Genomic DNA, 71,311 nt, shown 5'->3' on the forward strand with positions numbered 1-71,311 from the left:
CAAGGTCAGGCAACATTAAGTGAATTTAAATGTCACCTGTCTGACCTTTAGCCTGAGCTCTTAAAAACTTCTCCACTGTCTCCAATACAAAGCAAATCATCCAAAAGCCAGCAGGAAAGGTTTTACCAGCTACAGTCTACGGGGCACTTGCTATGTAAGCCAGGGGCCCATTATCACACGGAATTCTCACAACCACCCAGTTCTATGGCCAGTTTAAAGAAGAGGGAACCGAGGCCCACACACAGGTGAAATGATGCTCAAGGTCACATATCTAGAAAAAAGCAGAGCCAGTATTAGAGCCCGGTCATCTCACTCAAAGCCCTGGGCTCTTATCAACTCCTGTCAGTAGGTCATCTGCAGCCCTAGCCCTGCTCGCCTCCCCACCCAGTTCCACCCTGGCTTCACACTGAAAAAGCAGGCAGTGGGTACTGGCCACGGGCCGTGCTCCGTGTCCGCCTGCAGATGGCGCCAGAGCTTTAAGAGAACCTGCGGGCCTCGGGCGGAGTTGGGGGCATGTTCCTGCCCTGGGCTGTTCTCCCAGCAGCATCCCTGGCTCTTGAAGCCCCGCTGTGTGCAGCACTCTGTGCACACAGGGGACCTTTGGTTCCTGGCCCTGCAGCCTCAGGGGACCTGACAGAGCTGGGATCCTGGGTTCCGCCATCCATTTCCCTGGGAGGCCCTGGCTAAACCTCTGCTGCTATCTGGGCCTCCCCCGCCGGGCTGAACACTCGATGGCATTCCCATCGCGTGCACTTATTCTCCCGCCTTGTTGAGTAATTGCTCTAAGGGGGACCTGACTGCATACCTGCTTGGAACAGACTGAAAGATTCTGGAGAGAAGCCAGGGAAGGGAGCGTCCAGGCCTGAGGACCTTCAGCTCATAGGCCGCCTGCAGACCCGGCTGAAGGAGAGAGAGGACATCATCAGGCAGCTCACGGTGAGGCAATCAGGGGGCGCCTTGCCCACGTGCCTGGCCGGGCACTGCGGGTTCCCCAAGGGAGGGGTGTTCACTTGCATTCAGCATTTCTCTAGGTGCCCTAACATCTTCCTTTATAAAGAATGCTTTCGGGCTGGGTGCGGTGGCTCACACCTGTAATCCCAGCACTTTGGGAGGCTGAGAAAGGTGGATCACTTGAGGTCAGGAGTTCGAGACCAGCCTGGTCAACATGGTGAACCCTCGTCTCTACTAAAAATACAAAAATTAGCTGGGTGTGGTGGTGGGCGCCTGTAATCCCAGCTACTAGGGAGGCTGAGGCAGGAAAATCACTTGAACCCAGGAGCCAGAGGTTGCAGTGAGCCGAGATCACTCCACTGCACTGGCCTGGGTGATAGTGCAAGATTCTGTCTCAAAGAAAAAAAAAAAAGAATCCTTTCTTTTCTATTATTAAAGAAGACATACTCACTAAAAAATTAATACAGGAAAACAGACAGAAAAAAGATCATTTGTCCGATGATAATAATTTTTTTTTTTAACTTACAGAATTTGAAAAAATGTAGAATGGCTTATGTTTGAATTTTAGTAGAATCAATAGATGTTTTTATTGTCGTTCTTTTTGGTAAAAATGACCACCTGTTTTCTACTTAGCAAAGCCACTCCCTAGACCCCTTGAAAAGAACCCAACTCCCTCTGATTCAGTATCCACCCAAGGCCTGCTGGTCATTTCTTGGGAATGTCTCCCCCTCCACCTGCTCCTGCCCACCCACCTACCTTCTGTATCTCCAGGTGCTTTGAAAATTAGGTGACACTGATAAGGAATTATTGCTCATTTGCTAAGTGTGAACAGGTATTGTGAGTTTTTAAAGTAATCCTTATTTCTTAGAAATATTGTTTTTATAGAGAAATTTATGTAATAACTGGAATTTAATACTAATACAGCAGGAGAGAAAAAAAGTGGAAAATGACACATACAGACAAGATTGGCCATACAGTTATAATAGGTAAAGTGGGGGATGGATTTCATTACCCTCTCTACGTTTGTATGTGTTAGAAAACACAAATGTAAACAAAAGACAGAGGAAGAAAGAAGGTGAAATCCTTTGCATACCTGGAGGTTTTCTTTCTTTGCCTTACTTTCTGCAGTAGGTTACCTTCACATGCCAAGAACAATTGGATTTCCAGTATCCTAAAGCATAACCTGCCCTTTTCTTTACAAGAGGGGCTGGGGACATAAAAGATCAAGAGGAAAGGTGCTTCCTCAAAGCTTCAGGGGCTGGCAGTTTGATTCTCACTGCCTTCCCCTTCCTCCCCTGGACTTTCCTTCTCTCTGTATTCTGTCCTCACAGTCATCTTCCTTCAGGTTAAACCCAGTGCTGTGTGGTTAGGTTCACTTAGACTCAGTTGTATTGCTTTTTCAGGAAGAGAGAAGATTTCACTACACAGCATTCCCCAGTGCAATGTCCCACCGGAATCGATCTTTTTCTTTCAATCCTCACCCGGGATATTTGACTCCTTCCATGAAGGTAAATTGGTTCTACTGGTTTTAATGCATTATACAATTCTGTTCGTTTCATTTTTCTTAAAGGTAACCACAGGTTATTGATGGGCTGGTGTACGCTCAGAGAAATATTCATTGGAATAAAAGCACCCATAAGAAACAGTCCAAAGTACTAATAGTGTAATCTGGCTGGGCAGATTATGAGTGATTTTTATTTTTTATGGGTTTTTGTATTTTCCAAACTTTTTAGAGTAAATATGTGTCAGTATTAAGAACAGCTCTATCTAGGTAATGGGAGGAAGAAGAAGAGTAAGAATCTTCCACTTCTTATTTCTGTATGTATTTTTGGAATTTTTCACATCCGATTCTCTTATCTGCTATCACAAAATCCTAAAGGCTATCACAAAATCCTAAAGGATCTTTGAAAATAGTATTTTTGGCCAGGTGTGATGGCTCACATCTGTAATCCCAGCACTCTGGGAGGCCGAGGTGGGTGGATTTCTAGAGGTCAGGATTTCAAGACCAGCCTTGTCAATATGGTGAAACTCCATCTCTATTAAAAAATAGAAAAATTAGCTGGGTGTGGTGGTGGACGCCTGTAATCCCAGCTTCTCGGAAGGCTAAGGCAGGAGAATTGATTGAACCCAGGAGACGGAGGGTGCAGTGAGCCGAGATCACACCACTGAACTCTAGCCTGGGCAACAGAGCAAGACTCCATCTCAAAAAAATTTTAAAAATAATTCACAGGACAATACACTTGTGACCTAACTAATGTGATCTCATTTGTAGTTTTTATGTATCCCTCAGTGTGACGAAATGTAAATTTCACTCCAGAAATGTGAATGCATTTGAGGCTATGGTGGGCCCAGCTCCTGCTGAGGGTGTTATATGACCTTCTAAAATCTTAAACAAAATTTAGTTGCAAAACACATCCATCTCCAAAAGTTCTGGCTAAGAGATTGTGAACATACATATATCTTTATAATACAAAATGAAGATTAGAAGGAAAAGTGCTTTAAAAAATAGCATGTAAGTATATAAATAAAATTGTTGCTTCTTCTCCTGTGCAATTTTGATTGGGTGAGCATTATTTGCTTTTACAACAATGCTTTTTTTTTTTTTTTTTGCATTGCATTGCAATAACCTTTCCATTAACACAAACAGAAGAAGAAGATGGAGGACGTGCCCAGCCGCGTGGTCAGCGTGCCAAACCTTGCCTCCTACGCAAAGAACTTCCTGAGTGGCGATCTGAGCTCCAGGATTAATGCCCCTCCAATAACTAAATCACCCAGCTTGGACCCAAGCCCCAGCTGTGGCCGGCCCTACAAACCCAACCAGTCTCTGGATGCAAAAACTGCCACAAGGTTCCGGGGGTTGTTGGGGACAGAGGCCCTGATTCTGTTTCCCCATAGATAAAAGGGAAATTAGGATTCTTTCTGGCACCTGCTAAGTACTTGGCATTTGGGTGATATAAAGAGTAGCAAAACAAGCCTTGCCTGAAAAAATGATAATTCGGCCAAAAGGAAAGACTGTGTAAGAGAAGAGAATTATGTCATTTGGAAGGAGTACTATTCCCGGTACCGAATTCCAGAAGGCCCTTTTTCATGCATGATTAGATAAGGGACACTGAATCACTTAGCTGAAAACTTCAGAATGGGTTACACAAAAGGTAGACCCCATCTGGCCTGGAGGTCTGAATTCAAATCACACTCCTCCTCATTCTTAGCTGTGTGGTCTTGGACAGGTCACTTGACCTCTCCAGGTTACCATATCCTTGCCTCTAAAATGAAGACAATATAGCATCTATCTCATCAGACTAATGTGAGACTAAAGGCATTAATCCATAGGACATACTTAGCACAGGACTTAGCACAGAAATCTTTAATATAGTTTCAGTATTATTACTAATATTATTCCTCAAGATTTACTGTATCCCCTTGGAATTCTAAACTCTCTTAATCAGGCCAGGCACGGTGGCTGACACCTGTAATCCCAGCACTCCGGGAGGCCGAGGTGGGTAGATCACCTAAGGTCAGATTTTTGAGACCAGCCTGGCCAACATGGCAAACTCATCTCTACAAAAACTACAAAAATTAGCTGGGTGTGGTGGTCTGCGCCTGTAATTCCAGCTAATTGGGAGGCTGAGGAACATTGATCACTTGAACCCAGGAGCCTGGAGGTTGCAGTGAGCCAAGACCATGCCAGTGCACTCTAGCCTGGGCAACAGAGGGAGACTCTGTCTCAAAAAAAAATAAAAATAAAGTCCCTTAATCTTTAAGTTTGGTTAATCCTGCATAATTATCAGAGCTATAATCACTAAGTCTCAAAGGAACAACAGAGAAATAAACAATGGTGAATCTTCTGTTTTCAAAATGGGAATTAGACACTCCCTCCCCAGCCCCATCCTTTTCAACTTGCTTCTCATTACTAATTATTGGCTGGTCCCATTCGTGTATTTCTGAAGAGTAAATAAGCAGTTATCTTTCTCTGAAACTATGGTGGGTATTAAGTTGTTTACTGCATATTTAAACCATATAAAAAACATTTTCTTGTTTTTAGGACACCAGACGGTGAAACGGATCAACCCAAAGAAGCCCAGCAGAAACAGGGCTCTCCGCACCAGGAATGGTTTACCAAGTACTTTTCTTTCTAAGCTAATCTTTCAGATACATCACAAAGAGGATACCTGAAAAACATTTCTTTTAAATCATCTGATTGAAGGAATGAACTAAAACCAACCAACCAAATAATATGCTTGTAATATGATTTATATATGATAGCTAAAACAAATTTTTGCATTAACATTTCATACTGTTCTGCCAGGCACCGTGGCTCATGCCTGTAATCCCAGCACTTTGGGAGGCTGAGGCAGAGAGATCGCTTGAGTCCAGGAATTTGAGACCAGCCTGGGTAATATGGTGAAACCCAGTCTGTATAAAATATACAAAAATTAGCCAGGCATGGCGGCATGTGCTTGTGGTCCCAGGTAGTTGGGGGGCTGAGGTGGGAGGATTACTTGAACCTGGGAAGAAGAGGTTGCAGTGAGCCAAGATGGAACTCCTGCACTCCAACCAACCTGGGTGACAGAGGGAGACCCTGTCTCAAAAAAAAGAAAAAAAAATCATATTTTTCCATGGTGACAGTTCATGACAAATATCTTGACATTGAACAAACCAGTGTTATTAAAAAGCATCTACAGGGAAATGTTATTTGCATTACTAATGACCTATATTGTATTTCTAGTGTCTAAAACATCATACTCCATTTTGTGGAATATCAGACTTTGTGACTTCCATGATCTACTTTAAAAGTGGTTTAACTGTCCTTAGGATGCTAGTCAACTCACAGATGAGTTTTTTCTATGTAAAATGATACAATTCCAAAATGCACATCTAACCTCAAGAGGAAGACGAATAAAAGTTCAAAATAAACAGGAAAGCCAACTAAAAAGAAAACAAACCAAACCTACCAGAAATGGATGGTAGCATGCTTGGATTGAATTTTTCACTTGCTTGGTCTAAGACAAGCAGCAGATTATATATAGATGGGATAACACCTACCTCTAAAAGGGCTTTGAAAGGATTATGCAAGATAATGTAAGTTAACATGAATTGGAATTAAGCACCACAGGTTTTTCTGTAAATAACCAAGCCCAGCCGTTATAGGTCTCAATTTAATGACTGCAGTGTCAACCTGATCATTTGTGAAGGCCTCTAGACGATCTGGTATTTGAAGTCAAAGATCTTCTAGACTGGGCACCTGGCTCATGCTTGTAATCCCAACACCTTGGGAGGCCGAGATGGGAGGAGAACTTGAGGCCAGGAATTTGAGACCAGCCTGGGCAACACAGTAAGACCCTCCATCTCTACAAAAAGAATTAGCCAGGCACAGTGATGGGCACCTGTCGTCCCAGCTACTTAGGAGGCTGAAGCAGGAGAATAGTATGAGCCCAAGAGTTCGAGATCAGCCTGGGCAACACAGTGAGACCCCATCTCTACAGATAAAAACAAACAACAACAAACTCCTGAACCTCTGGTCTTTGGGTTGGAGCCATTTGTCTCATGGTGCGTTGCTTCTTCACTGCATGGATTTCCAGTGGATTAAAGGAACTGGAATGGCTGTTCATGGTGCTTACACTGCTCTCAGTCCACACTGTCTTGTCTTACCTTCTGACGGAGCAATGTGATTTGACAAGACTCAATGCAACTTTCAGTGGGTTAAATACTTTTTCAGTCTTTGGTGCTGGCCCAGGAAGTGGCCCACAAACCAATGTTAATTCTATGCATTGTCAAACCTTTGCTCTTTGAATAAAACTTTGAACAGCTGGGCAATAAAAATGGTTGACTTGTACTGATTTTTTTAAAGAAAGGTAAAATGAGGACAGCTTGGAAACAGAAAGTTCAGTTCCCATTAACCTCAATCACATAATCTTCAAAAAAGCAAAGCTGATTACATATTATAACTGTCATGTTGACAGAAAACTAAACTTACGTATTAAAGGTGAATTTCCTGTCTAATCAAAACAAGGTCCCAATACATTTTTAAATGCAAATACTTGTCACTATACATGTAGCATGCCATATTGTTTTTCATTACCAAATATTTTTTCTTTTCTTAGGGTGTCTCAGCTGGTTTAGGCTGCTATAACAAAATATCTTACTTATACTAGATAATTTATAAATAATAGAAATGTATCGCTCACAGTCCTAGAGGCTAAATCCAAGATCAAGGCACCAGCAGGTTTGGAATCTGGTGAGGGCCCATTCCTTAGAGATGGGTGCCTGCTATGTATCCTTATAAGGTGGAAGAGGCAAGAGATCATCCCTAAGCTTCTTTTGTAAGAGTACTTATCCCATTCATGAGGGTGAAGCCCTCATGAATCCACTGCGTCCCAAAAGCCCCACCTCTTAATACTATTACATTGACATTAGGTTCCAACCTACGAATTCTGGGAGGGATACCAACATTCAGACCGCAGCAGTGAACGTTGTAGGACTGCTCTTTATTTTGTGCTTTCAAAAAGATTACATACAGGTGGTTCTATTTTTGTGTGTTGAAACATTTCCCCAACATAGTGTAATTCCTGGTAACTAGCAAAGCAGGCTACACTTTGCATTTCTGTCCCTTAACTCAGCATAATCTCTGGGCAGGGAGAGAATTTTACTAATTGAGACCCTACATCTGTTTTGACTCCTTTCTTGTTGCAGATGACTAAAAAATCTTAAATTTCTAAATTCTACCCTGCAGTGATTATATCTTTGTTAACAAAATCTTTGCATGCTTCTATAATTTTTTTCTTGAGGCCACGTGCCTTGAGTATTCAAGGAAGGCATTTAAGGACACAAACTTAAGCTCTTTGTTTGATTTAATCAGACTGCCATTCAAAAAGTTTCTAGTAATTTACACCCTCACCAGCAGTAAATGAAACTGTCTGTGCTCTAACACTATTGACAAAAAATACAATTTGATAGATAAAACATTCTTCCTATTTTAGTTTGAATAATGATTCCATCAGTCTCTCAAGAGCAGAGTGGTCTAGAGATGACAGTGAGGATGTGAAGGTTACAGTGGAGATGGAGATAAATTATCCAATATGGGTTTAAGTTGGGAGAGAGAAACAACGGGATTTGATGGTAAATCTCTTCAGGCTGCTTATTATGACAGCGGAGAAGTTAACATGTTCCTGCAGTAAAACTGAAAGGAATACTCTGTTCCACATGAATGCAAAGTGTTCCATAACTGGGATAGGTAAGAATGGATTCGCCCAGTCAATGGCTGCATACCACGTACCTGAGCCCTGAACTGCTCTAACACTGATGTAATTTCCAACCCAGCAATTGTTATTGAGGTTACTTGGTTGACAGTTTTTCTCCAGCATCCATCAGGATTCTGCAGATCAGGCTGACAAATTACATGGATGTATGATTGGGACCATCTTACTGGCATCTGTCAGATTTCCAAGGGTAGCACTGATCTTCACCATCACCTCCCCTCCACCCCCAGGATACAGTATTGTTTGTTTCTGAGACAGAGTCTTGCTCTGTCGCTCAAGCTGGGGTGTAGTGGCGCGATCTCAGCTCACTGGCAACCTCCACCTCCCGGTTTCAAGCAATTCTCCTGCCTCACCCTCCTATGTAGCTGGGATTACAGGCACCTGCCAGCATGCCCACCTAATTATATTTTTAGTAGAAACAGTGTCTCACCATGCTGGCCAGGCTGGTCCCGAACTCCTGACCTCAAAGTGATCCGCCCACTTTAGCCTCCCAAAGTGCTGGAATTAACAGGCATGAGCCACCGTGCCTGGCCTCAGTATTGTTTTTGATTGACTAATTTCTACCAGGTCCTCAAAGATAACCACAGAGGCCCTGGGTACTCAGTCATCTCATCAGTTTCTCACTATTCCCCTGCAGGAAACTGACACTCTACTGTCCTTTTGTGAAGTACTCCCCTTACCTCCCACAGGTTTCATTCCACACATTCCCCTCCCTGGGGATATTTTCCCAGGGCATCACTGGTAGAATCCTCAGCAACTGGGCCGCCCCCTTGTGCCAGCGACTGTCCATACCTCACACACTGTTCTGGATGTGTTTTGTTGCCAGTTGGATAGTGAATGAGTCAGTCCCCAAGCTTCGTCCTACTGTCTGCTCTCAGACCACATCCAGGCACAATTGTCTCAGTAGGGTCTTCCATGAGGCACACCCCAAGACACAATTAGAAGTGTAAGACATTCGTTGGGGGTGTGAATGCCTTCAGCGAAATGCTACTAGAAACAACTGTATTTGAACAAGTTGGGTCTATTACTTGTTGTGGTGAGGGAGAACATTCATCACAGAGAATAGTAGGGCTTCTCAGACAGAGGGTGTCAGAACCTCTTTTAGGATTTTGGCCTTGGTTGGGTGATTCCAAGAAGTGAGGATTCATTCAGATTGGACGCTGTCAGAGTGAGGGCAACTGTAGGATTGGGCATCTCAATACATCTTATCTATAGGAAGCTGGACTAGAGTAGGGATAAAGGCTGTAACTGCTCTTTTTTTTTTATTAGCAGACTCCGTCTCAAAAAAAAAGCCTGTCATGAAGATGTGGGTAGCTTTACCTGTGGAGAGTGACAGCCCACAGGCAATCTGCATCTGGGAGCCTGACAAGGAAACTAAGTAGTATTTGAGGAGAAAGGCCTTCTGGTGGAACTTTCTACTTTTCAAAGAGCTACCACACCCAAGACAACCTTGGTTTCTTAAGAACACCCTGGAACCCTAGGTAGGTAGGCTGTTATCAACACATTGACCAGAGAAGAGAGGTGTGAAAACCTACATCAAATCCTGTTTCTGCCAAGGATTAAAGACTAGTCTCTCGACTGTGGGCAAACCACTTAAACTTCCTAAATCCCATATACTTCGTCCATAATCCTTCTCTTTCTGGAACCACAGAAATCACTAACACCCGAAGAGCACTTGCTACACATTCTGGCACCCTTGCTACTGACTTCCCATTCAACATGTCCTTCAGTCTGCAAAAATAATCCTGGGGGATAGGTCTTAGTCTTATCTGTATTTTACAGATTTATTATCTATCTGTGAAAATGGGAACAACAATATTGATTCTGTTATAAGCCTTCTAGAAGATTCAGCGAGATCATTTACAGAATGTGTATGGCACAGATGTTTGTTTGGAAGTTGAAAGCCTGAAGACTATGGGCAGGCCTAAGGTCAAGCACCACACCAGACCAGAACCCAACCCTGGACAATGAGAGGAGTCTTTCTTCCATGACATAATACTCCACTCCCCGGTACCAGGGCAGTGACTTGGTCAAGGGCATTTACAGTAGTTGAGAGGGGAACTTCAGAGGACGGCTTGTGATTTTCTCCCTGAAAAAGTCAACAGCTCAGAGGGTTTCTTAGAGGGTTATTCCTCACTCAGCAAGATGTTTACAAACAGACAAGATTGGAAAATTTTTATTTATTTGGCAAAAAAGCTTCTGAATTTAATAAAGAAATGGCAATAACTGTTACATACAGTAATTCAAAATCTTTTCACTAAGCACCAAACAGGATAGTTCTCAATCTTTTAATCAAGAACCTCTTTGAAAGAATACCTAAAACCTAATCAGTTTATTTAGGTTTTTAATCAAGAAATATAAAGCTGCCAATCAGAGTTTCTAATTACCATGAGATGATCAGGTTAACAACCTTGAGGTCATAGCATATGAGCTTTTCGAGCTTTGTTTAATCTATGTATCCTAACTGAGGGGATTTGTTGGTGTCAGGCTGGTAATCACAGATCCATTTGCCAGATACCATATATACACACAACAAAAAGATAAAGACTATATGGTCCCTATATAAGGGGAATAATGTCTAATTCTCATTAGCATCATTGAATTAGAGTAGGTAAAAATCCACAATTATAATTGTGAGGGGCAGAGAGACTGATACAAAGCTCTAACCACCAGGGAGAACCTAGCAAGGGCAGCAGAAGAGATCAAAGTCCCATGCCTTGGGGATGTAACAGAACAGGTGCTGGGAGGCTTCAGGGACCAGGCACACGAGTGGATGTCAGTGCATGTGGGAAGGGGCCTTCATGGCTGAAGAAAATAAAATGACGCAAGGCACAGAGCCACAGGAGTACTGCCAGTCAGAAGATAGTGAAGCATTTGTTCTGGGTAAAGAGATGTGATCTAATACGATCTAATAAAAGACTATAAAACTCAGAAAACCTAACCAACGAGAGGCAGAAACAATGCTGGTCTCCATTTCATAACAGCAACTCAACAGCAAATCCAAGGTTGCCTGCAAAACTAACGAGAGCAAAATATCCTTCCAAAGGCAGAGGCGCCACATGCTCTTTGTGGAGGCTCAGTAGCCAATGATCACCCTGCATCCCCTCCACCCTCACCATGACACTCTACTCCCTCGGAGTCAAATCCACCGGCAACAACCTTCCTTAATGGAAAATGTTTCCCCTCCCAAAACAGAAAACAAAAATGATACATACAAAGAAAACTCAAAACAGAAATAGACAATCACAGCAAGCTTTAGCCCCTCATAGCTCACCTATACCCCCACTGTCAGACTAGTGAAAACAGTGTCTGCCCCATTAAATGGATTCATTACTGCAAAATGTAATAAATGTAAGCGTATCACTGTTCCCACTACATCCCTCCGTATCGAAGAAAAAGTAAACACCATATAAAATACAAACATACCCCAAACAGAGGTCAGCATCAACCTAAGGATCCTACTGTAAGATTACTACACTAACCCAAGACAGTTCAGTCTTCTTCTGACCTATTTACAAAAAAATCCTCGTTCTGAGAGCTCTGAAAACATTACAAATATTGTGTTAGATTCCTCTTCTTGAGGTAGTTCAAAGTCTTAAAACAGAGCAAATTTACATACTTTTCTACTCACCACTGAGGGGTAATTATCGTAAGGCCTACAGCTAAAATCCCCTTCTCCTAATTCTCAGGCTATTATGCTTTTTTCCTTTAGATCAAACTACAGGAAACACACATAAAAAGATGAAAAAAAAAATGAAAAGTCATACAAAAATTTAAAAACAAGCAAAACCACCATAAAAAAGAATCTGTATCGTCACACTCACAGTCAAAACTTTGCTAAAGACAAAAAAAAAATTTACTTGATTTATCCAAGCTACAGACCCTTAATGTACTCAAGAAAGTAACAGCTTATAAAAATAGTGGAAAATTTTTCAATGGGAGCATAAAACTAAAATGAACTCATTATCTGGCAAAGAATTCTTCCAAAATTTCAAGTCCACAGGAAAAAATTTGTGGCCAACCTCACGCACCAGCCCACTCACAGTCCGAGTGCCTTTGCCCTTTGCTCAGGTTGGCTTCAGAGGTGCAGGGATGTTGGCAGATGCCTGCTCCAGGTAGGCCAAGGAGCCCTGAGGGATGTCGGCTGGCTTTTTGTGCTGCACACTGATGTCCTCCAGCACCTGCTGCCAGTGCCTCAGCTTTGTCAAGTGCTTCTGGACTAGCGCGTCTTTCCGCTGTAATTCATTCCTTAGTTCTGAGACATCCTGCAGATAAAAGCGATAGAGTAAGTCAGAGCAAACTCAGGGAAAACATACATGGTTCTGGTTAGTTAAGAGGCTAAGAATTCAAAACAAAAATTATCCATTAAACCATATTAAGTCCATTATTCTGCTTGGCTGCACTGTTTGAATAACCCAAATGATAGATTCTAACCAAGTTTTTGTTTTGTTTTGGGTTTTTTTTTTGACGAAGTCTCACTCTGTCACCCAGGCTGAAGTGCAGTGGTGCCATCTGGGCTCACTGCAACATCCACCTCCAGGGTTCAAGTGATTCTCCTGCCTCAGCCTCCTGAGTAGCTGGGATCACAGGAACATGCCACCATGCCTGGCTAATTTTTGTATATTTAGTAGAGATGGGGTTTTGCCATGTTGGTCACGCTAATCTCAAACTCTTGACCTCAAGTCATCCACCCACCTTGGCCTCCTGAAATGCTGGGATTACAGATATGAGTCACCATGCCCCGCCTATGTTTATTTTTCTTATAGAAAGTAATATGCAAGTTACAAAATTCAAAACGTACCAAAGGGCAGCCAAAAAAAAATCAGACTGATATGGTTTGGCTGTGTCCCCACCCAATCTGATCCTAAATTGTAACTGCTACAATTCCCATGTGTCACGGGAGAAGTCTGGTAGGAGGCAACTAAATCATGTGGGCAGGTTGTTCTCACGCTGTTCTCCTGGTAGTAAGTATCAAAAGATCTGATGGTTTTAAAAATGGGCGTTTCCCTGCACAAGCCCTCTTCTTTTGTCTGCCGCCACATGAGATGAGTCTTTAACCTTCTGCCATGATTGTAAGGCCTTCCCAGCCACGTGGAACTGTTGAGTCCATTAAATCCTTTTTCTTTTGTGAACTGCCCAGTCTCGGGTATGTCTTTACCAGCAGTGTGAAAACGGACTAACACGCAGACTCTGCCCCATCCTAGTCTCCAGCCACCCAGTACCTCTCTCCAAAGGTTACTGCTGAGAACCTAAAACAGCTGTCAACAACTGTGTACAAAAAATCCACAGCACTCTATCACTTCAGATTATGAACTGTTAAAATTATATTTTTCAAGAGCTTTTTATGAACAACAGCATTAAATCGTTTACTAAAGACCCAGTCTTGGACATACCTGCAGTGTTATTCATGTATTCACATCAGGAAATGATCCGACATGATAAACTATGAGAATATCTATCTATCCCCAACACCTGGTATCATGAATGGAAAGTGACTTTGATTAATTGGGACTAGTTACTTCAAAAACTGCCCCCAATAATCTCAATTCAGTGTTTCTCACTGAGGGCATCACTGGCTTTTTTGGCAAGACGGTTCTTCACTCTTCCACACTGCATGGGGCAGGTCCTGGCCCAACCCATTCAATACCATTAAAGCTTCCCAAGTCATTGTGGCAACCCCAATACACTTCCAAATGCCCCAGCTTAGAGCAACTGAGATCAATGAAATCCTCAGTTTCAAGGACCCTGGGTCAGAACACTACTTTTTGATTCCTTGGATTCCTATGTGCAAGGCGATGGGTAAGGCATGGGGACAGAGATCTCAGTTTTTGTCCAAAATGATGGGTTTTCAACGTTTTTCACATGGCAGAATCTTTTAAGAAAAATCTTTCCTGATGGCCAATGTATGACACAAATCAGATCAGAGCTGTTCTACCTGACACTCTCTTTTTGAACCCCATTCATTGACTTCACTTCTTGTTCAGGTTGTCCCAAACACTGATGACTAGCCACATTTCACACTGACCTATAAAGCCTGACTGAGACTCGCGAGAAACAAGTACATCTCATCTAAAGCATAAAAGGAATCCTGGCACCACTTAGTTCCTCCTATAGAAGCTGAGATGAAAACTGAGTTCATACCTCTTTGATAACTTGCTCTGGTTTCTGGACAGATAACTGCAATCTTTTTTGTAAGAAAAAACACTCTGTCTGTCTCGCGATATCCAGAAACTTCTGGATACATTGATCAACACCTTTAAAAAAAAAAAGACCAAAAAGATTAATATAAGAAAAACACTATATACATTTATCTCCCTCATCAATGAATAATCAGAATGTAAAAACAGAGCCTTCTCATAGATGACTCATAGATTTTAATCTTAGCCACAGCGGTAATAATAACCCCCAACTTCTCATGTGTTAACCAACACTAAACGGCAAATAACTCATGCTTTTCTCAGGTTAAGAAAAAGAGAGAGACCTTAATATAGCATGAAAGCCATGAGATCTTCTTTAAAAAGACTATGCAAAGGCCGAGTGCAGTGGCTCACACCTGTAATCCCAGCACTTTGGGAGGCTGAGGCAGGCAGATTGCTTGAGCCTAGGAGTTCAAGACCAGCCTGGGCAATACAGCAAAATCTCCTCTCCACGAAAAATAAAAACGCAAAAATTAGCTACATGTGGTGGCTTACATTGTGGTCCCAGCTACTCAGGAGGCTGAGGTGGGAGGATTACCTGAGCCTAGGAGGCAGAGGCTGCAGTAAGCAGAGATCGTGCCACTGCACTTCTTTCTTAAAGGGTGAGAGCTGGGCGTGGTGGCTCAGGCCTGCAATCCCAGAATTTTGGGAGACTGAGACAGGTGGATCACCCAAGGTCCGGAGTTTCAGACCAGGCTGGGCAACATGGCGAAACCACGTCTCTACTAAAAATGCAAAAGTAGTTGAGCATTGTGATGCACGCCTGTAGTCCCAGCTACTTGGGGGGCTGAGACAGGAGAATCGCCTGAACCCGTTAGGCAGAGGCTGCAGTGAGCTGAGATCACACCATTGCACTCCGGCCTGGGCAACCAGAGTGAAAGTGTATCTTAAAAAAAGAAAGGGCACAGTGGCTCACACCTGTAATCCCAGCACTTTGGGAGGCCGAGGTGGGCGGATCATGAGGTCAGGAGATTTGAGAACATTCTGGCTAACACGGTGAAACCCCATCTCTATTAAATATGAAAAATTAGCGGGGCGTGGCTGCACACGTCTGTAGTCCCAGCTACCCAGGAGGCTGAGGCAAGAGAACAGCTTAAACCCAGGAGCTGGAGGTTGCAGTGAGCTGAGATTGCACCACTGCACTCCAGCTTGGGTGACAGAGTGCTACTCCGTCTCAAAAAAAAAACCAAAAAAAAAAAACAATATGTAAAATATGGTACAAAGAAATCAGAAGCTCTGGTTATCTCTAGAGACAGAACTTGGGGAATAAAAAAACGTACAAGAGACTTTTCTCTGTAAGGCCCATTCCAAAAATAATAAAATTTTTTTTAAAAAGCAGTACACACTATTACTCTTCTTTACCTAGCACCAATATGAAGAGCTCATTATAAATGGTTCGTTATCAGTGATATAAGATGTCAACTAAAAAGGTGAACCAAGAACCAGCAGCTAATAGAGATTATGTGCACACATTTTAGTCCCTGAACTGTTCTCTTAGGATAAAAGCAGGACTGAAACACATGAAGTATAAAATTAGCAACTAGGAAATCCTGCTGAGGCCAAGAACCTTGTGTACACAGAGGGAATGCTTACCAGTTCGAATTTCTTCCTGATCAGTGCCACTGACATAGTCCTGACTCACCAGAGACGCAAAGCAAGCCTGTGTAATCAAAACATAGGAAAGAAAAAAATGTTGTTCACGCATCAAAAATCTCATTCCAGAGGAAGAAATAACTTCTCCTGAAGTCATTTGATGAGGTGGCAGCATCTGTGTTTGCACATGAGACAGTAAGACATCATGCCAACCGAAACACCTGGTAAACTGAGTTTACCAATTAGGCCCACAAAGGAAGCACTAGGCAAATGAGCCGGCATTACATCTGGTCTCTGTGCTACCCCATGCCCCTTCCCTTTATCTTACTCCACACCAGGCCCAGACACCCTTCCAGCCCCACTGTGGCCTATTGCTGATGCTTATACAACTCATATGACCACCCATTCAGGACTCAGGTCAATCTTCTCCCCCTCAGAGAGACCAGCTGGTCTACCCTTTCTAAATGGTGACTCTCCTGCTCACGCTCCAACCCCAAGCACAGCTTTATTGTTTTTCACATAATTAACTGACATCATACCTGTTATTTTCATCCATTATTATCTGTCCCCTATTAGTAGGTGAAAATTTTGTCTCTTATTCACCACTGTCCTCCTAATGCCAAGAACACTGCCTTGGCACAAGGGAAGTGTTTAATAACACATATTAATGATTGACTGGATGGCGTAAGAGGACAAGGTTGGTGTCACATGGATATAATCAAAAGTCCCAGAGAGAGCTCTCTCTAAAGGGCACCTATACAGATGCAAATGCCAATCAACCAAGGAGTTCTGTCCATAAGCAACTCTAAGGAAATACCAGGCCCACTGCAGGAAGTGGGTAGGAAGATTGGGGAGGCACAGAAAGAGAGCAGGATGGCAGGTGGAGGAGCAGGGGTTGGAAAGGAGCCTCAAACGCAGGAAAGCAGAGCTCTGTCAGCAATTAGGAAACTACACTTGGTGTGAGGCAGGCAGATCTGAGCCCAAAGTTAGTGCATTAACTACCTGTGAGGGCCCTTCGAGAAACAAAAATTCTGCCTACCTGTAACTCCCACACTTGATTTACAGAAAAAGTAAATCAGAAAAACAGATTGCCCATTCTTGGGATTACTCTGAAAGCTGACTCCTCTTGGGTTTGGGATGTGGATAGGCTGTACGTCTTTTGTGAATCCTATGGCTACTGGAAAACATCCCATCAAGAGGCCAACCAGCCACAAACTGGCCAAAAAGGCCCACCAGTCAGGGTGGCAGGAAATCTGATCTCAAGAATTTTACTCCCCTCCATCCCCTTAAGAAAAAAATTAGGGGCCAGACATGGTGGATCACTTGAGTCCAGGAGTTCAAGACCAGCATGGGCAACATGGTGAAACCCTGTCTCTACTAAAACAAAAATTAGCCAGACATAGTGGTGCGCACCTGTAGTCCCAGCCACTTAGAAGGCTGAGGCAGGAGGACCACTCGAGCCCAGGAAGTGGAGGCTGCAGTGAGCCAAGATCATGCCACTACACTCTGGCCTGGGTGACTGTCTCAGGGAAAAAAAAAGATATACAGGCCTTTAGAGACAGTTGTACAGCTGTACTGAGAAGAAAATGTGTGGTAGTCTAGAAAAAAAATAACCGTTTCGATTTTTTGTTATTTTTTTTTAGACGGAGTCTTGTTCTGTTGCCCAGGCTAGAGTGCAGTGGCATGATCTTGGATCGCTGCAACCTCTGCCTCCCAGGTTTCAGCAATTCTCCTGCCTCAGCCTTAGGCGTGTGCCACCACAGCCCACTAATTTTTGTATTTTTAGTTAGAGATGGGGTTTCACCATGTTGGCCAGGCTAGTCTTGAACTGACCTCAAGGGATCCAGCCACCTTGGCCTCCCAAAGTGCTGGGATTACAGGTGTGAGCCACAGGATCTGCCTAGGAAGAGAACAGCTTTTTAAAAGCATGGCTACAACAGAGCCTTTGCCTGGAAAGTAAGTGCTAGTCCTCATTTCTACAAACCCAATGGCTCACTTTGAGCAAGTTAGTTCCCCTCATTGAGCCTCAGTTTCTCTATCCATTAAATGGAGGAAATGGGACTAAATGGTCTCCAACATTCCCTCCAAAATCAAGAGTGCATGAGCCCTATAAACTCCTTCCATCAAAGAGCATGTACTGAGCAGCTAGAATGAACAAGACAGAGACCTCAAGAGGTGGCATCTGAGCAGCTTGAATGAGCAAGAAAGACAGAGACCTCAAGAGGTGGCAACCCAACAGGAATGAGAAGCAGGTGAGCAGGTGCTGCCATGTGCCACTGGAGGCTGTGAAAATTGAGGTTCACACAGAACACAAGGAAGGAAACAGGAAAAATTCCAGTGAAAATGTGGCCTTTGAACTGAATCTTGAGATAAGACTAGACAGGTGATCACCCAGCAGCAGAGAATCCAGCTAGCACCTCTCCCTCTCCCCTTCACCTGGCTAAATCAAAATGCTGCTTTGGCTTTCATGCTCTCTAGCAAGCCTTCTTTGATGTACATGCCCATATGTGCTCCCACAGTACCCTAGGTTTCTTCTAACAGAGCACTGATCCTACAGCAAGGCAACTGCCTGCCGTTTATCACAAGCTTCCTGAAGGCAGAGACTGGTTTTCTCCGTATTCTCTGTACGGATAATCAAGTCCCAGAGGGAGTTCTCTCTAAAGGGCACCTACAGACGCATACGTGAATCAGCCAAGGAGTTCTGTGCACAGGCAATCACACTAAAGGCTCCTTCAATGTCTGACAAATATTCATCTAGCAGTTGCTATCTACTACCACTGTATTAGCACTACAGGATACAAAATGTGAAGAGTGTGGGTACAAAACAGGTAGTCTCTGACTTCATGGAGCCTGGTTTAATGGTAAGTATTAAAAAGAAGGCCAGGGAAGGGTCCACTGAGGAAGTGATGCGATGATCTGAGGAGGGGCCTGGAAGCCCAAAGAGAAAACAAATGGTACATGTGGGAAAGTCCTGTGTGGCTGGAGTAAGAGGAAATGAGTATGACGGAGAGAACTCAACATGCAAAGCCTGGGAGACCACACTAAACATCTTGCTCTTATCTCAAGAGCAACAAGCAGCCACTGTAAGTTTTTAAGCAGCAGGGTGCTGGGAGTCAACTTTGGCTAAGACTTGTACAGGGCCAGTCTTTCTGCAAGTGCCCATGACTGAGAGCCACCTCACCTCAAGAACAATGCTAGATTCTGCTCTAAAGCTCACCATCCTCTTCCTTTACCACTTAGCACGACCTCAAAGGTGTCTCCTTCTCCTCCTCTTCCCAAATAGGGCAGATTTCTCTGTCCTTTAAATCATTTATTTCTAAATCTTTGTACAGCCCGTGGCACATACAGCCTGATTAATATCGTTTATAAATTATATTCATGTACCACTGTGCTATTAGATACAGTATAAAAGTCACAAAACTGGGACTTAAAATGTGGAAAAGTTAGCTCCAATTTGAAGTTATATTACTTTATTACTACACACGAGTAGCTCATCTTCCACTTTAAAGACCACTGGAAATCACCAAACCATTTATTTTCACCTCTCCAACGTCCCTCAATACACAGTTCACCTTCCTTGCTGAAAGGTAAACTCCTTGGGCAGAACTCGGAGATTGGATCATCTTTGCCTCCCTCCCTCCCCAGCCACCAACATTCCTCTTTCCTCAGCCCCTAGTACCAAGCTATGCCTAGTAACTGAAGTCAATTTCCGCTCTAAGAGTCCCATTACTTCAGGATCGTTTAAGGGTGAAGTCCAGTGGAAAAGAGACAGGACACAGCAGTGAAACTTTAAGCTCCGAAAAGGCTTGAGCCCCTTATTAACATGTAGGAATGCAAGAAACGGGGCTCAGGGATGGGACCAAGGACAGGCTGGTACGGCAACGCCGGCTGGGAATCTGGAAGGGTTCCAAAGTTGGGGGTTAGGCAAATTTCCCACTCCACATTTCCAGAAACGTCCAGTTTACGCGCCTCCGGCAGCCGACCTGAATTGAATACAGGCCACTGGGAAGCCTAAAGGAAGTGACTTAAGTTCTTTAAGCTTCGGTTTTCCTATCTGTAAATCAGCTGCTGAGATGCCTGGAGAGATATGAGCATGCGCGGTTCACGTTTCAGGAAAAAGGGAAGGCTGGAAACAAAGATTCCTATGTCTTATATTACCTCGAAAGATGACTCCAATTCGTCCACCAAAGTACTGTTGGAAGGTCTAGGAGCGCCTGGAGCTGCCTGAAGAAGTGAAGGTTGGCCCGGGAGGCCCGGCGGGGGCTGTGGAGGCCCAGGTGGCTGCCCAGAAAACATTCCCCCTAGCGGAGCCGCCATGTCTGGAATAGCAGAAGAGAGGTACACTGCGCCTGCGCGGAATTCGGCACAAAAGGTCACGCGGCTGGCGTGCCATGCGTGGTCACGTGACAGGACTGGGCTGCGGGAGGATTTTGCTGCGCCGCCGGAAGCAGGGCTTTTGATTCTTCGGTCTTCTTGTCTATTGCAAAACAGAGTTTCCGTGTCTCTTCCTTTTTTCTTAGCTTAAGAACAGAAAAGAAGAAAAAGAAAAAATAATAAAATTAAAAAAGAATAGAAAACTTTGGCCAGATTAGACCTGGTTGTGTGGCCAGGGGAATTAATAACTACAGTAGAGCAAGCCTTACCACGAGAGTCAGGATACTATATATGCTGGTATATACACTACTCTGCTAGTCCCGACTCTGCCCCGAATGCCTGCGGAGACTTTGGCTAAGTCACTTTTACTTTCCGCGGGCTGTTTACCCGTTGATAAAAGGAGAGGGTCACCCACTCACGCCACAAATATTTGCTGAGTCATTGGTTATAGCGGGAACAAGACAGCAAAGTTCTTCCTAAATTCTGGTTGGAGTTGGATAACGGAAACAACTTTGTTGAGATTCCCAATGTGCCCGGCACTGTTCTCTTAAGATATTTATGGTTACACCAAAGAGACGGTCACTGTGCTAATCTTTTCCTTTCTTTCTCTTCTTATTTCTCAGGGTCTCGCTCTGTCTCGCCCAGGCTGAAGTGCAGTGGCATGACCAGGACTCGAACTCCCGGGCTCAAGCAATCCCCCCACCTGAGCCACCCATGTAGCTACCACCACAGGTGCGTGCTATCACGCCAGGCTATTATTTATTTAGTTACTTACTTAGTTTTTAGTTTTAGAACAGTCGGGGGTTTCACCGTTTTGTCCAGCTTGGTCTCCAACTCCTGAACTCAAGTGATTCTCCCGCCACGGCTTCCAAAAGTATTCGGAATACAGACATAAGACAATGCACCAGGCTGTTAACCCTTTAATAATCTGCTTTTAAACAATTGCTTATTTAGGTCAGGCGCGGTGGCTCACGGCTGTAATCCCAGCACTTTGGGAGGCCAAGGCGGGCGGATCACCTGAGGTCAGAAGTTCGAGACCAGCCTGACCAACATGGAGAAACCCCGTCTCTACTAAAACATACGAAATTAGCCGGGCATGGTGGCACATGCCTGTAATCCCAGCTACTCGGGAGGCTGAGGCTGGATAATTGCTCCAGCAGCCTGGGCAACAAGAGCGAAACTTGTCTAAAAAAAAAAAAAAATGCTTATTTATCTCTTCTTTTATTTTGGAGACGGAGTCCCGCTCTGTCGTCAGGCTGGAGTGCAGTGATGCGATCTAGGCTCACTGCAAACCTCCGCGTCCCTGGTTCAAGTGATTCCCCTGCCTCAGCTTTCCGAGTAGCTGGCACTACAGGCGAAGGTCGCCGCTCTCAGCTAATTTTTTGTATTTTAGTAGAGATGGGGTTTTGCCACGTTTCTCAGGGTGGTCTAGGACTCCTGAGCTCAGGCATCCCGCTTGCCTTGGCTTCCCAAAGTGCTGGAATTACAGGTGTCAGCCACCGCACCCGGCTCACTTATTTATCTCTTTAGAAGCCAAGTAACATTTTTTCATCATATCTGATTTTGGTTATCACCCAGCACACTTAAACTGAGCCCTCTGTTTCTCAGGCACTATTTAATGATCTGGGGGTTATAACGATCACCCCAAATCTCTGGAAGGAGAGAGACAAATACATAAATATATAGCAATATTGTGGAGAGAGAAGAGCTGGGAAGAAAAATGAAACCCAGTAAGGGGATGGCTAGTGATGGAGGGGTGTTCTTTGAGATAGGTGATTGGAGAAGGCCCCTCCAAGGAGACCTGGACTGTAGTGACTGGCATGAAAATTTAGGAGTGCTTTCTGCACCGAGGGATCCCTGAAGAAGGATCCTGCCTGGCATATTTAAGGAACCACAGGAAGCTCAGTAGAGGAGTGAGCCAGGGCGCTTCCCTTTGCCAATCAGGCTCAAATCAAGTCATCTTCCCAGCCTCATTTTGACTTAGATCCCCACTCCTGGGTACTTGACCCTGTTTAATTTTCTTCACAGCTTTTATGTAATCTGAAATTAACTTGTTCATTTCTTCATAACTAAATCACCTACCCTCCTCCTCTTCCTCCTCTCTCTCTATCATACACATGCCAACTAGAATGTAAGTTCCATACATCAGAGCCTGCCCATCTTCTTCACCTGTATCCCCAAAATCTAGAATGGTGCCTGGCATAGATAGACATAATAACTATGTGGTGACTGAAGGAACCAGAAGAAAGTGCCAGGAGGAAACAAGTCTACTTCAGCAGATTTCAGACAGCTTTGGTCTCAAGACCCCTTTACATGCCTAAAAGGTATTGAGGATCCCAAAGTTTTTGTTTATGTGGGTTATGTCTGCTAATATTTATAAGTTAAAAATGAGAATTTTAAAAATTCATTTAAAAATAACTTCATTACACGTTAACAAAAATAGTATCTTTATTAAAACTAATGCTCTATTTTCCAAAATAAGGAATAAATTAGTAAAAAGAGTGGCATCATTTTACTTTTTGGCAAGTCTCGTGTGTGTGTGTGTGTGTGTGTGTGTGTGTGTGTGTATACAGATACAATTTTATTTTTATTTTTTGAGACAGAGTCATACTCTGTCACCCAGGCTGCAGTGCAGTGGCACAATTACAGCTCACTGCAACTCTCACCTCCTAGGCTCCCACCTCAGCCTCCCAAGTAGCTGGAACTACAGGGGCACGCCACCACACCTGGCTAATTTTTTGAAGAGATGGAGTCTTGCCATGTTGCCCAGGCTGGTCTTGAACTCCTGGGCACAAGCAATCCACCTACCTTGGCCTCCTGAAGTGCTGGGATTACAGGAGTGAGCCACCATCCCCAGCCGTTCAAGTCTCTAATATCCAGTTTACCTAACCTCAATGTAAATTTCCTGAGAGCATGGTCAGTGGTATTTCTCTTGCAGTCTCCCTAGAGTACTGCACCAAAAAAACACTGACATTTTTTGGATTTTGCTGAAAAATCACTTCATTTATAAGATGAGGGAACACTGCCTTAGAAAAATTACTAAGAACAAGATAATGTATGTGGAGGTTTAATACAGTGCCTCACATAGACTAAGTTGCTAAGGAGCTACCCGATGTGACTCCTTTTTTTAATTTTTAGAGATAAGGTCTCACTATGTTGCCCAGGCTAATCTTGAGCTCCTGAAGCAGCCTCAAGTAATCCTCCCACCTTGGCCCCCCAAAGTTCTGAGATTACAGGCATAAGCCACTGAGCCTGGCCTGATCTATGTTTTAAAATAATCTTTCTAGCCATACGGATAACAGGAGAACAAGTGGAAAAGGCAGGGAGATCAGTGAGACAGTAATCTAGGACTGCAGAGAGGATGGTGACTTCTACTAGGGGAGTTGAGAGAGCAGTGGTGAGACTTGGGTCAAATAAATGCCATGATTTGCTCAACAACCAACTGGTTGGGAATGGAATGTTAGTATGATTTGAATGTAACTTTTTTTGCTTTGTTTAGAGGAGAAGTCTTGCTCTGTTACCCAGGCTGGAGTTGGAATGCAGTGGTACATTCTTGGCTCACTACAACCTCTGCCTCCCAGGTTCAAATGATTCTCCTGCCTCAGCCCCCCAGTAGCTGGGAATACAGGCGCACGCCAGCATGCCTGGCTAATTTTTGTGTTTTTAGTAGAGACAGGGTTCATGAAGTTTCTGGCAGCTAAATGTACATTCAGTGACAACTATTAAATTTCATCTCAGCCAGTCACGGTGGCTCACGTCTGTAATCCCAGCGCACTTTGGGAGGCCGAGACGGGTGGATCACTTGAGACCAGGAGTTCGAGACCAGCCTGGGCAACATGGCAAAACCCGTCTCTACTAAAAATACATAAACCAGCTGGCCGTGGTGGCTCACGCCTGTAGTCCCAGCTATGTGGGAGGCTGAGGCATGAGAATCGCTTGAACCCAGGAGGTGGAGGTTGCAGTCAGTTGAGATCATGCTACTGCACTCCAGCCTGGGTGACAGAGTGAAACTGTCTAAAAAAAAAAAAAAAATTCTATCAAAGCCCTACTGAGGCTCTGTATCACTCAGAATAAATCTGTATTCAGTTTCCTTCAAAAGTCTGTAATTCCACCCCTCTAATTCCATCTTTCCTGATGAAGTGACTTCTGAACATGGATAACCAGGGAAACCTGTGTTTACTTACTACACTCACCAGGTTTTCTTTAATTCTAATAAATACCAAACATACATACCCATTTCCGTTCCCTCTGTAAACCAGTTTAGATACAATGCTTTCTTACATGTCAAATTTCTTAAATATTAAAATTAACAGTAACAAAGAGCTTTTCCTGACAAACATTTACAAAGTTAAAAAAAAAAAAGGGCCACAGATCCCATTGATGGATAATTTGATTCATCAGATATAAAAGTAAAAAAGGAGAGCTTTGTTCTAAGTCTGCACTGATGCAATTATGTTGATTGGTTATAGTCTCAGGAGGTGAGCAAACAGTTTGACCCATTGACAGTCTCTTTTTTTTAAGAGATGGGGGTCTTACTTTATTGCCCCAGCTAGAGCACTGCAGCCTCAAACTCCCGGGCTCAAGCAATATTCCTGCCCCAGCCTTTTGAGCAGCTGGGACTACAGGTACACCACCACACCCAGCTTATTTTTTAAAATTTTTCATGGAGACAGTGTCTCACTATGTTGTCCAGGCTAGTCTCAAACTCCTGGGCTCCAAGTGATCCTCCTGTCATGACCTCCCAGAGTGCTGAGATTATAGGCATGAGCCACTGCATCCCCACCCCATACCTTTTTGAGACAGGTTCTTGCTCTGTTGCCCAGGCTGGAATGCAGTGGCATGATCAGGGCTCACTGCAGCCTTGACCTCCATGCTCAAGCGCTCTTCCCACCTCAGCCTCCTGAGTAGCTGGACTCAGCTGGCAATCCCTTTTATGGTCTTGTTTCAACACACTGTTGCTGGCTTGTTTCTTTAATAAATTTAATCAAAGACAAGGCTCTAATGGTGTTGCCCAAACTGGTCTCAAACTCCTGGTCTCAAGCAATCCTACGGCCTTGGCCTCTCAAAATGCTAGGATTACAGCATGAGCCACTATGCCTGGCCTATGGTCATGTTTCTTAAGTATTTCAAATAAATTCTATACCCGTTCAAGTCACTTAACTGAAAAAGAGCATTGCGGTATACCAATGCAGCAATCAGACCATCTGGCTTGAACTCCGAGCTACCAGTTACTTGTTTTGTGACATCAGTGGCATGTTATTAAACCTCTTGTGCCTCATGTTCCTCATCTATCACATGAAGGTAATAAAAGTACCTGTTTCATTGGGTAGGACTCAATAATTTAATACCTGAAAACGCTGAGGACAGTGCCTGGCAGCTGGCAAGTCAATGGTTAGTTAATGTTATTCTGACTGATTCATTTTGGAAATCATGTGTCAAGCAAGTCACTATTACACAAACTGATGAGCTCGATCATTGAGTATCCTTAAGGGATGATGAACATTGAGAAAATGCATAAAGCACTGTGCCCCAATTTAATCAGGCAGTTCATATAACATGGCTACAGAGACAAATGATATTATAGTAATAAGTTACTGGTTTGTAGCAGTATGTAAATAAAAGAGCCATATCAGAGAGCACAAAAAGTTGGATTTATTGTTTCTGACAAGTGCATAGTAACTTTCAGTTTGCTTGTGTTCTTAGCGTCGCAAATCTGAAGTACAATTTTGCTTCTCAATTAAAAAGATATACTCTGAAAAGTGATTCGGAAGTTCTAAAGATTTTAGTCATTTATAGAGTATCTTAAAAATCCTTGCCAAGTAAGATTAACTTTATAAATCTTTGTGTAAAATGAAAAAAGAATCAAGGCATACAAATTTCATTGTGTCCTACATTTTAAAATACCATCCTTTATCTCCTCTGAAAGATTTTCATTTTAAGTTCAACTGTCCAATTTAAGACAGAAAGTGAAGACACTTTTGAGTATCTGAATTAAGCATTGTCTTGACTGAAACGCAGTAAGAACTCGATGAGAGTCCTTGTGGGCCTCCCGGTCATGCCTTTCCGTAGATAGGGAACCTCATCTTTGTTGGTCATCACGCCTGCTATGTCTAAGTGTGCCCACTTGGGATGAGTCACGAATTCTTTCAGGAACGCCGCAGCTGTACATGCTCCCGCAGACCTGAAGAGAACGACAAAAAGGACTTTATAACCCCATGTAAATGTGCACAGAGATCCCACATTCTTGGTAAGTACATTCTATAGAACAAAAGTCAAGCTTATAGGACCTATTAAGATGCTAACTCACATCACTTTCAGAATATTTATTTTCAGATATTGCTTTAAGCAGTAAAGGATAAATTCTAGATTCCTTTTTGCTATGGTAATGAACTCCCATATTTTCCATCTCTTACCCTTACCATTCACTTAAAATTACCTTTAGATTGGAAACATGCAAATTTTGAGACCTGGTTGAAGAAATGCTTGAAATTCAAGACATTAAAAACCTTACAAACACTACAGCAATAGGAAATTAAATAGTTAAACCTTTTATAAGGGGATAAAATGGAAAATTTTGGCAATCAAGGATGACTGTGTAAATGTACATTTAGCTTATCTTACATACCTGTATTTTCCAATGTTGTTAACATCAGCAAGCTGGCAATCTACAACCTGTCTTGTATAATGTTCAAAGAGAGGCATTCTCCAGACACGGTCCCCTGTTTCAATGCTGGCCTAGAGAAGAAACAGGTATTGACAGTTGGAAGACTGGATGAGGTAGGTTCTGGATGAGGTAGATTCTGGGAAAGTCAGCATTGAGATGCTCAATGCATGAAGGAAGAGTTGTTCTAACCTGTTACTGTAAAACATGAAACTATAAAATAGGTTTCAGAATTGTGTACATTCATTAAAAGATTTATTTTATAACTATAAAAGAAACCAGGAATGCTGTGAAGCAGTTTCACAAATCTGTAGGACATTTTAGTAAAATCATCAAACTATAATTACAGGCTTTGTGGGTTGATTAGGGTGAAAGGGTTCTCTTGAGGCTGGTCACTTCAATGTGATAGAAACACATGACTGGACCTGTATCACTGAAATCCTGAGACAACGTGACCACATTCATTCATTCATTATTTACCCACTCACTCATTAATTCATCGTTTACTGAACTAGTGAGCACCATCAGGTGTGCTGAAGCCACCCGAGGGCCTACAGGCCAGTAGGAGAAACAGACACATAAACAGATTATTTAACTCACTGGTAATAAGTCAAAGACAAGACCTAAAAGTGAAAAATCAAGTGGCAATATAAGCTGTTATTTTAAGACATAAGTAATCAGATGAATCAGCTAAGGGTTGAAAGTGGCTGCCTTCTGGAAAACAGGCTGTGGGCTGCTGATTGTTAATTTATGCACATATAACTGAGATTTTTTTTTTTAAAGCTTAAATGTTTTTAAAAAGTTAAAATAGGCTGGACACGGTGGCTCACGCCTGTAATCCCACCACTTTGGGAGACTGAGGCGGGTGGATCACGAGGTCAGGAGATAGAGACCATCCTGACCAACATGGTAAAAACCTGTCTCAACCAAAAATACAAAAATTAGCTGGGCATGGTGGCACGTGCCTATAATCCCAGCTACTCAGGAGGCTGAGGCAGGAGAATTGCTTGAATCAGGGAGTTGGAGGTTGCAGTGAGCTGAGATTGCGCCACTGCACTCCAGCCTGGCAACAGAGCAAGACTCTGTCTCAAAAACAAACAAACAAAAAAGTCAAAACAACAGTGTGTGGGTGCCATGAAAAGAGGGATAATGGCTATATGGGAGGCCAGAGGAGAGCTTCCTGGCCTGGCCTGGAAGGAGATGATGGAGCTGAATATCGCAGAGCTGGGAGGACTGGGCTTCACGAATGATGACATATACGAAGGAGAAGCAGTTTAGGGTAAAAGTAAGTTTAGACCTTAAACCACCCTCAAGATTATATTTGGGAACATTTTATGTTTGTCCCCCACTGGCACAGAGTAAACTCCCATTAATTACTAATTGAAAGAATAAGTAAGCAGCTGGCTAGAGCTATCTAGCAGCCACGTGGGTACACAGAGGCTGGGGCTCAGGAGAGAGATGGGAGCCATCAGGCACACATGCCAGCTGGAATGTCCCTGTGAGGACTGTGTAGAGTAGGAAGAGCCTATGGCCTCCAACAGAACGCCAGCCAAAGGGCAGGCAAAGGGAACAGATCCGGAGAAGGAAGCAGGAGAGTCATAGGAGAAGGCAGCCTGAGAGAGGATTATCCCAGAAGCTGAACCAGGTGTCAGGAGGCCAGAGTCACTTATTGCCTCAAGACTGTGAATTAGGCTAACAGTGGTGCTGGAAGGCGAAAACTGATGGCAGTAAGTGAAGGAGTGTGTGTTTGTGTTTGTGTGTGTGTGTGTGTGTGTGTGTGTAAACGAGGGTGACTGCTGAGAAGAGGCTGGCTGTGAGGGTCATGGAGGGAGGCGCAGAGCACAGCGGTCTGAAGACATCCTCATCGCTGCAGGGTGAGCTTCCTTACATGACTCACAGCAAGCAGTCACAAACACTGCTCCACAAAGCCGTCTTCAAAACCATTTCTACCTCAGGGATTCTAAACCATGGCCACAGAGTTCGTAAGACATTTTCACATGATTCTGGGGCTACCGGAGGAGAGCAGGGTGGCTTCAACCCCTCCTTTAGGAGCATGTGTGGAAAACCCAACACTACCGAACTGAATGTATCGCTGTGGTTAATTTTCAATTCCAAACCTGCAGCATAAAAATCATTTTAACACAGGGGTTGAAGAAGTCTATCCTCCTAAGGCTAGAATAATTTATTCATCAACCCCACCATTTAGATATACAAATATTATTCCTACCTCGAAGAGTTTGTTCCAGAGCCAGGATGAATTGGTAAAGACCCCAGTGGCACCTGACCCCAAAGCTACATCCATGGCACCTATAAGACACAAGGCGTCAGGTCAAGTGCAGTCTCTCCAGGCAGAATGGGCTCTTGCCATGGAGACCCAAACAAACCTTAGTATTTACCCTATTTAGTGGGTTCCTCATTTTCAAAAATAGATAAGCTTAAAAACTTTCCTGTACATACTTAACATATTTTTATGTTTTTCAAGCCAGAATTCACTTAAAATTATTAGGAAATGCAAAAAAAAAAAAAAAAAAAAAAGGCTACTGAATTTTACCAATAATTTCATTTTAGGGATAACTGTTACTTATTTTTCATATTTCCTTCCAGACCTCTACATTTTTTTTTTTTCTTTTGAGAGAGCTCTCACTATCACCCAGGCTGCAGTGCACTGGTGTGATCAGAGCTCACTACATGCAGCCTCAGACTCATGGGCTCAAGTGATCCTTCCGCCTCAGCCTCCTGAGTGGCTGGAATTACAGGTACACATCGCCATGCCCAGATAATTAAAAATTTCTTTTTGGTCTGGGCATGGTGGCTCACACCTGTAATCCCAGAACTTTGGGAGGCCGAGGCAGGCAGATTACCTGAGGTCAGGAGTTCGACACCAGCCTGGCCAATGTGGTGAAACCCCATCTCTACTAAACATACGAAAATTAGCTGGGCATGGTGGCGCATGCTTGTAATCCCAGCTACTCAGGACACTGAGGCAGAAAGAATCGCTAGAAATCAGGAGGCAGAGGTTGCAGTGCAGTGAGCCAAAATAGTGCCATTGCACTCCAGCCTAGACGACAGAGTGAGACTTGTCTAAAAAAAAAAAAAAAAGTAGAGATGGGGTCTCATTATGTTGTTCACGCTGGTCTTGAACTCCTGGGCGCAAGTGTTCCTCCCATGTCAGCCTCCCAAGGCACTAGGATTACACATGAGCTATCGTGCACAGCCCAACTTCTACACTTTCATAAAAAACACTTAACGCCATCCTATATGTGCTCAAGCATGTGTTCTTCCTTTTATGCCTTAAAATTTTATTCCTCTTTGGCCAGGTGTGGTGGCTTACCCCTGTAATCCCAGCATTTTAGGAGGCCAAGATGGGTGGATCACTGGAGGTCAGGAGTTCAAGACCAGCCTGGCCAACATGGTGAAACCCCATCTCTACTAAAAATACAAAAATCCAGGCGTGGTGGCACACACCTGTAATCCCAGCTACTTGAAAGGCTGAGGCAGAAGAATCACTTGAACCCTGGAGGCGGAGGTTATAGTAAGCTGAGACTGCACCACTGCACTCCAGGTTGGTGACAGAGTAAGACTCCGTCTCAACAACAACAAAAAGAAGCCCACCATATGGAGGTATCATAATTTACATACTACTGTCATTGAGGAATCTAATTTGTCAGTAATTTTAATCACACTCAGTAAGTATTGCTATAAGAATTTGATGTCTGTTATGACTGCATCATATTTACTTGTTTCATCTTTAGTTTTTTTCCTCCAACAAAGTTGTGTCCCATTGGCTGAGTTCTATTTTTACATTAATTAGCATATTTGTAAAAAATCAACTTAACAATGCAGATTTGCAGGTCCTCTTGAGAAGAGACAATCAGGTACAGCCCCTTAGTGCTGCCTCCTTTCACTGTGGTATTGGCTTCCAACAGTCTCGTTTGCTACCTGCCTGGCTCATATGTGAGGAAGTCAAGTGGGCCCAGCAAGCACTTTGCCTGGCATAAAGAAGCTTAAGTATTCATTGAAAGGAAAAGCGAACCTTACTACCCTTCAGTACCAGGACAAGCACTGAGCCCACCGCCAATACCAGCACAGGCATATGGAATGTCAGAAGAGACAGCACTGAAACTGGGCTATGTCTTCACAAAGTGGCATTTCTTCCCTGTAATGCAAAGTATGGCCAGGTTGCTCCTTAAATTCTTAACCATGTCTTTACATGAAACTGCTCATTAGCATCTCTCCCAAGGAAAACTGAAACTTGAAGATACTACTAACTAGTCGACCCTCCATATCCATGTGGTCTGCTTCTAGGGATTCAACCAAATGCAGACAGAAAATATTTTTAAGGGAGGGAGATGGTTGCATGGGTACCAAAACATACAGACTTTTTTTTCTTGTCATCATTCCCTAAACAATACAGTGTAACAAATACTTACATAGCATTTACATTGTATTAAGTAGTGTAAGTAATCTGGAGATGACTTAAGTATACTGGAGGAAGTACACAGGTTATAGATAAATACTGCGCCATTTTACATAAGGGATGTGAGCATTGTGGGTTTGCTATCTGAGAGGGGATGCTAGGACCAGTCCCCCATGCATACTGAGGGACAACATATATATACCCATTGATACTTTACAAGTTGGTGGGTTTTTACATAATTATTCACTTGTCCTCAAAATATTTCAATCAACTCCGTAAGAGTCATTTGTTAGTTTTAAAATTGTCATAGAAAAGATGGACAATCCCCCTCAAACAAGAACATGCTACCTTTCCTTAAAGTAACAGAAAATGCAGACATAAATATTTAATTTGGTCCACTTGGGACCACGGCTCTAAAGATGATTTCATTATATATTTAAATAGTTTATTTTCTATAATTCCAGAACTATTACCACCACCCATTTCAGAACTACTAGTAGCAGAGGCATACTCCCCATTTTCATTTATAAGGCACATGTGGAGCCCTGTGTTGTGATGCTCACTGATCGATGTTACTAGAATTGCTCATAATCTAGAAGAATCAAAGCCCCAAGGAAAGTGAGGATAGCACCACACTCACCGAATCCTAAATTATGCCTATGCAGTAAGAAAATGAAGAGAAGCACCGTGATTGGATAGCCATCCCCAAATATGTCACTCTTCCTACAATCTGGAGTACGGCCTGTCTTTCAAAGGACACTAACGTTTGTTCAGTGTCTGTGATATTCTGGGCCAGAGACATCAACCTGTATCATCTCATTTAATCTTCGCAGGAATCCTTCCTATAAACAAAGTGCTATTACATCCCTTTTATGGATGAGACAACTAAAGCCTAGTCCAAAGTCACATGCTATTAAAAAGTAGGACAAGTTTTAAAATCAGGTCTTTTATTTCTGAAGACTGTGTACTTCTTCCTATCAAGAGCCTTAGGTTAGAAACTGGTTCTTATTCTCCTCTTTGAACCTGACCTTCTAGAACTCAGAAGGGGCTCAGCAGTATTTAGGGAACCATCACCCAGCGCGGTCTGAACCATCACCCATAAGGTCACCCTTGGTTACCAACTTTCCTACCTTCTCAACCTCTCAGACTAAGAAAAAAAGTGAAGTAGGATGCTGCTACTAAGCATCTAGGAAAAGTATTTCTCAAGTGGTAATTATGAAAGTTATTTTTAAGTTGTAAAACTTGGCTGTGTCTGATGTATCTATCCTCTGTGATTCCTCATTTATAGTGAGGGGGTACCCGCTTCACCGCCACTGCCTCCCTGCCAACCCCCCACCAGAGAACCTCTACTTTTCAGCTTAAAGTGTTTGCTAAACTGAATAGGGAGACCAAAAACCATGAAAACACTACAATGCCAGCTTTGAAAAAGAACTCTTAGCAATAGACCTGTGGACTATTTTTAGACCGACGTATAAAAGCGAACATGATTTCTGCTAAAGTAAAGGTTCAACATGATCAGGGCAAGAATAAAACCAAAGGATACAAAATGATCTAATTTTCCTCTTAAAAGAAGTAGAGTATGACTTTAAGATTCAGAAATTAATTTTTTTAAAAAAGGGGTAGAAGGCTGGGCACAATGGCTCATGCCAGTCATCCCAGCACTATGAGAGGCCAAGGCAGGTGGATCATGAGGTCAGGAGTTGGGAGGCCATCCTGGCCAACATGGTGAAACCCCGTCTCTACTAAAAATCCAAAAATTAGCCGGGCATGGTGGCGCACGCCTGTAATCCCAGCTACTCAGGTGGCTGTGGGAGAAGAATCGCTTGAACCCGGGAGGCAGAGGTTATAGTGAGCTGAGATTGCGCCACTGCACTCCAGCCTGGGCGACAGAGCGAGCCTCCATCTCAAAACAAAAAAAAAGGGAGGTAGAGTCAGGATAAATTACTAGAAGAGAACTTTTAGATGAAAGATTATAAACATTGCGATTTGGAAATAAGACAACACTTGTTTGTCATCCCTTTAGGAATTTATTCCTGGCCCTCCAGGGTTGATGCTGTCACAACCTGTGTTAAAGAAGCTTTCCAAAAACTCCCTCTAGTCTTTACAACTCCTCCAGGCAAATGGAATTGTCCCCAAGTACTAATGCTCAAAAGGGCCAAGGAACTTGCCCAGGGCTGACTGACTAGTAAGTGGCACAGCTGGGAGTCCCCCATGAGCCTGGCCTTAAAGCTCAGGCTTCACACTGTTTCACTTCTGTTAAATGAGGATCTTGCTACCTTATAAAATGTGTTTATTATAAGATCAAGTATAAAAGGTTCTTGGGAAAACAAAAAAGAAAAGCTCTGAAAACACAGAGGATATCAGATACGTTATAATTAGTTTAAAAAAGTAAAAGAAAACTATTGATTTGTGGATTTATCATGAATCTTTTCAGATCTGTATTAAATGCTAATTGTAAAAGAAACCATCTTTCTTTCTTTTTTTTTTTTAAGATAGTGTCTCACTCTGTCACCCAGGCTAGAGTGCAGTGGCACAATCTTGGCTCACTGCAGCCTCCACCTCCCAGGGTCAAGTGATTCTCCTGCCTCGGCCTCCTGAGTAGCTGGGATTACAGGTGCATGCCACCACGCCCAGCTCATTTTTAAATTTTTGGTAGAGATGAGGTTTCACCATGTTAGCCAGGATGGTCTCCATCTCCTGACCTCGTGATCCGCCCACCTCGGCCTCCCAGAGGGCTGGGATTATAGGACTGAGCCCCTGCACCTGGCCCGAAACCATCTCTTAACATTATTTTTATATGTCACTCTAGATGAGCTGATCTGGCCCACTTGCTATTTCTTGTTTTAAAGGTACAGCCCAGGCCAGGCACAGTGGCTCATGCCTGTAATCTCAACACTTTGGGAGGCCAAGACGGGTGGATCACCTGAGGTCAGAAGTTCGAGATCAGCCTGGCCAAATGGCAAAAACCCTGTACAAAACTTAGCTGGGTGTGATGGCAGGCGCCTGTAATTCCAGCTACTCGGAAGGCTGAGGCAGGAGAATTGCTTGAACCCAGGAGGTGGAGGTTGCAGTGAACCAAGATCGTGCCATCATACTCCAGCCTGGGCGAAAAGAGCGAAACTCTGTCTCAGAACAATACAAAAATTAGCTGGGCGTGGTGATGCACGCCTGTAATCCCAGCTACTCGGAAGGCTGAGGCATGAGAATTGCTTGAACCCAGGAGCCAGAGGTTGCAGTGAGCCAAGATCACACCGCCACACTCCAGCCTGGGCGACAGAGTGAGACTCCATCTCAAAAAAANAAAAAAAAAAAAAAAAAAAAAAAAAAAAAAAAAAACAATAAAGGTACAGCCTGGAATGTTTTAAAACAATGAACCTAATAATCAAACAGTTTACAACTACAGACCAATTCCTCTGGTGAAAGATCTTTGAATGTGAATGGACGGAGCCAAATTTTGGCAAAATAATGCCCCAATTATAGTGTGTGAAACCCATGCAACAAACAAGACTTCCTTCAAACAAAAACAAGGCAAGTGTGCGGTCTGACCTGTTAAGGTGGCGGCATTGAGGATGACCTTTGGGTTAAATGTGTGCGCGTAGCAAAGCGCATCAGCTAGTATGAGCCTCCCCTCGGCATCAGTGTTATCAACCTGCAGAGCGTCAAAAACAGAAAGGGTGACAGCATGGGTAACGAATGTGAAAACTAGACACCAGCAACTGTGTTCGATGGAAAATTCGGAAAAAGCCACTGTGACGTGTATCATTATCAAAGCCATTCATACACTTCAATGAGAATAGGAACATATCTAATCTGGAGAGTAAATATGATTTAATAATCGCCCAGCACCTTGGGAGACAGAGGTGGGTACATAGCTTGAGCCCAGGAGTTTGACGCCAGCCTGAGCAAGATGGTGAAAACTCATCTATAATTAAAAACTAAATAATAATAATAATATAATAATACCTGTGCCAGAGCTGATGACCTAAGGTTGATGGCTTTGGAAGCCAAAATAAATAGAAAAATATCTAGTCCATTTTACCCACAACTTCATAACATGAAGAGGAAAAATGTAAAGATTTCTGAAAACAAGGTTAAAGAGCCTAAGAAACCTACAGCTACATAGCAGCGTGAATCCTAGAAATGAGAACTCTTGCAACTTCAGTAACACTTCCTAACTATATTCCCCTTTTTTTGTTGTTTTTTTGAGACAGTCTCACTCTGTTGCCCAGGCTGGAGTGCAGTGGCGAGATCTCGTATCACTGCAACCTCTGCCTCCCGGGTTCAGGGGATTCTCCTGCCTCAGTCTCCCAAGGAGCTGAGACTACAGGCGCACACCACCACACCCGGCTAATTTTTGTATTTTTAGTACAGACAGGGTTTCAGCATGTTAGCCAGGATGGTCTCGATCTCCTGACCTCATAATCCGCCTGCCTCAGTCTCCCAAAGTGCAGGGGTGACAGGTGTGAGCCACTGCGCCCGGCCTATATTCCCTTCTTTTAAATGGCGGTCCAGTCGTCATGGGCGGCTTGTACACAAGTGCATGCACATGCCACCCAGAGGACCTGCCGCTACATCCCCTTGAATGCAGGGCCCATGGTGTAGGACAGTGTTTTCCACCTTAATACCCAAAATGGAAAAAAGTCACTCATAGCACAGGTATATCCGGATGACAGCCCACTGCTTTACTGCTTTGCTGCACTCTGCAGGGCTGGCTGCAAATTCATGGAAACGTGTGTGTACAGCATACAGGAAGTGGGATGAACAGTAAGTCTGGAAAAACATTCTTCAAAATCCCAAAAACAGATACTTCTGCCTTTGCAAGGAAAGCTACTCAGGTGCTGGGAATAGTGGCTCACGCCTGTAATCCTAGCACTTTGGAGGCCAAGGTGGGCTGATCGCTTGAGTCTAGGAGTTTGGGACCAGCCTAGGCAACATGGCAAAACCCTATCTCTACAAAAAATACAAAAAATTAGCCAGGCATGGTGGCGTGCACCTGTGGTCCCAGCTACTCAGGATGCTGAGGTGTGACGATCACCTGACCCTGGAGAGGACAAGGCTGCAATGAGTCATGCTCACGCCACGGCATTACAGCCTGGGTGACACAGCGAGACCCTATTACAGGAAAGGAAAAGAAAAGCTACTAAAGACAGCACTCTCCCCTCATATGGTGCTGGGGCTCTGCACCCATTCAAGCTGTGGTTACGTGGCTACTGTGGGATTCCTGAGGAATATCAGATGGGCAGTGCTGTGTCTTGCATGTACAAACCTGTATGGTCTTCCCGTTCCTGGCTCTAACAACATCCCCTGGCTTGTTGGCCTTGCCGCTGGGCATATTTTCACAAAGAGGGGCCAGACCTATTGGAAAGAATATATGAAAGCACACAGTATATGCTGGGTCTAAACATGCCACTCATGAGACAAGAGGCCACCTATGAGCCATTAGAAGCAACACACAAAGGCCATCTTAACCAAGTGATCAAATTTAACATCGCCAATGACATAACTGACACTTTGTGTCAGCAACAGGAAGTACACATCACCATGTAGCATTCTTCCCAAAGAAATCTAACTTGATTCTAATCAAGAAGAAGCAATTTAAATACAAGTTGCAGAATATCATGAAATAAACCTAGACCCTTCAAAACTGCTAATGCCGTGAAAGAAAATAGGAATAGGGTCTAGACTCAAGAAATCTAAAAGGACATGGCACCAAAGGCGATGTTAGTTTTTCTATTTAAAAACTAAATATAGGTTGGGCGCGGTGGCTCACGCCTGTAATCCCAGTACTTAGGGAGGTTGAGGCTGGCAGATCATCTGAGGTCGGTAGTTTGAGACCAGCCTGATCAACATGGAGAAACCCCATCTCTACTAAAAATACAAAATTAGCCGAGCATGGTGGTGCATGACTGTAATTCCAGATACTTGGGAAGATGAGCCAGAATTGCCTGAACCTAGGAAGCAGAGGTTGCGGTGAGCTGAGATTGCGCCATTGCATTCTAGCCTGGGCAGCAAGAGCAAAACTCCATCTCAAAAAAAAAAAAAAAAACTAAATATAAGTAAGTAAAATGGACTTTTTTTTACACAACTGGAAAGAATTAGGTTACTGCATTAATCCTTGGAAAAGATAATGGTTTTGTCATTACACAGAATGTCCTTTTTCTTAGAGGACACGTCATGGTGTCTGCAACTGACTTTTGAATAGTTCAGAAAAAAAAAGTGCTATGATAGTGAAGGAGGGGGTTATGTCTGACAGGCCTGGATTCTAATCTACCTTCCTTGTGCAATGGACATGACACTGGGGATTGTCATGTAACCTAAGACTTCCTCCTTCCCTGTCTCCTCTGAAATTAGTGTGAGTAATGCTATTATACAAATTCCCAGCACCGTCCCTGGGAGTTTGCATCCTCTATTACTAAGAACTGCCAAATAATGAACACTTTTTCTGTCCCAGGAGCTTTCTGTGTGTTGCATCATTTTACTGGCCACAATCCTACAAGGCAATCAGTCAACAAGCCACAACTACTGGGCAAATTTCATAACGTCAACTACAAACCTGACATTGTGCTCCTGACTGCTAACCATTTTTTGCAGAAGTAAAACAAATCAATTCCAGTTACATGCCACTGGTTGCAAGATACATTTAGCTCATTCAGCTCAGACAGTAAAACACTTATCTGAGCTAAATAGCTTCTGCTTGATAACTATTTAAAAATCATTTCTTATCTTTTCAGATTAGGGGCATCATGTCTGTTGTCTCTGTTCTCCCACCTGTCTGGAATCCAGAAGCTCTCTGAGATGTAATCCCTTGCTCCACTTACCTATAATATTAATGGGCAAATTGAGCTTTGCAGCAGACACGATGGCTGAGCATATAGTTGCAGCTCCTCCCATGTCAGCCCTCATGAGGTCCATATTTGCAGAAGCCTTGATGGAGATACCACCACTATGGGGAAATGGACAATGTGCAATATTAATAGCAAAGAAGATGGCCAAAATCACTTTATTTAAAAAGTACATAAACTGAGGGTTAACAATCACATAAAAGCACCATATAATGCTGGTTGCCATGAGCTGAGATTGCGCCACTGCGCTCCAGCCTAGGCAATGCAGTGAGACTCCGTCTCAAAAAAAAAAAAAAAAAAAAAAAAGTTTAGGCTGTGTATGGTGGCTCACACCTGTAATTCTAGCACTTTGGGAGGTCGAGGTAGGCAGATTGCTTGAGCTCAGAAGTTCAAAACCAGCCTGGGCAACATATTGAGACCTCCTCTCTACTAAAAAAAAAAAAAACCCAAAAACAGTTTAACTTTCTAAATTTTATTGGCTATATTGTTTTTATAATACACACTTTAGTACAATAGTATAATGCATATAACTTATAAAAAAGCATGCATATTTTGAAAGGGATGTACTCGAAATCTTTTACTGATGGGCTCTACCAGGAAAATCATTTGGAGATCAATGCTTTAAAGGCAAAAATATGAACTAGTGGGTGGAAGACACAAGGAGGCACTTTGACCTGCTAATATACAGAGACCACACTGCCAGCAAGCATGCCACTGACAGGGTCTTCCCATGCTAGAAGCATTCGGGAAAGGGCCCAAAATGAACAAGAGGACATCAACATCTTATGGTTCTCTAGCGGCATTTTCCAAAGTAGTTTCCAGGTAACATGATTCCCAGGAATCAGAAATGAAATACAGAAAACGCTACATTCTGTACCCTGAGAAGTCCTGTAGTTAAGCAAATGAAATGAAAATGAAACCCTTCATGTGCTTCTCCGACCTAGTTTTCTTTTTTTTTTTTTTTTTTTTTTTTTTTGTAGATAGAGTCTCACTCTGTTGCCAGGCTGGAGTGCAGTGGCATGATCTTGGCTCACTGCAACCTCTGCCTCCAAGGTTCAAGCAATTCTCCCACCTCAGCCTCCCGAATAGCTGGGACTAAAGGCATGCACTGCCACACCCAGCTGATTTTTGTATTTTTAGTAGGAACGGGGTTTCACCATGTTGGCCAGGATGGTCTCGATCTCTTGACCTTATGATCTGCCCGCCTTGGCCTCCCAAAGTGCTGGGATTACAGGCATTAAGCCACCGCACCCAGCCTGCTAAGTAGCCCTTTTTACGCCTCATACTCACTGGCATCCCTGAAACTTTTTTTCGGTGGCAAATGCTTTCCATGGGAAATACTGAACCACCTTCTCAGTTCAGCCTCTCCTTGGTTGAAATAACCAGATACAGTTGCCAACTCTAAGAAATACTTATGGTTTAATAAGATTAATGGGAGCTAGACTGGTCAGCTATAAGAAGGAATAATCTGAAGCAAGCATAGGGAAGACAGCATAATCCAAACAAGAGCATCACCACCAACCTCATGGAGAATTTTTAACAGCCACAGAGGACAAACAAAGTGCTTGGCAGAAAATTTTGAAGACATTTTAGGGAGAGCACAGTGGCTCACACCTATAACCCCAGCACTTTGGGAGGCTGAGGTAGGAGGACTGCTTGAGACAAGCGTTTAAGACCAGCCTGGGCAATGTCATGAGACCTCATCTCTATATTAAAAAAAAAAAAAAGGACACACCTGAGTATGACTTCTGACTCCACTTATTAGTTATGGAACTTTGAACAAATTATTTAAACTCTGGGTCATGGTTTCCTTACCTGTAAAATGTCTACAACACCTAGCCCACAGGGGTATAGTTACGGCTAATACATGCAAAATACCTGATCGTGTCTGACATATACTAAGCATTTTATAGGTGGTAGATTAATAAATTTAAAGTAATGTATACCTTCAACTGAACACCATGGTTTTGAATCAAACTATAAACCAGCTGGGCGCGGTGGCTCATGCCTGTAATCCCAGCATTTTGGGGGCTGAGGTGGGTGAATCACTTGAGGCCAAGAGTTCGAGACCAGCCGGGCTAACATAGCGAAAACCCATCTCTACTAAAATTGCAAAAATTAGTTGGGTGTGGTGGCGCACGCCTGTAATCCGAGCTACTCAGGACGCTGAGGCACGAGGATTGCTTGAGACTGGGAGGCAGAGGCTGTAGTGAGCCGAGATCATGACACTGCACTCTAGCCTGAGTGACAGAGAGAGACTCTGTCTCAAACAAACAAAAAAACAAACACAATCAAACAAAAAACACCCCTATAAACCAAGTAATTTAACTGCATACAAACAATTCACCGAAATACAAAGCACAGACACCATAAAAAAATACCTGTCAAAAGTAATTCCTTTCCCAACAAACACCAGGGGTGGTTCATTTGCATTGGGGCTGCCTTTGTAGTGAATTTCCAAGAAGACTGGGGGCTCATCAGATCCTTTGGCCACACTGAGGAACGATCCCATTGCCTGTTCCTCAATCCAAGACTTGGGTCTATAGGGCAGAAAGAGGGAAAAAGTAAATATACTGTTACCTTTATTTCAAAATAAGAGAAAATGCTCATCACAGCAAAAAGTATAATATACAAGCTCTTAAAGTATACACACATTAAGTTTCAATAATCAGGTCCCATTATTTACTTTCTGTATATTCTTGGGCAAGTCACTTGATTCTGAGCCTCTTTCCTCATCTATAAAATGAGGTCTATAACTCTTCCATCAAAAGATTATAGAGTTACTAAGAGAAGTCATGTGGCACCTAATACAATGTACTAAAAGTCTATAGTCTATGTAATTAATCTCCTCCCTCCCTAATACAATGTACTAATAGTCTATAGTCTATGTAATTAATTTCCTCCCTGCCTAATACAATGTCAACTAATAGTCTATGGTCTATATGATTAATTTCCCCCCTCCAATCTACTCAGATATTTCTACGATTTTAGTTTAAAGATGAAGTTAGAAGGCCAGCTGTGGTGGCTCATGCCTGTAATCCCTGCACTTTGGGAGGCCGAGGTGAGAGAATTGCCTCAGCTCAGGAGTTTGAGACCAGCCTGGGCAAAAAAGTGAAACTGTCTCTAAAACAAATAAGGTAAGATATAATAAAGATGAAATTAGAAGCCAATGCAGGAGGATTACTTGAGCATAGGAACTTGAGACCAGAAAAAATCAGCCAGGCATATTGGTGCATGTGCAGTCGTCCTAGCTACTCCAGAGGCTAAGACAGGAGGATCACTTGAGCCCTAGAGGTCACGGCTGCAGTGGGCCACGATCTTGCCACTGCACTCAACCTGGGCGACATAGCAATGCCCTGTCTCTTAAAAAAATAAAGTTAACAATAGGTTCTGAGACCACAAAGAGTGCTTAAAGATAGGTAAGGGGTCCACTGCTTTATTTCTAAAAATCACACACAGACAAAAAAAAATCAACCAACAAACAGCAAATGAAAGCTATCTTCCAATGACCTACTTATTGGAATAAATAAATATCCTACTATTTATTAATAATTTATTTATTAATAAATAAATATCCTATTATTTATTAATAGGATATTTATTATTAGGATATTTATTAATAGGATATTAATAGCAAAAAATATCCTATTTATCTGCTTTTTTAGAATTGTTGAATTCTATCTTTCTAATGTTGTCACACACCATTTCACACAGTTCCAACAGTAGCTTGAGGCATCTTTGATTTAAGTGAGAAAACTAGTTAGTTCTTACTTAACAAACATGGGATCAGTGGGGTAACAGAATGGAAACAGTCCTTAGTGCAAACTAGAAAACTGATGCCATATTACTCTTCCTTCTAGACTGGGAGCACAAAAGGGCTCTGTATTGACTTCTGGCCATGGTAACTAGGTCAATTAGGAAATCCTATACTCCCGCAGACCAGCAACAACCATAGCCAAGGAACGTTCCTCCAGCACTTGCCATCCATTTGTTAAAATAATTAAACTAGGACTGCATCATGGTGGGATGACCAGCACACTTCAAAGGGAAAAAAAAAATTAAATTGGAAGATAAAATGGTTTTAAAAATCACTTCAAAAAAAACAAACAAACAAACAAACAAAAAAAGCCGTGCAATGTGGGCATATTAAATCAGAAACTCAGTACCCAATGTTTGATTCAAGTCCTGCCCTTGTGGAAGAACTGCCTGTGTTTCCTTGATATACACCCACCTACACTGGAGAGTGCAGCGATGCCTCAGTTTAACGAGTCATACCCCACCCATGTGTCCTGCCTGGCCTCTGCTGAACTCTCTTCCCTTTGCTTAGCTCAACTTTCTCACCTGAACCGCCCTGCCCTTCTCACTCTGCGCAATGTGCAGGACTCTGCTTTAGGCTTCATAGCCTTTTTTTTTTTGGAGACACAGTCTCATTCTGTCACCCAGGCTGGAGTACAGGGGTATGATCTTGGCTCACTGCAACTTCCACCTCCTAGGTTCAAGTGATTCTTGTGCCTCAGCTTCCCAAGTAGCTGGAATTCAGGCACGCACCACCATGCCCGGCTAAGTTTTATATTTTCAGTAGAGACGGGGTTTTGCCATGTTAGCCAGGCTGGTCTCAAACTCCTGACTTCAAGTGATCCACCTGCCTCAGCCTCCCAAAGTGCTAAGATTATAGGCATGAGCCACCATGCCTGGCCTAGACTCCATATTCTTTTTTTGAATTTTTATTTTAGAGACAGTTCTTGCTATGTTCCCCAGGCTGGCCTTGAACTTCTGGACTTGATTGGTCCTCCTGCCTGCTTCCTGAGTAGCTGTAAATAGAGGCGTGCACAATTGCGGCACCAGCTCCATATTCTTTGGCAATCCTCGTCCCTCTGCTCCTGCAGCACCCTCTGCAAACCCCGTTTACTTGCCTATTCCTTCTTATAACACCCTCACTTTGATCAAGGACAAGGACCACTGTCATGCATTTGTATGACAGATTCCAGGCACACCAGAGCTGTCATAACCACTATTTGCTGACCACAAAGTAGTTCTGGTGCTTCCTCAAATAGGAAGAGGCTCTATCAAAGATATCTTATAGAACCTAAACATTGCTACCGATTAAACATATACCAACCATTCCAGAAATTTTATTAAGTTGTAAGTACTATGATTCCTATAGACTATAAATTTTTCTTCACTCTCTCTAAACTGTAGGTACTTTCCTGAAAAAATGTTAACTCTAATCACAATTAGATACTAAAAAATTCTTTTAGCCAGGTGTGGTGGCTCATGCCTGTAATCCCAGCACTTTGAGAGGCTGAGGCGGGCAGATCACCTGAGGTCAGGAGTTCAAGACCAGCCTGACCAATATGGAGAAACCCTGTCTTTACTTAAAAAAAAAAAAAAAAAAAAAAAAAAAAAAAAAAAAAAAAATATAAAAAAAAAAAAAAAAAAAAAAAAAAAAAAAAAAAAAAACAGGCGGTTGTGGTGGCACATGCCTGTAATCCCAGCTACTCGGGAAGGCTGAGGCAGGAGAATCACTTGAACCCGGGAGGCGGAGGCTGTAGTTAGCCGAGATTGTGCCACTGTACTCCAGCCTGAGCAACAAGAAAAAAAAAAAAATTTAAATGGAAGTACCCTTGGGAAACAACTTTGACAAGAATTCTTTAGGTCAAACAAATACCTGTTAATTTGTTTTCATCATAAATTCCCAAATTCTCTGAGTTGACTTGCTTAAGGGGTTGGAGATCCCAAGAGAGTGATGGAATTGGATGGGGAGCCTTTCAGCTCCAACAACCTTCCACTGACACAGCACTCAGGGCTGCCTGGGAGCAGCAATACTGGAGTCTAGATAAGGGAATCTATGTGGCAGAAATTCTCATCTCATGCCTAGTTAGGCATGCTGTGTTCTTCATTTGTGTGCAATAGTAAAGACAGAAAGAATTCACCAAAACAAACCATGTTAAGTTTCTCAAAAATTAAACAGAGCTACCATTTGACTCAGCAATTCAACTCCTAGGCATATACCAAAAGGAAATAAAAGTATGTTCACACAATAACTTATATACAGTGCCCACAGTAGCATTATTCATAGTGTCCAAAAAAACAACTGAAGTGTCCATCGCTGATGGTTTCAGAAAATGGGAAACAAGGAGTAACTAACTGCTAACGGGTATAGGGCTTCTTTTGGGGGTTATGAAAATGTTCTAAAATTGACTGTGGTAGCACAATTCTGTGAATATTCTACATATCAGGCCAGGCACGGGGGCTCATGCTTGTAATCCCAGCATTTTAGGAGGCCAAGGCGGGAAGACTGCTTCAGCCCAGGAGTTCAAGAACAGCCTGGGCAACATGGCGGGACCCATCTCTACCATGATTAAGAAATTAGCTGGGCATGATGGCACACATCTGTAATCCCAGCTATTCAGGAGGCTAGGGTGGGAGGCTTGTGCCCAGAAGCTTGAGCCCATTCATGCCACTGCCCTCTAGCCTGGGCAACAGAGCAAGACCCTGCCTCAAAAAAAAAAAAAAAAAAAAAAATCATTGAACTGCACACTTTGCATTGGTGAATTGTATGGTATGTTAATTGTGTCCAAACAACACGGTTATGAAACATACATGTACACGGCATACCATGGCACTCTCTCTTTCTAAGGCAAGGAGAGAAAGAACCTCACTCAGCTCTATTCCAGCTCCCGTGTGGCCTCCGGCCGGTCATCTCAAATCTCTGGTCTCAAGTTATTCCTCTAAATAGTGAGGGAGCTGGATTTTAGGATCCCAGAGGCTCCTTCTGGCTGTAACATCCCGAGTCTGTGACACAATCCTGAATTACCTAATATGGACCTCGGTTTTACTACTAGCACTCTTGAGATTCTTCTCAATGATTTCAGCAAATCTGGTTGGCGTCATCTCGTTGGCTGGCGTCTCCATCAACTGGCGTGCCAAGTTCTGCCCAGAAGCAAACAGCACTCCTTTCTGCCAGGCCTCCTGATCCCCACTGGCAGAAGAAAGATAAAGTGACTGTCAAAAAACCTCTCAAGAACTCTGACCACCTGAAACTAGGAGATGCTCTTAGCTTACAGAAAATAGAAGAGGAAGACTACAAATCAAAAACAACTGGCACACAGGACCTGGATTCATTTTTTGTGATCTGTCCCAGGGCAGCAGACGGACGGTATGGTGCAAAGAGCCAGAAAACATAGCCACACGGAGCAGAACCAGAGGGTACCTGGTCAGGCACTTCCCTTCAGAATCCTCAAACTGCATAAAAAAGGGCCTGTGCGGTGAAGTCTTTTAAACTCTAAATCTACCACATAAATGAAGGGAAGAGGCTTCCACAGAAAGGCCCGTTTTGTTCTCCTTCACTGTATCAGGAATGGCGCAGCCCCAGGTGCTAACTGCAGAGAAAGTGTATGGCAATGGCTCTAATGTGGCACTGAAGACCTTTCTGCCTTCTTAATTACTTAAGTCGGGGCTGCAAATTCCAACCCATCCATAAGCAGGGCCAGCTTTAGAAGAGAAAGGATACAGGCACCGTGGCTCTTCCTGTGGCAGCATGGAGATGGGTACGTAACAGTAGATGGCCTGGAAGGCCTACCAGTGCCCCCCACTTGATGTGCTCTTTTGGATGATGACACAAACCCTATGAAATCAGTATTACAACTCTACTAAACAAATGCAGAAAACGAAGCACAGAGATTTCAGTCACGTACCCAGCAAGGTCCCCCAATGAGTAAGCGGTGGAGCCAGGACTTAAGCCCATGCTGACTGGCTGCAGAGCCCACACTCTCCCCCACTCCCCACAGCTGCCAACCCTCGGGTGGTGCCAGGCCCCCACTGTGCTTGGCACCATCTGCTGAAGGTCTCATCTGGTTTATTCCTGATGGCAGGGACCTCATCTCCCAAAACCTAGAATAAGGCTGGCATGTAGTAGGTGCTCAATGATCTGCCTACAGATGGGTCCTCCCACAAGGGCAAGGACCAAGCACCCAGAGGATCTCTTCATCTGTGTGATGCCTGCGTTTAGCACAAGGCCAGCAGGTGCCAGTTAAATGAACACATCTGGGTTGAAACCTGCGGGACACGTCTGTCATGTCATTCCTCCCTCTCACGTAAGAGCTACCTGGTATGGCTTCCTAGTAACCAGCAAACAGGGTGGGGTCAGGGAGTCACGGGGAAGACAGGCACATGCGGAGAGCCAGGAGCAGAGCTTGGGCTTCTGACCACATTATTAAAACTGGCTGAGGCAATGGGGAGGTCACAGCCAAGCCATGCAGCAGTGCGGGGTGCTGAAAAGCAGGCAGCTCATATCCCAAAGGCCAGGCTGTCAGAATGCCAGGGAGGCCCACCCTCATCCTAATTTCCTTCCATCACCTTCCATAGAGCTTCGCCGACACGGCCGTCTTCTTTTTTTGCTTTAGGTCATCATATTCATAGAGACCAAGCACGGCTCCCTCTGCAGCAGCCTGAGCATCTCCACAGGGATCCACCTCCACGGAAGAGAGCTCCAGGTCTTGAATCTGCCTGCACCCCACTTGAAAGGACAGAGGAATCGGAAAACTGGAGTCAGTCCAAGACAACTGGAATAGCAGACAGCAGAGGCCTGGTGTGGCATGCTGACATAACACACCTGGGGTTCAAATCCCAGCCCTGATACCCAACCGTTCTGAACCTTGTTTCCTCTTCTATAAAATGAGAGTGTGAGTGCATTTTACAGAATACCTCACTCCGAGGTGGCGGTAAGGACAGGGTGAAGGAGAGAATGCATAGCTCCTCACAGAGCAGTACAGGCTCTCAGCATGTGGCAGTTATTCCTAGGATAATTTCTGAAACACTATGATTTCCTGATGAAGCTTCCCAATTGCCAAGAGCTTCTCAGATTAAAAATGACAGGAAAATGATGGCGCTGAAATTATAGACAAGGAGCTGAGCAAAGTCCATTATTAACGTGGCATGTTATGAAGATCAGGTCAGCAAAAACTCCCAGATAGAAGTTATTAAATAGCCACTTCAATGAACTTTGAAAGTAAAGTTAATGAGCATTTATAACATATACAGGCCTAAAGAGTAATCAAGGCAATTATCACTGTTTCAGAAATGTCTTCCAAAGCATTTTTAATCATGGCTGTCCTCAGCATTAGGCCCGTCCTGCTGTTTAAGGCTAAGTGACTCAATGGCGTTTACCTGTGACACACTGGTAATGGGCACATGCCTTTGGCTAGTGCTAAACAAGCATGCCACACTTTGCTTCCTTACTCTTATTTGTAAAATCTGATGACTCTGTGTTATTTCAAAGTCAGGCAACACCAGGGTGGCATTACAAAAAATCTACACGCTAGTTTCTGGTAGAACACAGCTCTAAAACTACAAGAGCGAACAAATGGTAGTAAAACACCGAAACAAGGTATGGATATATTAAAATTAAAATTCCATTAGCTAACCTGTATTAATCATAAGGCCAAGCATATTCAGCAAGAGGAACTTAATTTTTGTTAAGATGAATGATTTCTGTGTGAATGTGGTAAGGGGAGGGCGGTTGGTAGAAGGACAAAAAGGGGGAAAGAGAGGTCGTCATGAACAGTGGATCCTTAGGGTTCTCTAAACTTAAAAGTGAAATCACCTGCAACGGCAGCTCTGATGTTTTCTTTGCCTTCATGCCAGTTTTCCTGTTCGTCGATTCCAGCTGCCTTTTTGCCGAGGCCAACTAGCACCACGCTTGGGAAGTCCTGTCCCACAGATAACACCAAATCAACCACTGTTTCTTTCAGGCATCTTTTCCAGCAGGGAATTCTACATGCGGAAACTCACTGAGGTCCCACACAATTACTTTAACCATGGCAACAGGGCTAAACTCATGGTGAAATTTGGTTGTGGTTTTTTTTTGCTTTAAGCCCTTGCATCCTGGCAAAATTTTATAACTTCTATGTTTGAGAGGCAGAGTGAGTGAGGATACTCTTGCAAAAAATTCTATGTAAGCCAGAGCCACAACCGGATAAAGAAAGCCTTCAGAGATTGAGGAATATAGGATATGCAGTATTTTTTATAGCAATTCGCCTCTTAATCTTAAGTACTTCTGCTTAATACTGGAAAAATCATAAAATCCAACACAAAATGTTTAGTATGACTAGACAGCCACAATACTTGGTATTCAGTAGGTGCTCACTGAGGGTTTACCGAATGATCATGTTCATTTCATACCTGATGCAGACCATAAAAGGTTCGAGTCTTGCCTGCCTTCAGAGGTGGTCCAGATCTAAAACAAGAGGAAATAGTCGTTTTAAAACAAGTAGTTTGCTCGGCTCACTTGGGAAGGGACACTTACATACTCAGCATTATCACACTATTCTGCTAACTGCTTCTGTAGTCTTGCTTCACTTGTTTTTATCCAAATACAGAATGCTCTCAAGTCAGATGTCTTTCTTTAAAAAAAAAAAAATAGAGACAGAGTCCAACTATGTTGCCTAGGCTGGTCTTGAACTTCTGGGCTCAAGCAATCTTCCCACCTTGGCCTCCCAAAGTGCTGAGATTACAGGTATAATACAGATTACACTGCTGATCTACCATGCCCAGCTCAGATTTCTTAGGCGTGGCCTTTCTAATTCTAGCTCAAAAGCTATTTAGCAAACTTTCAGATTAGATCTAACACAAATGTATTTGAAAACAACAGTGGAAAACAATGTCATGGCTGTACAAAGGCATCTGAGCACAGATTGACGCTGAATCGAATGAATCTCAAACCTTTTCAATAAAAGACAGAAGATACCAAAAACACAGTAATCTAAGTGGTGTTTGGCTTGGAGGTTTTCTTTGTGGTTTCTCTACAGATCGGATACCTGACACCGGATACTGCCTATCCTAGGCAATTTCCAAACAAAACAGATCCATGACTATAAGAGGCCCGGAGCAAAGCAGCTCTGGAATGCAGCTGACAGCCATCCATTAAGGAAGGCAGGTTAGCTTTCGGATGAATGAATTAATCAATGCACTTGAGAATGCTCTATGTACTGCTGGTAAAGGACTGACAGTTGAGAGGAGATACAAATTCTCTTTTCTGATGATTAGATAGCTATTAGATTCTAATAGGCTATGTATCATTCGAATAATACACAGTTGCAGTGGTTTACGTGGATACTTCTATGTCTGCCAAAAACAGCCTACAGTTACAATGTTTCCCTGCTGTCAGGATCTGCAGCCCCATGGAGACTTTTGGCATTTTACCTATATCCCCAGGTGATTCACAGGTATTTTAAATTTTAAGAAGCCCTTGAAACTCCAGGCATGCGAGAAGAAGCAGTACCCTTCGGCTGCTTTTAACTGTCCTAGGGACACTGCTGTCTCTCACAAAGAAAAGGGGAGTTAAACAAGGTAGAGAGGCTGGTGGGAAGGCAATGGGGAGGAAGAGGGTGGGGAAAGTGAATTTGAGCCAGGAGGTTAGGCTGAAGAAATCTGGTACTTTCCAGATTCTTCTGGATCAGTCCTTCACAATAGATTTATGATTGCGCTGGAAATGGCCTGACTTCCCAAAACTGCAGACCCACCCATACTGAAACAGAAAGTACCAAAGCGCATTCCAGAGAAAAATGCTTTCAATTCTGCTCTGGCCAGAGCACTTCCTAGCATTGTCTCTTCTGACAGAAAGGCATAGAAAAGTATTCTTGGCCTGGCACAGTAGCTCACAGCTGTAATCCCAGCACTTTAAGAGGTGGAGGTAGGCAGACCACTTTGAGGCCAGAAGTTTAAGACAAACCTGGCCAACAATGGTGAAACCCCATCACTACTAAAAGAAAAAAAAAAAAAAATTAGCTGGGAATGGTAGGCATGCCTGTGATCCCAGCTACTTGGGTGTCTGAGGCATGAGAACCACTTGAACCCAGGAGGCAGAGGTTGCAGTGAGTTGAGATCCTGCCACTGCCCTCCAGCCTGGGCAACAGAGCAAGACTCTGTTTCAAAAAAAAGAAAAGAAAAAATATTGTTTCGATTTGGGGGCACTTTAAGAACTGTAAGCACTAGAGCACACAACCAACACTTACATGTTCAGTGTCTCTCTCAGCTTTCCAGCTATCAATTTATCAAAATTCTCTCCTGCACTTGTGAACTGTGGCACATCATCTTCTTTTTCTTTGGAATAGATTCCTAAAACAAGACCCTGTGAATGAGCAAAAAATATAAATATAATATAATTAAAGTAGATCCCTTAGAGAGGCTCAGGAGTCCCCAAATTTCAGGAGGAACAAATAATTCCACCCAAACTGTGTCCTCCCTAAGGGCAGAGGAAAGCCAAAAAAGAAGCAGGTGCTGGGGTCAGTTACATGTGCACCTGCTGAAGAGTTTCAGATTCTTGCCAAAGCAAGACCCATAGCTACCCACCCTGGACCTTGCCTTGGGTTTTGTACTCATTGCCAGGAGATAGCTTCACTTTCATATAAAGCAGAAAGATGTTTTGTTTAAGAAAAATCCATTTGTCACCAAGTTATATCCTGAAAAAATTCAGAATATGCCCCTCCAAAATATGCCACTTTGGCACATTGATTATTTTGAGCAGAAGGCGCTTGAGAAACAGCAAGTGCAGAAGGGCTCTCTGACCTCCCACTCTCCTTAAAAGCAGGTCATACAAATTCCCATGAGAAAGGTGCTCTCCCTGTTCCAGGAAGAGGAGAACATTCTTATCACCAGAAACTGGAAGTAAACACCAAAATGGACCTGCACAAACAAATCTACTGAACTTACCCTTATCTTCTGTAAGTTACCCCATATATTTCCTAGTCATTATTCCACAATTTAGTAGCCCTAACCCAAAACCCTGTGTCTTGTCACATCCCCACAATGTACTGTTCTTTGTTTAAAAAGGATTACAAGCTTTTGGGCCGAACGCTTCTTCAGGTCTTCATTTGCCTCTTGCAGACTCCTGTGTATATGTAAAAACAGCAAATAGAAATCTGTATCCTTTTCTCCTGTTAATATATCTTATTTCAGTTTTTGTAGGCCCAGTCACAGAACCTAGGTGGGTAGAAGGAAGATTTTCCTCCCCTACAATCCTCAAGTGCGAATCCCGGATATTTTAGGATGCTGTTCCCGTCAAGCCAATGGCTGTGCCTGCCACCATAAGGACTGTTGCCACATAAGAACTGTGGTCAATTCAGAGGCTGAAAGAGAAGTACCAACTTCCCAGGGAGGGGTAAAAGCATTCTAAGCACTTAGCAGCTCACTCCCTTCATCTCCTTCACAAGCCCCAGGTCTCAAATACCAGAAATGAGAAATACTAGTAATACTTAGTATTTACTTTTGCACGGCAATTTATGACTTTAAAAGTGTTTTGTCTGCCTCATGGCGACTCTGTGAGGTGGAATGAACCTGTAGTCTTATTCCCCCTTGATCGATAAGGAACCTGAAACCTACTTTAACACAGGAGCTCCTGTGCGGTAGGGCTGAGTGAAAATCCAGATGTCTTCACGCCCAGCAGTTGGTCTTTCCACACAGACACTTAGAATAATGCCCTCTCTGTCTTTTCCACCGAGGGAAACAAGATTCCTTGGCAATGGTAACTTTGCCAGGTTCTAATTTTCTTAAGATGGTTCACTCCGCGGGAATCAATGGATCTACCTGGGAAGCTGTTATCTAGATAGGGTGTGGCACAGTACTGGAGACAACACTGGTCAGGCGACTGGTCCCTCCGCCACTGAGGTGTCTGCAGGAGGTCGGAGCTCAAGCTCCGCCTAGAACGTTCTTCTGCAGGGACAGTCAACTCTTTCTGGTGTTCAGGCATCACTCCCAAGCACGTGCTGGTTCCAAGAGCCATTCCCTTTCCAGATCCTTCACATCTGGAGAGAGATCTTCGACATTTTCTGGAGTTCACTTTTTTTCTGGAAGACGCTTTAATCCTGGGAAACGTGGGTCTCTCCGCAAAGCCCTTTTCTCTAGAGAGACATGCTTTTCCTACAGAAACTCTTCCAAGCCACTTACTCCCTGATCTTTCACTTCCACTGGGGAAGGAGCCCTGTGACTCTGGGACCTCAGAAAACCTTTCACCTTGCCAAACTCGGTGTTCCTCCAAGGGCTCGGGTGGGAGCCCCACCGCCGTGTCCTTCCCCGGGTTACTACGAGGACCCCGGGTGACGACTGGAGCAAGGGCGCGCCGAGCGGGGCCGGCTAAAGAGCGGCTACAGCCTTTACTCCCTCGCCCCGAGCAGGGGAAGCGCGCCCTCAATACGACCAACGGGGTCCTCCGCGGCCTAGGCCGATCCCCGCAAGGAGAGAATTTACCTTTTTAACTGGTTTTTGCAACTTGGCGTGGACACCCCGGAAACCACGGCTTCGACCCGCCCCGCTGACCTAGTCGCCCCCGGGCAGGGCCCCAGCGGCGGACCGGGAGCGAGCCGTCGCCTCTCACCTTCGTCATGTCTGCGGCGGAGAGACCCCAGCTCCCGAAGCGTCTCACGGCCAGACGTCGGACGACGACTCGCCCAGCAGCCGGAAGAGGCAGCAAGAACATCTTGTCGGCTCGGCCCCTCGCGCCGCCCTCCAGCGAGCACGTGGCGCCCAGTGGGCGGGCGCGCGCCTTGGGGGCGGGGCTTTGTGGGGGTGCGGCCGGCGCGCGCGCGCGGACTGGCTCGGGGGTGGAGCGACCGGACGTGCGTCTAGGGGGCGGGGCGGACGGGCAGCACCGGTGACTGAACTATTGGTATCAACCCGCGGCTGTGATGGGGCTCAGGGGTGTGCTCCATCCGTGTGCGCGTGCGCCTGCGCATGTGGGCGGGGGCGAAGAGGTAGGGCTTCCGGACGTGGTTTGACAGTCCCGGGACAGAGGCGAAGTAGAGGGGCGGGGTCAGGAGGCTGACGTCACAAGATGGATGGAGAGGAGGCGGGGCGAGTTCTGCAAAGCGGACGTGGGCGGAGCGCTCGGCGACTCCCGGGAAATAGAAACTGAGTGCCAGAGCTTGTCAAGGTTGCTGAATAGACGACTGCATGGTGAAGACACTCCCACTAAAGTTTTTTTGGGTTTTTTTTGAGACGGAGTTTCTCCCTGTCGCCCAGCCTCGAGTGCAATGGCGCGATCTCGGCTCACTGCAACCTCCGCCTGCCGGGTTCAAACGATTCTCCTACCACAGCCTCCCGAGTAACTGGAATTACAGGCGCCTGCCACCAGCCCAGCTAATTTTTGTATTTTTAGTAGAGACGGAGTTTCACCGTGTTGGCCAGGCTGATCTCGAACTCCTGATCTCGTGATCCGCCCGCCTAGGCCTCCCAAAATGCTGGGATTACAGGCGTGAGCCACCGCACACCGGCCTGAGTTATTTTTGTTCGTGTCCTTGACTTTCACCTGGTTGACGGATGCAACGCTGTAAATACTGTTTTTGAAAATGATGTAACCCTGTTAGGTTCGTTGACTCAGCACATAGCAAGTCAATACGTTCCAGCAGAAAAAGAGGTGTCATCTTGGGGTCGCCAAAGGAGGTGATGGGAGGAAACCTCAAATCCATCACCCTGAGGAATTTGGGATTAGGGTTTTTAAGGGTTTTGGAGAGGGCTATAGTGTGGAGATTGTTATTGTTTTAAGAGACTAGGGTGAAGTCATGGGACAGGGAGATAAAGAACCTGTATTCTTATGCTGACCCCTTTCCTCTCTGGGGATCTTCAAACTGGTAGCTGGAATTCAAGGTCTGAGAAACATCTTAAGCAATCTTTGAACAAAAAGCTTATAATTCTAATGTCAGAGATACTGTCTACAGGAACAACGGGAATGCAAATCAATTGTTAAACAGTCTTACGACCCTGAAGTCAAAAATCCTATCTATAGGAACAATGGGAATGCAAATGCTGAGTATCTAGTGCTAGGTGACTTTTGGCAACAAGGAAGTGGGCCAAACTGATTAATGCTTAATTACAACCATATTTCTGCCCAGAACTTGGCATGAAATTCTTATCAACCCTGTGGGAATGGTTTAAATAGAAAGTTCAAGTAGTGCTCAATATTTTTATGTATTTTTATTTTCTGTAAAGCTTTTTAATTTTTTTTTAATTTTTTAATTTTTTTTTTTTTTTTTGAGATGGAATCTAGCTCTGTTGCCTAGGCTGGAATGCAGTGGCACAATCTCAGCTCACTGCAACCTCCACCTCCTGGGTTGAACCGATTCTCCTGCCTCAGCCTCCCGAGTAGCTGTGGTTACAGGTGCCTGCCACCACACCCAGCTAATTTTTGTATTTTTAGTAGAGATGGAGTTTCACCATGTTGGCCAGGTTGTTTTTGAACTCCTGACCTCAAGCAATCCACCCGCCCTGTCCTCCCAAAGTGCTGGGATTACAGGTGTGGGCCACCTCAGCCAGCCTGCTGTGGTAAATTTCTTAGTTATAATTTTTGCAAAGGCAGTTTCATTCTCATTGTCTGTTTCCCCCCAGTCACCTAGGGAGCTATGGCTTTCATCTCAGTATAGCCAGTGCCTAGATTTAGCATTTAGACTGTCCCTGGAAGCAATACAAATTGCTCATAATATGTTTGAATGAATTCATGATGAAGGTCTAGTGGAGGTAGCATCTATAATTAAAGAACAGGATAGGTGCTGTGTGTAGCTTTCAGATAATAGAAGCAAAAACAAAAAGGAAGCTTCAAAGGAGCCAGCAGAGTGAGAATGCTATAGATAATTGAGGGGGACATCTGGGTCAGGAGAGTGTGTGGGAGGCTGTTGGCTTGGCTTGGAGTGGAGAGATCAGGCCTACCTGAAATAAGAGGTGGTTATACAAAGAAAGTGATGCTGGATTAAAGGGAACCTTGAAAGGCAGGAAGAGAAGTTTATTGTGGATGTAGGAGTCAATAGACTTTGTAGAAGCTGAGGTGGTGAAAGCTGTATTTTACTATGATTGATACACATTAGAGTCAGGGTGAAGAAAGACAGCAGTGTTGGGGAGAGCGGTGCCTCAGTGAAAACCAGGGCATTGTCCAGAGAGATCCTTTTTCTAGAGACGGGATCTGGCTCTGTCACCCAGGCTGGACTGCAGTGGCACCATCATAGCTCACTGTAAACTTGAACTCTTGGGCTCAAGTGATCCTCCCACCTGAGCCTCTCAAGTAGCTGAGACTACAGGCTTGTTTGTTTGCTTTTGTTTTTTTTTGTGTGTGTGTGTTTGTTTGTTTTTGGTTTTTTGCTTTTAGTAGAGATGGGGTCTCTCTGTGTCACCCAGGCTGGTCTCGAACTCCTGGGCTGAAGTGATCCTCCCACCTCAGCCTTCCAAAGTGCTGAGATTACAACTGCACGCCACCACGTCTGACTCAGAGAAACTGTTGAGGAAGTTCCTCTGTGTTATTTTATTCAGATTCCACGGAAGCTTTTTCACAACTCTGTAAATTGCAGTTATGAGATGCAGTTAAGGATAGCACTTACATATATTTAGACAAGAGTCTGTTGGTAGACTGATTGATAGACATTCTGATTGATACACATTCAATTGACAGCCCATCATCCCATGTAGAAAAATCAGTTTTATCTCCATTTGCACATTCATTTCAATATTCCTGATCTATAAATATATCCTTTTTTTTTTCTTGAGATGGAGTTTCGATCTTGTTGCCCAGGCTGGAGTGCAATGGTGCGATCTCAGCTCACCGCAACATCCGCCTCCCAGGTTCAAGTGATTCTCCTGCCTCAGCCTCCCAAGTAGCTGGGATTACAGGCATGCACTACCACACCTGGCTAATTTTGTATTTTTAGTAGAGACAGGGTTTCTTCACGTTGGTGAGGCTGGTCTCAAACTCCCAACCTCAGGTGATCCACCAGCCTCGGCCTCCCAAAGTTCCCACCACCGTGCCTGGCTAATTTTTGTATTTTTAGTAGAGACAAGGTTTCACTATGTTGGCCAGGCTGGTCTCAAACTCCTGGGCTCAAGCGATCCTCCCATCTCACCCTCTTAAAGTGCTGGGATTACATGCCCAGGCCCTTTTTTTTTTTTTTTTTTCAGATGGAGTCTCACTTTTGTAGTCCAGGCTGGAGGACAATGGCACGATCTCAACTCACTGCAACCTCCACCTCCTAGGTACAAGCAATTCTCCTGCCTCAGCCTCCTGAGTAGCTGGGATTACAGATGCCTGCCACCATGCCCAGGTAATTTTTTGTATTTTTAGTAGAGACAGGTTTCACTATGTTGGCCAGACTGACCTTGGGTGATCCGCCCGCCTCGGTTTCCTAAAATGCTGGGATTATAGGCGTGAACCACCATGCTTGGCCCATTTTTATATTTCTTTAAGGGTCGTGGTTTTACCCTTTTTGGAAACTTACCTTTGAATAGCAGATAAGCTAGCTGAAGACATGAATTTCTGATGGAACTTGCTTGATGACCCCATTTGGGAAATGAAATGCAGAATCAGGGCCGGGCGCAGTGGCTCACACCTGTAATCCCAGCACTTTGGGAGGCCAAGGCAGGCGGATCACAAGATTAGGAGATTGAGACCATCCTGGCTATCACGATGAAACCCCGTCTCTACTAAAAATACGAAAATACACATACACAAAAATTAACCAGGCATGAAGCTCTTCATTCACAGCTTTATGACAATACCCAGCACTCCTGGTTTGTAATTTTGCTGGGATGCTTTAAGTGGGAGTTAAGCTGTGAGGATACAAAGGTATAAGAATGATATAGTGGACTTCGGGGACTCAGGAGGAAAGGGTAGGAAGGGGTGAGGGATAAAAGACTACAAATTGGCTTCAGCGTATACTGCTTGGGTGATGGGTGCACCAAAATCTCACAAATCACCACTAAAAAACTGACTCATGTAACCAAATACCACCTGTGCCCCAAAAAGCTATGGAAATATATTTTTTTTAAATGTTAGAAATACTTTCAGCTGCAAGCAGGAGAACGTTTGATTACTATTAGCATAAATAGATAGAAGTTTTTCTCATACAGCAGCAAGTCCAGAGAGATGGGCTTTTGCAGGAGTTAGTTCAGCTGCTCAGTGCCGGGTCGCCTGTTCCTGCTGTTTTGCTTGATCTTTCCCTCCTGGTTGCATGTGGCTTCTGGTATCATAACCACCCACATGGCAGCTTGCCGAGTAGCTGGGACTAAAGGTGTCTGCCTGGCAAACATGGTGAAACCCCATCACTACTAAAAATACAGAAATTAGCTGGGATGGCTGGGTGCAGTTGCTCATGTCTGTAATCCCAGCACTTTGGGAGGCTGAGGTGGGTGGATCACCTGATGCTAGGAGTTCAAGACCAGCCTGACCAACATGGAGAAACTCTCTCTCTGCTAAAAATAAAAAATTGGGCGGGTGTGGTGGTGCATGCCTGTAATCCTAGCTACTCAGAAAGGCTGAGGCAGGACGATCACTAGAATTCGGGAAGTGGAGGTTGCAGTGAGCCAATATCATGCCATTGCATTCCAGCCTGACAACAAAAGCGAAACTCCACCTCAAAAAAAAAAAAAAAAAAAAAAAAATTAGCCAGGCGTTGTGGCTCATGCCAGCTCCTTGAGGCTGAGGCACGAGAATTGCTTGAACCTGGGAGGCGGAGGTGGCAGTGAGCTGAGGTTGCTCCACTGCACTCCAGCCTGGGCGACAGAGTGAAACTGTGTCTCAAAAAATTAAAAAATGAAAATAAAGTCCACCTCTTATTTTATATCTGTAGTTAAGGCTTGTGGATAGGGTATATTATGTATTCTGTGTATCTGAGTCTAGACTGAGGGGTGTCACTGTCTGATCGGAACCCACTGATGGCTTTGATGGACTCCTGTTAGATTTGCAATAGTCCACATGTGAACTATTAGTCTGGGGGGATGTGCTCCCAATACTCAAGTGGAAGATCCAGCAACACTTCAAATCTCCCACTGCTGCTACTGCTGGGGTGACCTTCACCAATGTGTTCTCAATCCATGTACTGTGAAGGAACAAGAGGAGAGGTTAGGCACCCACTGCTCATACTGCCTGTGGTCGGAGGTGTTCTTTTCTATTACTTGGAGTACCAGCCGCCCAGATATCACACCCCAGGCCGCCTGTCCCAATCCTGAGGCTACTGCCTCTCAGGGCACCCATTGCCCTTGTTGCTTGAGCCAGACCTTTTGGCCTTATTCGTCTGGTCCATGAGGGAAGGTCATGTCCTATACACCCTTGACACGTTTAACAGCATCACCCACATGAATGGAAGAATCAGATCCCCTAGAGCCACTGGAGGGCCCCTAGCACCTTTGTACTCCTTGGTCCCATCCTGTACCCCTGTGGGATTCCCATAAAGGAAGGCACCTTGGGAGACATCACCTCCAGATGAGGGTCAGGAGGCCCTGTGTGGGTACTATGGTGGCCCAAACTGCAAACCACCCCCAGACGTGTGCCCTAAAAAAAAAGAAAAAAAACTGTTGGGTATACTGAGATTGGGGTATCACAGGCACAGCCTAAGCAGGCAGCTCCCTGGTCCACCTCAACCCCCACCAAGCTCAGTATTGTCCAGTACGTGCTGCAGTGTCACATTTCTGTTGTGCTAGAATGCAGTGTTCACTGTCCACACTGCCCTAGTGAGACAGGGTACCACACCACTCGCAGGCCATGTGTCCTTTCATCAGTGACTGTGTGAGTTGGATTTTCCATTATTCAATGGCTCCATGTGCCTGTGGTGATAGGATGCATGGAAAGTCCATCATATTCCACAGAAGTCAGTGGCGCATGCCTGTAATCCCAGCTACTTTGGGAGGCTGAGGCAGGAGAATAGCTTGAACCCAGGAGGTAGAGGTTGTAGTGAGCCAAGATCACGCCATTGCACTCCAGCCTGGGCGACAGAAGTGAAACTCTGTTTCAAAAAAAAGAAAAACAAAGTCCACCCATTGTCATGTTGCTTGGGCAGTGAAAGAGGTTCCTTGGTCAGAGTGAAGTCTCATGCAGTGTCCAAAAATATAAGTTCTTTTCAGGGGCACCTGTGATAGCTCTAGCATTCACAGGACAGATTGGAATGGCCTTAGTAGGTGCCAATGGCAGTGAGGCACAAATGGGGCCCATAGCTAGGGGTCAAGGGTCCAATGAGGTCAATCTGCCAGACCTAGGCATGTCCTAGTCCTCAGTTTATGTGCCCTAATTTTCCTCTTGAAACGATTTAGGCCCATTGGCAAGAATCACAAGATTGTACTGTATCCTTAGTCTCATCTCTCAGGATCATCCCTCAGGCCTTGGTCCAATTTTGTATCTGCAGTGGACTTTCATGTCTAGTGGGTTGGTGTATGAAGCAGGCGGTTGTCACTCATAGGACATAAGCTTGATTGGCATGAGCTTCATTCATGATCCATCTCAAAAGGCCCTTTCCCCTGAGCCTCCACATGAGTGACATAAATTCATCCTTCCCAGGCAGCAAGCTGCTTCCATAGTTCTTGTCCCCACACAGGGGATGCCTCAATAGTCCAGTCGTTCAGCTGCCATTCCCCAATCACACAGCTAGACTCTTGGCAACAGCCCATGAGTGGGTGAAAAGTAGCAAGGTGTAGCAGTAGGTGGGGCCTGCATGGTCATCACCACTGTTCACAGGTTGGTCCATTGGGAGAACATTCATATCCAGTCTAAGTCAAAAGATGGCCCTCTGCTGACCAAATGGTAGCCACAAGCCAGGGGATCCCATTTGCTTTGTTTCAAAGACTCATCAGTAAACCATGTCATACCACTGGCAGGTACGTCTTTGAACTTTGGACCCCAGGTTGCCACTGGAGGGACAAAGCATATAAAATGGGTCTCTTGATCCCTTTTGCTAAGCTGGCTATTTGTTTATGGAGACTTTTAGTTCCAGCGGTCCTGGCTGGGCCTGATCTTGGATGTTCCGTTTTCATTTGCTGATTAAGCTGTATTGAGCCTGTCCAATTTTATTGATAGGATTCATAAACACGCAAGTGAGAATAGATAGTTTAGGTCACAGGATCACATGCAGTGCTCCAGCTCTAAGATGCTCAGTCTTCACCAGTGCCCAATAGCAAGCAAGGAGCTGCTGTTTGAAAGGGGTTTATCTGGCGGCTGCCGCAGGCAACTTTCGTGTCCAACATTGGAGTGGCTGCTTGGGAGGCTGAGGCAGTGTCCTCTAGTGGCAGTTTCCTGCTGCTGCAGACTCCAGTTGGCAGGTATGGATTTGGGGGTTACCAGTGGTTCCTTGGGGCCAGCAGGCTCCAATGGTTGCAAAGGCAGGGTCTGGGCCATGGCTTATTGAACAACTCCCAAGGCTACTGCAGCAAAGGGCCCCGTTCCCACTGGCCTCATCCTTGACAGGCCATTTGGCCTGAGAATATGGGTCTATATTGTTCCTTTATCTAACAGATGTGCCAGCCAGGCTGCGTGAGACTTCCCTGGCATTCGTACATATCTGTCCTTCAATTTTAGTGTTTCATTTTCAGAGAAGGACCTCATTTCCACAGCTCTGTTTTCAGCAATGCTGTTGGTGGTTTTGTGTTGAGTGCAAACAGATCTTATTTGAGGCTGGGATCAGGTAAAACTTTCTTGCACTAGGGGACTCCCCGCACTTTCCTCTGACATTGCCTGTGCCCCTGGGACACCATGGGAATGTCCCCCTGTGATCAGAGGGAGGCCAGCCTCCCCTCCCCTCTATACCCCAGAGAGTCAGCAACACCTTGGGGCAATGCGACTGACAAGACCTTGCATTTCCTTCTGTCTTTCCTTCTCTCTCTCTTTCTCTTTCTTTCTGTCTTTGACAGAGTTTTGCTCTTGGTGCCCAGGCTGGAGTGCAATGGCATGATTTCGGCTCACCATAACCTCCGCCTCCTAGATCTCCAGCCTCAGCCTCCCAAGTAGCTGGAATTACAGGCATGTGCCACCATGCCCAGCTAGTTTTTGTATTTTTAGTAGAAATAGGGTTTTGCCATGTTGGCTAGGCTGGTGAACCCCTGGTGAACCACCCACCTTAGTCTCCTCCAAAAGTGGTAGGATTATAGGCATGAGCCACGGTGCCTGGCCCCAGGCTCATTCTTATGTGGCTAAAGAGGGGGCCAAAGGGCCGTGTGAATGAGACTGCCTTTCCCAACATTTGGTGCATAGTTTCCATCCTCAAGGTCTGTGGTTGCTGCAATGTCAGCTAGGCAGGAGGAGGGGGAAAGACCAACGGCATCCACCTTGTTGAGTCACTCCCTTTCAAGGATGCTTTTCAACAACTTCTGCCTACATTCCTCTGGCCACCCCTGTCTGGAAGGAGGGCTGCTACCCTGAATAAAATCTGAGTTCTAAAACTAGCAAAGCAAGCAAGCTTCGGCTAGGTGCAGTGGCTCATGCCTGTAATCCCAGTACTTTGGGAGGCCGAGGTGGGAGGATCGCTTGAGCCCAGGAGTTCAAGGACGCAGTGAGCTATGATTGCACCACTGCACACCAGCATGGACAACAAGAGCAAGACTTTGGGCCGGGCGTGGTGGCTCAAGCCTGTAATCCTAGCATTTTGGGAGGCCGAGGCGGGTGGATCACGAGGTCAAGAGATCGAGACCATCCTGGTCAACATGATGAAACCCCGTCTCTACTAAAAAAATACAAAAAATTAGCTGGGCATGGTGGCACGTGCCTGTAATCCCAGCTACTAAGAGGCTGAGGCAGGAGAATTGCCTGAACCCAGGAGGCGGAGGTTGCAGTGAGCCGAGATCGCCCCATTGCACTCCAGCCTGGGTAACAAGAGTGAAACTCCGTCTTAAAAAAAAAAAAAGCAAGAGCAAGACTTTGTCCCAGACAGGTAGTAGGGATTACCCATCAGGTTTTTAATAATTTGAGTTTCATCTTTGGTTTAGTGAATTTGGTCTTTTTAGCTAAGTATAAAGCTATATAAAGCTATATAAGCTTTTTAGCTAAGTATAAAGTGGAGGGGGTGCAGAGAGAGAGTGTGTGCGGATACTCTCCAGGCAACAAGCAATTTCTGCCCATGTTGTAGTTACTACTCGTCTCACAGATCCAAGCACAAATTTAGTTCCCCAAAGAAACATTTTCTTAATGCCCGTACCTAGATCAGGTTCTCTGTGTCTACGATTTTTAACCTCTCATACTCTTTTTGCTTTCACAGGGCTTATTGCCATGCCAATTCAATCATTCTTATGGTTCTTTCAATACCCTGTGGCCCATGAGGATAGGAACCCTATTTTATTCACCATTGTATTTCCAGTGCCTACTGTTGCCACCGGCACATAGTAGGTGCTCAACAAATATTTGTTGAATGAATGACCAAATGGGTTTGCATTTAGTACCTGGCATTTTACTATAAGGAAGAGGTCGGAAACCAATGTTTCAGGTCTTTCCGTCATCCTGCCACCTGTAGAATGCAGATGCAGTGGGTGGAGCTTCCTGAGCCATCTTGGGCTGTGAGGATAAAGCCATATTCTAGGGATGGTGGAGCAGACAGGAGAGGGAGCCTGGGTCCATAGTGGCTTCATGGACATTCTCTACAAGTCCCGGACAGCAGCTCCACACTTCTTTTATGTGAATGTGTAAGTTCTGGTGTATTTCAGTCACTGTTGATTTAGGCTTGCTGTCACATGCTGCCAAATCTAACCTTCATAAATTAGTGAGGTTCAGAGGTACAAAGCATCTTCCCCAAGGTCAAGTCACAGTTCTCAGAGCATGGATTTGGACCCCAGCCTGTTGAACCCTAGAGTCTGTCCCTTTAACGCCTAAGTTACAGAACTTCCAGAAATCTCAGAAAACATTGTGTTGACATTAAAGCAGCAAATAGAACTTTGCACTTGTCATGAGTAGTAGGGATTACCCACTGGACTTTTCCACACCACTTCATAGCAAGGCTCAAAAAGAACTATTATTCACGTTCTTTTTTATCTTTTTTATTTAAATAAAGCTATGAAAAAACATGAGATTCTGCACACACCTACGTTAAAGCGGCTTGACCATCAACTATTAGACGATCTTACTCTCTTTTCATCATGTTATTATTAGAGCCAAATACAATTGCTTCTTGGCTTTTTAGCTAAGATCAACTGCAGAGCCAAGTACAGTGTCTGGCTCAATGTCTGTTTAATCAGTGAATGATAGATTTCACTGAAACAAATGGAGGATTTCTTTAGCTCTAACCCACTGGTCAATGGAAAAGCAACATAAACAAATACAATTAGTTAGCCATGTTTGTTTTCTAATAAATGCCTTGTATATTTTGAGTTTCAGTCTTGCACTAGAATATTAGTTCTTTTCCCCAGGGGGAGAAATTCTGAACTCTATCCAAAGCAAGTTGAGTGTTAGGATTTGTGTCAATCTGAGGGGCTATGAAGACAACTGATTTATTCTCCAGCAGAGCAGTAATCAGGTAATAGAACTATCTATGGAGGAAGTAGAGGACACTTCCATTCCCGGGCAATTAAACTATCTGGAAAGCACATGTGCCTGATTTCCTGTTTGATAAATTCAGTTAGTTTTGTGAATTTTAAAATTTAAATGTGAGAATTAATTTATTATTTTACTACTGGTAGAGTGGATTTAGAAATAAAAAGAAACTCAAGAATTATTATTATTATTATTGAGACGGAGTTTCACTCTCGTTGCCCAGGCTGGAGTGCAATGGCGCGATCTCAGCTCACTGCAACTTTTGCCTTCCGGATTCAAGCAATTCTCCTGCCTCAGCCTCCTGAGTAGCTGGGATTACAGGCACGTGCCACTACGCCGGGCTAATTTTGTATTTTTAGTAGAGACGGGGTTTCTTCATGTTGGTCAGGCTGGTCTTGAACTCCCCACCTCAAGTGATCTGCCTGCCTTGGCCTCCCAAAGTGCTGGGATTATAGGGGTGAGCCACTGCGCCTGGCTGAGAATTATCTAACTATGCAATTTGTCCTATTCCACATGAGGAAAATCAGTTTTTTAATCATCTTTGGTTTAGTGTGTTTGGTCTTTTTAGCTAAGTATAAAGCTAGAGAGAAATATTCTGGACTTTTTAGAAACTTAATTCCTAAATATGACCTGTTCCTGGTACAATATTAAGATGTTAAAACTAGCTTATTGGCCGGTCACGGTGGCTCACGCCTGTAATCCCAGCACTTTGGGAGGCTGAGGCAGGCGGATCACCTAAGGTCAGGAGTTCAAGACCAGCCTGACCAACATGGAGAAACCCCATCTCTACTAAAAATACAAAATTAACTGGGTGTGGTGGTGCATGCCTGTAATCCCAGCTACTTGGGAAGCTGAGACAGGAGAATCTCTTGAACCCAAGAGGCGGAGGTTGTGATGAGCCGAGATCGCGCCATTGCACTCTAGCGTAGGCAACAAGAATGAAACTGCATCTCAAAAAAACCAAAAAACGATTTAACTTTTATTTTAGGTTCAGGGGCATGTGTGCAGGTTTGTTATATAGGTAAACTCTGTGACACATGGGTTTGATGTACAGATAACTTTTGTCACCTGGGGAATAAGCGTAGCTATTTTTTCGGATCCTCTCCCTCCTCCCACCCTTTGTCCTTGAGTAGGCCCCAGTGTCTGTTGTTGGCCCTCTAGTACTCATGTGTTCTTGTTAACGCTAGCTTATCTTAATACCCCTGTAAGACTTCTCAGGAGGAGTTGAAATCTGAGCTAATGCTGAGTTAACACATATGTTGAATTTTAGTAGTGGAAGTTCTGACTTATGTGAATCAGAGGCCTGTTAAACAGCCCTTCATCATCATTGGCCAAGGAGCATCTATTGCATATTTTCCCCTCATCCTTGTTTTTACACCACTGTCCAGTCTAATTTGTTGCCAGCAACAAATACCAGCATTTGTTAATGTTGTTTAAATCAATACGATTGTATTGTATATTACAAATGCTGAGTATATTCATTGCTATGGACAACTCTAAGTTTAATGTTCTAAAATAATACATGTGAAATTTTGAAATTTGTTTTAATAAAACAGTCCTAGAAAGTGTATTTCAATTAGAAGGAATCTTAGGCTGAGTGTGGTGGCTAACATTTATAATTTCAACACTTTGGGAGGCCTAGGAGGGAGGGGTGTTGATCCAGGAGTTTGAGACTAGCCTGGGCAACATAGTGAGACTCCCATCTCTACAAAAATAAAAGTAAAAAAAATTAGTCAGGCACGGTGGTGTGTGCCAATAGACTCAGGAGGTTGAGACGAGAGGATCCCTTGAGCCAGGAGATCTAGGCTGAACTGAGCCATGACCATGCTACTGCACTCCAGCCTGTGTGACAGAGTGAGACCTTGTCTCTCAAAAGAAAAAATTAAAAAGAAAGGGAAAAAAAAAAGGAATCTCATGTGCAAAGATCATTGGCAAATTTATCTCATGAGTGAGATGATAATAGCTACTATTATATATTAAGCATCTACTAAACTCAAATAAAGACTGAACATCTGGGTTTAAAAATTTTTATCTATCTATCTATCTATCTATCTATCTATCTATCTATCTATCTATCTATTTATTTGATTTTAGAGGGAGTCTCGTTCTGTCGCCCCAGCTGGAGTGCAGTGCCACAATCTTGACTCACTGAAACCTCCACCTCCTAGGTTCAAGTGATTCTCCTGCCTCGGCCTCCTGAGTACCTGAGATTACAGGCACCTGACATCCAAGTCCAGCTAATTTCCGTATTTTAGTAGAGACCGGGTTTCACCATGTTGGTCAAGCTGGTCTCAAACTCCTGACCTTAAGTGATCCACCCTCCCAAAGTGCTGGGATTACAGGCATGAGCCATTAACATTTGTTTAACATGTGTTTCTTTTTAAATTGATCTATTTCTCATCTCCTTGTCTTTTTGTTTATGAATTTTTTATTTCTGGTACCAAAAATTTTAATTTCCAAGAGCTTTCTTTTTTCATTGATGCAATACTTATTATCTTTTCATACATATTAGTTACACTTTCTCTGAATTTTCTTTTTCTGCTTTCTGAATTGGCCCTGTTTGTTCTGAGTCCTGATTTCTTCTTTGCTTGTTTTGGTCTCTTGATTTGATGTTGGCGGGATTTCTTTGAATGCCTGGTGATCTTTGGCTGTTGAATAAGTGAGAGACTGGGGGTGGGGAGAAGGGGAAGGGTTGAAAAACGAACTATGTTAGTGCCCTGTTCACTCAACAGTTTTCCAGGCGATGGGATCAGTTGTACCCCAAACCTCAGCATCATTCAATATACCCATGTAAAAACCTGCACCTGTACGTCCAAATCTAAAGTTAAAGTTTAAATTATTAAAAAGCAAAAACAAGCAAACAAAAAGTAAGGACTGAAAGACTAAATGAAACCTCTTTGTGCTCATGGGAAGGGCTTGATAATCAGTAGGTATTACTTTAGAGTGATTAGGTGGGACCCCATCATTTCATTGAGACATCACCCAATATTAAACTCTACCAGGATTTTCCCTTGGGCTTTCCCTTTTCCCTAAAGGGGATCCTTCAATTGCCTGTCTGTCTTAATAGCCTGACTGCTAGTTTTTTGGGAGCAAGTCAGGAGAAATATAGCTGGGGTCATATAATTCAGTCTGTAGCTTTTCACTTAATTTCCCTATTTTCTGTTAGGCAGCTCCCCCTCTCTGACCTGGGCCTGGGACCCCCAAATCTGGAGTTTCTCTGATTCAACCCTTTTAGAAAGAAATCTTGTCTTCTAATAAGTTGTGAAAAAATGCATTTACCTGGGGGAAGTTAAATAAAATGTGTAAAGACCTGAGATATTATTTCGTGTTTCTGTTTATATTTTTTTCCTTTCTGTGTAATCTGGTCTCTGGATTGCTTTGTCAGTTAAGAATTAAGAGGATGTTCTCAGTGTAACTGTATCACAGACTAAATAATGTATTCCTCCTCAGATGACTGGGATGGAATTTCGCCATGTGCATGCACTCATTTACTCAGCAAATATTTATTGAATGGCTACTTTGTTTCAAACAGTGCTCTAGATACTTTTGGATATGGCAGGTGGGCAAGATGGGCAAGAGTGTCCTGAGGTATGTGAGCCCCAGTATTTATCTATTCACTTCATTCCTTCAGTTTCCCATGAGTCCCAGCATTTATCAATTTGCTTCATTCCTTCACAATAAATATGGTGATGACCTACTATATGGGAGGTAATGAGATAGGCACATAGGGGGTATAAGATAAACAAGGGACATAATCTCCGCCTTTATTCAGCACATCATGCAGCAAGGAAGAATGGCAATTCACAAATGATATGTGCTGAGCAGAGATTGTGAGAGGGGAATACACGTTGCTCCATAGAGCACAGAGTCTTCTGCACAGAGTCTTCATGAGTCAGGAAAGCTCTTCCAGAAAAATTAACACTAAAGCTGCAACCTGAATGATAAGCAAGACTGTTACGGGTGAGGAGGGAAAGTGAGCGAAGTGCTTACGGAAAGGCAGACGAATGTGGCTTGTCTTTCAAGGAACCGGGAGAAGGTGGATGTTGGAAACAGATGCTCTGTGCCACAAAGAAAAATCAGCAGTGAGACAAAGGATCTCTCAGCAAGGCAATTTTACTTTCTGGAGAAAGGGTGCTGTCCATCAGCAATCTTGCCACAAAAGCACAGTGAACAAAGGAAAGGCAGGAATATTTATTCCTTATGCATTGGGTCCTTACCGCTGTGTCTGATCTCAGTCAGTTGGAGCTGTACCTCACAGTCTAAGCTAAACCTGATTGGCTAATAACTTAAAACTTTCCTGAATAGGTAAATGCAATGGAGAACAAAAGGAAAAGAGAAAGTTGCTTGTGAAAGGACTTAGAAAAGCAATACCATTACTAAATAAGGAAGGGGCATAGGCTGCAAGCTGAGTCGTGCCTATGAGCGTGTCCAGCACAAATATCTTGGTTAGAGTACAAGGATGTAGAATGTACTTATTCCCTTATATCTAACAGCTATTTAGGATAGGGTTTAACAAAGAGTTACCAGCAAAAAGCAAGAAGGCTTTGAAGAAAGTTAGTCTTTAAAAGAAACTATTATTTCTAACATTTATTATTATTATTATTTTTTAACAAGAAGGGAAACTTTGAAGAGGAACTTTTTATTTCTACAGTAGATGTGGCTGCAGTATAGACAGTGAAGAGAAGGTGGAGCTGTATAGGCGAGCAGCGTCCAATTGTTGAAAGCTTTTCTGGGCCACGGGATAGAGCTGATGGTAGCTTGTCCTATATGGTGGCCAAAGCAAAGGAGAGAGGTGGAAAATTGTTATGCTGCTTGGAGGGTAGGATCAAGATGACTTGGTAACAGATGGAGTGGATCTGGAGTGAGGGGAAGAGAAGATTTAAAGATGACTCCTAAACTTCTAGCTTAAGCACGAAGGTGGATATCCTGCTTTCAACTGGAATTGAGGAGCCAGGAGGAGAAGCAACTGTGGTGAGGGTAATGAAGGAGGCAGCAGGAAAGACAGCTCCATTTTGCACAAATTGAGTTTGAGGAACCTGAGGATATCCAAGTGGAGATATGCAATGGCAGCTTGGTGTATGGGTCTGGAGAATAGGTGAGCAGTGCCGGCTAGTGAGGCCAGCTTTGGAAGCATTAGCATACAGCTAGAGTAGAATGTGGAGTCTAGGGACGGTGATGTGTTTTATTTCTGTTTCGCTTTGTTTTTCGTTTTGAGACAGGGTCTCACTCTATCACACAGGCTGGAGTGCAGTGGCGCCATCTTGGTTCACTGCAATCTCTGCCTCCCGGGTTCAAGCGATTATAGTTTCAGTAGAGATGGGGTTTTATCATGTTGGCCAGTCTGGTTGTGAACTCCTGACCTCAAGTAATCCACCCATCTTGGCCTCCCAAAGTGTTGGGATTACAGTCGTGAGCCTCTGTGCCCGACCAGGTGATGTGTTTTTGTTTGGTGTATACCAATATTCTTACAATTTTTTTTTAAGACAGAGTTTCGCTCTTGTTGTCCAGGCTAGAGTGCAATGGCACGACTTCGGCTTACCGCAACCTCTGCCTCCTGGGTTTAAGCGATTCTCCTGCCTCAGTCTCAGCAGGGATTACAGGCATGGGCTACCATGCCCAGCTAATTTTTTTTTGTTTTTTTTTAGATTTTTAGATTTAAATTGCTTTTTTAATAATTTTGTATTTTTGCCAGGTATGTTGGCTCATGCCTGTAATCCCAGCACTTTGGGAGGCGGATCACGAGGTCAGGAGTTCAAGGTCAGCCTGACCAACATGGTGAAACCCCGTCTCTAGTGAAAAAACAAAAATTAGCCAGGTGTGGTGGTGCACGCCTGTAATCCTACCTACTTGGGAGGCTGAGGCAGAAGAATTGCTTGAACCTGGGAGGCGGAGGTTGCAAGACCCTGTCTCAAACAAGCAAACAAACAAAAGTATTGGTTCACAGAAGGTTGGAAAGAAAGTACAGAGAAATTCCACTTACCCTTCACTGGTTTCCTCAATGGTTACTTCTACATCTAGATAACAAGTATAATATCAAAACCAGGGAAAGCACTTTGGTTTAAGGTGTTCAAACAGTTTGATGGTCTTTATCACTATGCAAATGTTTGTAACCACCACTGGCATCATGATACCAACCTATTCCATCACCACAAAGATCCTTCTTGTGCTACCCCTTTGTAGTCACACTTACTGCATCACATCCCTAACCCTTGACAACCTTGAATTTGTTCTCTATCTCTGTAATTGTGGTATCTCCAGAATGCTATAAAAGTGGAATCATATTGTATGTGAACTTGTTGGAATCCCACACTGTTGTCCAGGCTGGAGTGCAGTGGTGCGATCTTGACTCACTGCAACCTTCGCCTCCCGGGCTCAAGCAGTTCTCTTGCCTCAGCCTCCTGAGTAACTGGGATTACAGGAGCATGCCACCACACCTGGCTAATTTTTGTATTTTTTGGTTTTTTGGTTTTTTTTTTTTGAGATGGAGTCTCACTCTGTCACCCAAGCTGGAGTGCAGTGGCATGATCCTGGCTCACTGAAACCTCCCCTTCCCGGGTTCCAGCCATTCTCCTGCCCCAGCCTCCCGAGTAGCTGGGATTACAGGTGTGCATCACCATGCCCTGCTAATTTTTTATTTTTTAGTAAAGACCATATTGGCCAGGCTTGTCTTGAACTCCTGACCTCATGATCCACCCACCTTGGCCTCCCAAAGTGCTGGGATTACAGGCGTGAGCCACCATGCCTGGCCTAACTTTTGCATTTTTAGTAGCGATGGGGTTTTACCATGTTGGCCAGGCTGCTCTCAAACTCCTGACCTCAAGTGGTCTGCCTGCCTCATCCTCCCAAAGTGCTGAGATAGCAGGTGTGAGCTGCCATGCCCAGGCCATTTAGTTTTTTAAAAAGAAACTGTTGTCTTCTTGCTGGCTGTCTTTCTGCCACCCTTCTGGTCTTGTGTTCTCTGCACTAAACGCCCAGTGAAGCCACAGAAACCATTCCTGCTACAGAGCAGGAGTTGCCACAGCCCCAAGTTAAGACTGGGTCTAGAACAGAACCTGGCAGTCATAAATCAGTACCAGAGCTCAAGGAAAAAGATTCCACGGAGACAACCACACAAGCGGCCCAGCTGACCGCAGCAGCTGAAATCGATGAAGTGTCAATCAGTAAAGCAAAACAGTCAAAGCGAAAAGAAGGCATGTACGGCTATTTCCAAACTCGGTTTTCCATAGGTTACAGGGGTTACTACAGTTACTACTGGAAAATAAGAATATCTTTGTCGTCACAAAACCAGATGTCTACAAGCACCCTGCTTCGGATACCTACATAGTTTTTGGGAAGCCAAGATCGAGGATTTATCTTAATAAGCATGGTTAGCAGCTGCTCAGACAGAGTGTACTGTCTTTACAGATGACTCATAGGATGTAAGGCCTCTAAAGTTCTAAGTTTGTTTTCTAGGGTCCTGCAACACCCCAAGAAATAACCCTCATTATACTTAGCAACATTATCTAAAATATTAAAAGGTTTTTCCTTATTCAACTGGAACTTGAAGCTGGAAGCATAGTGCAATCCAGAGTTGACTCTGGGCTGAGAGAATCATTCAAGGTTGTTCGAGCCAACCAGCACCCACACCTGCTAGGATATGAGTTTATGGCCAATAGATTGCTTCCCCCTAGTGGCAAAAGGTGGTCAGACCACTTCCATTTTTAGAAGAATCAAGGTCCAGAAATTATTTTGCACCATGGATTAATTTGATTATGATTATTACAACATATAC

The 71,311-nt window shown here is 44.0% G+C and overlaps 3 protein-coding genes across 6 annotated transcripts in view; 1 reads left to right on the forward strand and 2 right to left on the reverse strand.

Moving 5' to 3' along the window:
- Nucleotides 1–6,765, forward strand: part of FAM184B (family with sequence similarity 184 member B) — a 141,825-nt gene extending 135,060 nt beyond the window's left edge. For 3 of the 4 annotated variants that reach the window (XM_037742784.1, XM_037742786.1, XM_037742785.1), the window contains 4 exons: nt 819–936; nt 2,355–2,459; nt 3,599–3,798; nt 4,994–5,392. In XM_037742784.1, coding sequence (XP_037598712.1) covers nt 819–936; nt 2,355–2,459; nt 3,599–3,798; nt 4,994–5,087 — 517 coding nt within the window. In that variant the 3' untranslated portion in view covers nt 5,088–5,392. Of the gene's footprint in view, nt 1–818; nt 937–2,354; nt 2,460–3,598; nt 3,799–4,993 lie in introns of all 4 variants that reach the window. The other variant, XM_017540586.2, reaches the window with a different exon arrangement.
- A 3,602-nt stretch (nt 6,766–10,367) lies between these two features.
- MED28 (mediator complex subunit 28) lies at nt 10,368–20,346 on the reverse strand. Its single transcript, XM_017540589.2, has 4 exons — nt 20,156–20,346; nt 15,998–16,064; nt 14,349–14,461; nt 10,368–12,472 (listed from the first exon to the last, which is right to left on the reverse strand). Exons 1-4 carry the CDS (start codon nt 20,312–20,314, stop codon nt 12,275–12,277), a joined length of 537 nt encoding a protein of 178 aa, XP_017396078.1. The 5' UTR covers nt 20,315–20,346; the 3' UTR covers nt 10,368–12,274.
- Nucleotides 20,347–26,005: 5,659 nt separating this feature from the next.
- LAP3 (leucine aminopeptidase 3) lies at nt 26,006–53,027 on the reverse strand. The gene is made up of 13 exons (XM_017540590.2): nt 52,663–53,027; nt 50,306–50,421; nt 48,474–48,528; nt 47,896–48,001; nt 46,650–46,809; nt 45,109–45,273; nt 40,673–40,831; nt 38,268–38,392; nt 36,716–36,804; nt 34,996–35,098; nt 29,260–29,339; nt 26,997–27,106; nt 26,006–26,552 (listed from the first exon to the last, which is right to left on the reverse strand). Exons 1-13 carry the CDS (start codon nt 52,762–52,764, stop codon nt 26,363–26,365), a joined length of 1,560 nt encoding a protein of 519 aa, XP_017396079.1. The 5' UTR covers nt 52,765–53,027; the 3' UTR covers nt 26,006–26,362.
- Nucleotides 53,028–71,311: the final 18,284 nt, after the last annotated feature.

The sequence above is a fragment of the Cebus imitator genome, unplaced genomic scaffold (assembly GCF_001604975.1).
Source record: "Cebus imitator isolate Cc_AM_T3 unplaced genomic scaffold, Cebus_imitator-1.0 Scaffold127, whole genome shotgun sequence".
Taxonomy (NCBI): Eukaryota; Metazoa; Chordata; class Mammalia; order Primates; family Cebidae; genus Cebus; species Cebus imitator.

Bases quoted from the DNA above. Each gene is read 5' to 3' on its own strand.
- MED28 (XM_017540589.2), bottom strand. From the start codon at position 20,314: ATGGCGGCTCCGCTAGGGGGAATGTTTTCTGGGCAGCCACCTGGGCCT. The intron at 14,462-15,997 runs GTAAGCATTCCC...TTTTTTTTAAAG, and splicing joins TCAGGAAGAAATTCGAACTG to GTGTTGATCAATGTATCCAG. The intron at 12,473-14,348 runs GTATGAACTCAG...TTTTATCTGCAG, and splicing joins CAGAGCAAGTTATCAAAGAG to GATGTCTCAGAACTAAGGAA.
- LAP3 (XM_017540590.2), bottom strand. From the start codon at position 52,764: ATGTTCTTGCTGCCTCTTCCGGCTGCTGGGCGAGTCGTCGTCCGACGT. The intron at 40,832-45,108 runs GTAATTCAGGAT...TCTGCCCTATAG, and splicing joins AAAACCGAGGTCCATATTAG to ACCCAAGTCTTGGATTGAGG. The intron at 29,340-34,995 runs GTCAGACCGCAC...TGTGTCTTATAG, and splicing joins CAATGCCGCCACCTTAACAG to GTGCCATGGATGTAGCTTTG.